At 42.4% G+C, this 72,089-nt stretch overlaps 1 protein-coding gene across 3 annotated transcripts; it reads right to left on the minus strand.

Moving 5' to 3' along the window:
- Nucleotides 1-960: 960 nt before the first annotated feature.
- On the minus strand, nt 961-55,043 carry CHL1 (cell adhesion molecule L1 like). Of its 3 annotated transcripts, XM_009960374.2 has the most exons (26): nt 54,953-55,043; nt 52,865-52,970; nt 51,061-51,251; nt 43,820-43,942; nt 42,545-42,715; nt 40,712-40,759; nt 38,618-38,738; nt 35,297-35,481; nt 28,667-28,798; nt 27,904-28,041; nt 27,110-27,221; nt 26,238-26,404; nt 24,452-24,617; nt 23,155-23,279; nt 20,450-20,551; nt 20,037-20,234; nt 19,138-19,208; nt 16,378-16,600; nt 13,696-13,811; nt 13,324-13,528; nt 12,975-13,097; nt 11,531-11,710; nt 4,808-4,969; nt 3,995-4,126; nt 3,101-3,173; nt 961-1,177 (listed from the first exon to the last, which is right to left on the minus strand). In XM_009960374.2, exons 1-26 carry the CDS (start codon nt 55,041-55,043, stop codon nt 961-963), a joined length of 3,678 nt encoding a protein of 1,225 aa, XP_009958676.1. The 3 variants fall into 3 exon arrangements, with proteins under 3 accessions (XP_009958676.1, XP_086325987.1, XP_086325988.1); XM_086469861.1 differs by lacking the exon at nt 40,712-40,759; XM_086469862.1 differs by lacking the exon at nt 4,808-4,969.
- Nucleotides 55,044-72,089: the final 17,046 nt, after the last annotated feature.

Raw genomic sequence — 72,089 nt, forward strand, 5'->3', positions numbered from 1 at the left:
GTCTCATTTCAAAATAAAACAAGGCTGATTTTTACTTGTGTCAATATTAATATCATATGTACAACGTCTCCGTGAAATGTATGCTAGCGCACAAATATACAGATATGAGACAGACAACAAGCATTTTGCTTAGAAATGCAGCTTGCAGAGACTCGGGAAAACAAATTAAAACACTTTCTAATGATGGTGGATGGGAACCCTGTTTTGCCTTGCCACAGGAAAGTTACTGCAGCTTAACTTATTTAAGGAAATAGTGCCAGCTACTGGACAGAAGATTCATCCACAAGGCCAGAGCTTTGTCTTTTAAGAGCAATTTTTCTGTGGATAAAGTTGCATCTCTAAGTATTGGTAATTGCAGTCAGCTGTAACCACTAAAATAATTTTAGAGCATCATAAGCATTTTATTTCTTTATGAAAAATTATACAATATATAGAATATATTTCTCCAGTATTTTAAATTATCATTTTGCTCAGTAGGATGTGTTGTGTCACTTTGCAGAGTAACCTGTTGTTTTTGTTTTCTTTTCTTGTTGTGTTATAACCTCTACAATGCCGAGGCCATGGTACATGGGGGAATAGTACATACAAATGTATGTACAAAGTGACAACAGCCATACAGGAAAAAAAAAAATACTATACAGAGAAACATATTCCAAACCTAAGAAACACATGGAGTAGCAGTTAAGCATACAGATGTAACACTGGGCAATTCGGTTTTGGTAAGACCAAGTATGACATTTTGTATAGTAAAGAATTTATTTCGTTTTAATTAGAAGAAAACACCTAGAAATTAGGGTGGAAAATAGTTTTTTTTAGTAGCAGTGACTGATTTTTATATTACCTGGATGTCAGGTTCCTGACTGGTTCAATTGGCAACCTGCTTCCAATCGCATGTGGTAACTGTGGAGTACTAATCAAGATAAATATCACAATTAAACACAAATAATTCTTGCTTATATTTTAGGCGTGGAGAGGAAAAGTTGCTGTAGAACTCCCAGTGCTTTCCACTGATCCTTTTTCCTTAGATCCAGAATAAGCTCCAATAAATGAACCATCTTCATTGAACATCCCATGCTCCCCTTCTCCATAATCTACCAGACTATCAGCACTTTCAGTGGCTTTAATGTCCCCGTTAATTGACTGGAGGCTGCCTTTCAGCGGCTTTTCATCGCTGTCACTACAAAACAAAGAAATGCCTTTCCAAAAATCTAGCTTTTAATCGCAAGCAGGGAAATTGCTCTTTTTATTGTGAAAGAAAGCAACAGGCGGGAAGAGCAAGGGAAACGTTTCTATGCGGGTCGTACGTCGAGAATGATCTGACCCTGTGGGTCCTGCTTGGTCTTCTGGACCAGACAGATCATGCACTGAATTCCCCACGTACATGATTTTGTGGTTATTACAACAGTGGAATTGGTTAAAAAGGCGAAAGTCAATGAAAACTACATGTGTGTGTGGCTTTTTCGCTTTTTGCCTCAGACAGACAGAAGAAAGGACAGAAAGTGAAAGGGAAACAAAAGGAAATGGTGGAAAGGATTTGAGGATCCATTCTAGCTACCAGTGCTGACGTCAAGCCTTCAGCACCTCACAGAAAGAGACATTTTAATGTTACAAAACAGCGGGCAATATTCAGGACCTATTTATTTCATTCTCCTGAGGTGGGCAGGCGAACTGATGTAAAGTTGTGGGATGAGGCATCAGCTGTAGGTTAGGTCTCACTGCTTTGTGAGCATTTGTTTGATTTTAGATGACTAACAAAGGGGTTTTTTTCCCTTTTTTCATTTGCTCTGCTGTTATTTTACTGTAATGGATGGAGATTCTCTCTGCTAAAGGGGAGGAACAGGGCAAAAAAAAAGCAAAATCAGAGCAGAGGCTGTATCAGCTCACGTGCGGTCTATGTTCAACGGCAATTTCACAAAAAAGGACAGACCCATCACCAAAATTCCGGAAAAGACAGGAAATTTCACTGGCCATTCCTCCTAATGGCACCGCGGAAGAACCACCGAAACAGCCTGACTTCTCCTGACTGAACAGGACATTTGAGGGGATTTGGAACACAGATGAAAAGACTACAAAAAACCCCCAAATTAGGCCTCTGAACTAGGCACACGATTACTCCATTACAGGCTTTGCTGATGCCAACTCAGTGTCAAAGCTTTGGTGATGTTGTCTAAGGGAGGACAGAGAAATGCACCTGAACTTTCCCTCTTCAGCATGTAATCAGTCACACGTATAATCAACACCGTAAAAAAAATGTGCTACTTTTCTGTACATGGCATTACTATTTATAAAAAAAGACAAGTTTGGAGTTTGGGGGGAAAGGAGAGGGTCAAAGTTATTAACCTCAGGACTTTCTTACCTTTCTAAATATTTGTCCCATTAGAAAGCATTAAAAATTAAATAAAGATGAAATTATGCAGAAAAAAAAAACTATTCCAGTACAAATAATGTAGTATATATAAGTGGGATTTCAACAGAAATTTTATGCCCTTAAGGCCAGTGACACCAGTTTTCCAGCGTGGTTTTTATAATGATGTATTTTTCTTCATACCACAGTTACATAATACTGTAAGCTTTAGTTATTTTAAAGCAGCCAAAACGATTATTTCAGTTCTCCTACAGAAACTTCTGTAGTCAGGCTTGTTTGGGTTTTTGCCATCTCTTTCTAGATTTCAAACTTTTCTTTGTTTTCTTCCACAAAATGAGCGTTCCCCATATTACACGAATTGGGTCTGACTGGGTTTCAGAAACCCATTGAAGACATAAAAGTCTTTCTATTGACTTCAATAGACGTTACAGCAGGAACCCAAATTATCATATATATTTACATTATTCATACAATGCTAATTTAGAAGAAAAAAAACCACACAAGTGAAAAATAAGCACTGATACATCAACATTTACCTATATCCCAACTTGGATGGAATTAAGTATACTGGATATACCTTTATATTCCTACTATCATCCACTCCTATGAGGTTTGCTTTGAAAATGAAAAATAGAGTTAATTGCATGCTATAAAAATGTCCTGAATAACGATGACATCTGGAAACAAACAAAACCCCAACAAACACGAACGCTTGTTAAAGCAGATCCTATTTACCTATATTCCCCAAAGATTTCGTCTTTTATTGATTGAGCTTCGGGATCTGGATGCAAATCTTCTTTTTCTTTCACTGTACAAATAAAATAAAGCACAGATCTGTATGCCATGTTCCGCCGTGGACTTTTCTTGTCGCAGGTGCAGTGGGCAAACCCCCTGTCATCACCTACAGCCTAACCTGGAGGGCAGCAGCTCACACCGCAGCTCTGGCAGGACACAACTAGCCCGCTGCCATCAAGGGTTTGGGACCATTCCCTAATTTTTAAGAAAGCTAACAAGTGTTTATAGGTTCATAGAATGGTTTGGCTTGGAAGAGACCTTTAAAGGTCATCTAGTCCAACCCCCTCTGCAGTGAGCAGGGACATCAGAGCCCCATCCAACCCGACCTTGAATGTTTCCGGGGATGGGGCATCTACCACCTCTCTGGTTAACCAGATTTATACTGACATATTTATACTTAAATCCTTACTCATTGCTTTGAAAACTACAGAATTACTTTTAACAAAATATTCTGCTGTTCGGCAGCTCGGTTACCCATGGAAGTTATGCCGGGTAGTATTGTCGAGTCACAGTGATCAGGTGGAAAGTGAGCAGGTAGCCCTGCCGATAGGGCTGGTGAAGGACCTTGGCTCTACGGCTGGATTAAATATTGGAAGATTCAACGAGCACTATCAAAAGCCTTAGCAAGATCTCTGACCAGCATGCAACACTATCTCACCCAGAGAGCGCAGCTTCACTTATATTCGTTAGAATCCATTCTGTGGATATTTATCAAAAGCTATAAATCCTAATTGGATGTTTCTGCTTGCAGCTTTGCAGCCTCCAGAGATAAAAGTCTGAAGGATGCTTGTTATTAACATGTGAACATAGCAAAAGGACAATAAATCCATTTACCTGAATATTTTCCTCCTTTATTTCTTCTGACAAAGCAAATTGTTAGCAGCAGTAGGGTGAGCAAAGCGATGGCACACATCAGTCCAATAAACCACCCCTGGGTGGAAATTCCATCGTAAATGCCAGCATAGGCTTTGTGAAACAGAAAAGTAGTGAAAAAGAATAAAATTAATCAGAGGAAAAGGGCATCACCCTACCATAACATGACTACATAACATGTTCTTCACCGGGTCCTAATTGAACCAGTCTATCACTACTTATTGTGTTCCCCTTAAAGAAATGCAAGACAGAAATACGTCCAGAGCGTGACATTTTTAGACTTGAGGGGAATGCACAGCCTACAAGGCACGATGCAGACATTTTGCAAAGGTAATTCTGAGAGAGTAGTTGACTCAAAGGATTAATGCCGAATCAGAAAGCTGAACAGACAATTGTTAAGCCTCTCATGCAAAAGCAGTTTTGCGAAAGAAATAGAGTTAAAAGTGCACCCGATACATGCAAACCACTGGACTGGCACACTTAAGAGGGATTATAGCACAGCACTACCCTTTCAAAATCGCATAGGAGGGAAAACTGTTTTGTCAAGGTTTGTAATTGTTCCAGGCTCTCGTGCGTCAAGCAAGGAGTAGGACTCAGCCGAGAGCCACGGCTGCGTTTATGCTCCCATGGGATTCAGCTGCAAGGGTCAACTTAAAAAACACAGAACAAACCCGTGGTTTTGGTACGCTTTCACCACACAATGTACGATGTAACCTCCACATTTATTTACATTCAAAAGAAACGTTTATCACCTTGAAGGGTTTCATGTCTCACCTCTCCCCCTTGACTCAATTACATCTTCAAAAATGCTATTGTTATCAACCCAATTCTTAGTCACTAGACGAACTGTATACTCAGTTCCAGGCTCAAGTGCCTCAATGGGGTGAAACTTTTGGGTGGGCTTTACTGCTTCTGAAATCTTGCCGATCCCTTTACCTATGGAATGTACATATTCAAGTCATATTGATTAATGGTTTACATTGAACAAAAGGCCTGAGAAATGCACAGTTACAAATAAAGCAAAGAGCACACAAATATGACACACAAGGATTTTTAACATTTGTCATCAGATAATCTGATTTTCAAAAGCAGGCAGTAAAGTAAAAAAACATTCCCCCTGTTTGATTTTTAATACTCCATCTGATAAAATAAACAGCAGACTGAAGTAATCCTGATGTTTATGAAGGGTTTTGTACATTTCCCAGGATGAAAGTTAATATTGATGGGGGATTATGGATCTGCTTTAACTAATGCATGCTTAAAAAATTACAACTTGAAAATGGGCTTGCTTTGTACAGATAATCTGGGGTTTGATGCTTCTCCCATTGAACTGAACTCAGCAGGGAAGCCCAGACAGCTTGTTATCTGGAAATGGATTCTTATATGTCTCACGAAAAAAAAATTAACATTGGGATTTGTACTCATTTCTCTGCTGACAGTGATTTTCAATGTCCTCTTAAATTCCACAATGCCTGCACAAAGCACTGTTTTAGATATAGCTGAAGTTTGCTTTCAATTTGATATTTAGGCATTTAAATGTTCCCAATGAGTTTAATATTTGATTAAGAGGTAGAAGGGAAATTCCAGTAGCCCCGGTTTTAGAGCTTTTTTTACTTGCAAAATGCCTACTGTCATTTCTGTCTGCATTAAGATTGCAGGCTATTAAATAAGCTGTTTGAAAATAGCATTTGTGGATAGCAGAAAAAAGGACATCTACAGAGGTTAGCAATCACTGCCCGAACATGAAAAGCCTGTCCATACAAGGAAACTCAGGACTGTGTGTTGACCTGGGGGATCTCTTTAGTCAACCAACAGCACACCACAGGAGTGTGCCCACCCTCGATGGCAGGAAAGAGATTTTGGGGGATTTTGCACCTAATAAATATAACTCTTCAATTGTGTTCGGTTGCCTAATTTGCCTGCTTTGTCCAAAGTCGTCTAAAGTAAGGATTGAGCACACAGCATAATTTGAAAACTATTTGACTAAATAGCACTGACAGTAAAACGGTGCTTGTTAATACTTAAACTAGTAAACAAGCAAAGTAAGAAGCTCTCAGAGATTAAGGCTTAGTTGACAGCTGAAGGAAAATAAAAATAAGATTAAGATGAATCCAAGCACAATCAAAGCAGCAGTTCGAGATAAGTTTTCCAAGGCAACTATACATGTATTACAATAAGCAGTTAAATTAGTAGACCATTGGGACCCAGAGAGAACACATACAGCTGAAATACTGCTGATACTGAAGCACAGTTTATTAGCATAAATTAATCCATCTATTGGTAATTTTTGCTAAATGGAATATGTGAAACTAAGCTATAATTTTTAATCAAACCACAAATTAAGCCACAGGATACCACAGGCATCTTTTAATCACATGTTCTAAAATCCAGACATCAGAAAAACATATTCAATGGAAGCACCAGCCATAAAGTAACAAGACTGAATGTGAACCTTCCACCCCTTGTGTATTAAATACCGGGGGAACCGGTAGGGCTGAAAACCAGCTCTTTTCTGCCAGGTTATTGCTCCAGCCGGCCGTGCCGCTGCCCTGGCACGCTGAGCAGCGCAGGGCTGGGACGCACGTACTGGAAGGAGCCCAGCCTGACCTGGGACTGGGGATTTACCGTTGGCTCTCCAGGCTGTTTAACGTCCCCTATCCTACCACACTAAAAATTGTTTTCTTTAAAACTCAGTACAGGTGTCCAGTGACGGGTGATTATGAGGTTTCTTTCCACACGATTTCTTTCTGGTCTGTGTTACACACTCAATATAGCACCTACAGAGGAGAAAGCATTGCTAAGTGGGGCAAGTTTGGTGGTTGGAATAGATAAAGCAGTCTAGCATCCTGAAAAATAAAAGCAAAGATACACAGATAAGGAAAAGCTCAATATACTGAAAGGTCAGTGAGCTGAAGAAATTAGCTGCAGAAAATTGAAAGCAGTTGGGTTAGGGTTTTAATCTACAATAAGGGAGAAGAAGCATTAGTAATAAAGGCATATCACCAGCACTTCTCATCTTCCCCCACTATTTATCAGCCATACCATGGGACTTGCATGAACATTAAACACTGAACTGCAATTTTACAATATTCCTACAGGGCTTCAAGATTTATGAGAACAACAGAACACACATTTTTTTTATAGAAGCTTATGGTATAAAGGGAAAAACAATATAAACTGCCCCCAAAGACTCAAAAGACTGCTAGTTCTCCAAAAGTTACCACGTCTGTTATAAAATATATTTATATAGAAAAGCTGACAGTCTAATAACCAAATACTAATTGTGGGCAACATCTTAATTTATAACCATACCTGTCTAAATACATCTGCTGCAATAAATGGAAAGTTGAACTTTCATTAGTTTTCCCCTACTGCCTGGCTATTAGAAGAATGTAAAAATGCATCATAAGTATCCTTCATCTTCTGGGTTTTTTTATGTGCAGGAGGTAATTCATGCTAGATTGGGAATATTTTAAGACATAGAGATTAGTGAACCTGTCCTATGTAAAGTCTATTGAGAAGAATTTATAGGTGAGTCAGTGATTATTTATAGTGATGGTTATTTGTAGGAGAAAACTGAGCTCAGACAAGAAGACAGGCTGTTCATTTCTTGCTGCTTCTCTTTGGCTCTCTGTGTTGGCTACACTGGGGCAGACTCACAGAAGAGGAAAAAGCAAAAGAAAATAGCAAAGATGAACAGTTGGCCACAAATTTGCTTCAAGTACTTCAAGATATGAGATACGTAGCGTATTATATTAAGCATGCCTATATTTCGTGCTCAAAATGATAGGGATTTGAAACAGCAATACACTACATCTTCCTTTTCCTAGTCCAGCCTGTGTGCAGCACCCGGGCTGGCAGGAGAGAACATCCCCTGCCACTAGCACGGGGTTTGGTGGGCTACAGGTCCCCCAGCTGAAGAAGAGGCGGCAGTGTGGAGTGGCATAAATGACAGAAAAAGAAACTTTTCACCAAGATTTCATCAGATTCTCTTGACTGTGAGCAAACAGGGCGTATTTGTGGGGTTGGTGGTGACAATACCGGTGGTTACATACGGCTAAGGCAGTCGTATTTTTCCTTTTTCACTGTGCCTGTGGCAAAAGAGAACAAACCCCATATATTTTGTAAAAAATGGTTACTCTCTTCATCTTATGGTGTGTCATGAAGGTTAGTACCCTCCAGCTAAGATTGTCAAGAAGCCTGTGGGAGTTGCGTGCCAATTGCCATTGAAAAATAATGAAGCCGGTGAATTTCTCTGGAAAATAAAACTGCAGTTGTACAGCTTCCTCTGGATGAATTTTTCATTAAGGCTTGAATTTCTGGACACACAGTAATCATTCTCAACATGTAATACGTGTTTAGTAATCCTTCAGAAACACTGGTGACTCTGGATGAAAAGAAGCTTTGTGTTAAAGAAGGACTGCTATATTAAATTAATTTTTTTTCACTTATGTAAGAACATTATTTTGTATTATGCTTCTGAGGGCTAATGATCATTTGGAAATCGACATTTTCAAGGGGAAAGTTAATTAGTTTGTAAGTCATTTAAGAAATACCGCCTGAAAACAGAAAGTTAGAGATAAAACTCATTTTCTAAAGATGGTATAGCTTCTCTGTGGAATGAAACCAAGAGAAAGCCACAAAAATGAAACTATTTTTTTTTATTTTGCAGTACGGTGCAAATGTCCTTTTGCCCAGGTTCTTCGCGATTGTCCACAGTATTGCATCAACAAATGATCAAAAAATTTTTGGTTGTCTATCAGCGTTCCATAGCTGAGTTATTTTGGCTATGTTTAAGATCTTTCATAAGAAAGAAGCCTTTTATTTCTTTGACTTCGCATTAGCTGCTGACACCAGTGGTGGTGGGTCGTGCAACAAGGATGCTACAAATAAAAGCTTTTCTATCGCCTATTTCTATTTCTCACTAATTCCAGTGGGCCTGTGTTTAACCTTACAGACAAATATTGAAGTGTGGTTTTCCTCTGTTAAGTAATTATACAGAAGCAGCCTGCTCTGCCAGGGGCAGCACTGCAGAGGGCTCCAGCTCCACCACCACCAGCCAAGCACAGAGTGCGGCTCTGCCAGAGAATGAAGAAACAGAGATGTGAGCGCGAGATGGCCTTTTCCTATCGGTATCCACCCATCGATCTTTGGTCAAGTGTTGCTAACCCAAAGCGATGTGTTACTCCGGACAAAAATCTGAGTCTGAATGATTCATTCACAGAAGAAGACGCTGCAGTTGTAAAGAAAAGGTACAATCTACCCATTTATCTATAGAGGGAGTTAGATTTATTTAATTGAGAGAAACTTTTTTTACTAAATTCAGTCATTCCTGCCACTGCAAACTCGTCGTCAGGAAATGGGTTGCACATAAATTACAGGCTGGCGAAATTATCGTTCAGAGCACAACAATTTTCCCTACAGACTTGTTTTTAGTGGCGATACAAGAATATTTCTGTATGTACATATTAAAAAAAAAATTAAAATAGATTGACTTTTCTTTCTGAGTCCAGACTATAGTAGCAGGGATAACTGCAAATAGACGAAAGCATTAGCAGTGGTGCAGATCAAGTATAACAGTGATAAAATATGAGTGAATCCACAGCTTCCACCTCACTTTCCTGGCAGAACACATCATGAAATTCTGAAATGCTCATGGCACAGCCCGACAAGGCTATATTACAGCAGTGGAAGCTATTCAAAGGCTTAAAATGAACAACGAGAGCTTCATGTTTTTATTACTAAACCCAGAACATAGTGGATATAGAATCACTGAATCAAAACCCAAAGAAACTTTGAGTGATGTGTCATGGAGTTTCATTTCAGAGGGCACCATATTTTATATCTGTCATTTATGTGGGTCACTTTAAATTATAAACTTTGACTTTTGAAATCATTCCCTTTCTTCAAAAAGAGAAATTGTTTTAATTTTGAGCAGTTGCCTCGCTTCCCATACTACAGCTTAAAACCCCAAGAAGGTCACTGAAAAAGAGTGATTTTTTTTTTCAGCCTATCACGATTAGTTGAAAAATATCTGAACAATTTAGCCAGCAAATAATGACACAAAACCCTAATGGCATCTCAGTGACAAATGCCGTGTCCTAATTTAGGGTGGCTTGAGAACCAGCAAGGAGCACACATTAATCGCAGAACTAGACCCTTGCGGCTTTTATTAATTATACTACACTATTCTACAAGTATTTCAAAGAATCAGTTATTAGGAAAAAACTTAGGAAAGTTTCTTCCTTAGTTTCTTAGGAAAGAAGAGAAAGAGAACAAAATGAATGGCAACATTATCCTCCTTTCAAGCATATCAGGCAGAGATGCATTTCATAAAACCTGACAGGATTATTTAAAGAAGTTATAGAGTTTCAAGTGGCCAAAACACATTATTTTGGTTGCCCAATGAAGGTCAGAAAAGGTAATTAATGAGGTGAAATTGTATATTTTTAGCTTGAAAAAAATAAACGGGATCTTTCACTTTCCTTAATGAAGAATAAATTTTAAATCATGCTAATGGATTAGTAGTTACTACTACCTGAGCACCTGTATACTACAGTGAGACTGGAGGTTACAAGGCATCTGAGAAGGAGTTTCAGGACTTGAGAAAAAGGGTGATAGTTCATGACTGGATCCTGAATTGGGACATGAGGAGTTCAAAGTATTTTTTACTCGTTTTACCAGTAACTGAAGAGATTCTGCAACTTAGAAGTCCAATAGGATGTAACAGGACCATTTTTCTACTTTATATCAACATTGTTCCAGTGTCACTGCTAAAAATTATGAAGCCAGGACTCTTTTGCTTATCACAATCTCTTTCTCCTTTCCCATGGTAAGTGCACAGCAACATTTTCTGATTAATAGCAAGGCCCTGCTCCTCAGTATTGTACAGTTTTCAGACCTGCTGAACACAGTACATTTTATTTCATTTCAGCCGAATGTGAAAGATGAGCTATCATATAGTGCTTGCAATTTTCCTTTAAATCAGTGAACATCAGTGGTTTAGGATAGGACATCAGCGGCACACAAATGCTCACTTCCAGTTTCTGAGAAAATAATAATAAAGAATCAAGTGCACAGCAGTCAACTTTATGTTGATCTGGATTTTCCGTGTCAAATACCTGCCCCTAATGTTGCCAGCAGTCCCCCATCTTCAAGCAGGGGCAGAATTTGTTTTTATATTACTGAGAACAGATTATTTCAATCTTCAATTTTCTGTTTGTGACTAAATGCAATTCACTTATTCTGGTGTGGCTTAAGGAGTTGATCGGTGGGAACAGCAATACAGTACTGTACAGCAAAATGAAACAGATAAGCTCTACTTTTCTGAAGAGCTGCATGGCTGCATTAAAAAGTTCATTGATTGTTCTCATGGAAAGAAAAACAAATTTATTTCCTCTAATTACAAAGGAAATGTCAAGCCTGGAATATTCTCAATAGATTTTTCTATTATTGTTAGAGCTTCTTCTCATAAAAACATATTGCCTATTAACTTACTCCCTTGAGCCATCGTTAGTCCTTCTTCTGTGACCGGCTTCCCACAGCCTTTGACTGTACAAGCCTTTACATAGAATTTGTACTTGGTACTGGAGCTGAGACCCGAGAGCCTCCAGCTGAGCGTGGAGCGGTTTGCCACGCTGACGTCGTTCACAGGTCCGATTTCGTGCGTTTCGTTTACTGAAAGGGAAAAGGCAGCCGGGTCAGATCCAGCAGCTAAAGGCTACGAACGTGAAACTCTCCTGAAAGGGAGGCACTCTGCAGTAAGTAGGAAGAATGAAGCCTGAATAAGCATATCTCACCTTCCTGCCAAGCACTTAAATAGGATTTATCTGGTCTATGTCAGTCTCCCAACGAATTGGTGAGCTATTAGTGTTCTTAAAAAGCTCTCTCATTCTAGATATGCACATACTGAGTGGGAGGTAAAAATTACTGTCTCCTACATCATTAAATATATATGAATTGCTTCTTGCTTTGCTTCCAAACATCTGCAAATTTTTGCAAGCAAGTTAACGGGTGGCTTTGCTCCGCTCTGCCTTGGCACAGCCGTCAGCTGAAGGAGAGGCTGCCGCTCCCGAACTGCCTAAATAGAGAGATCCGCTCTCTGCCCACAGTCATCAGAAACAAAGGGAAGATCCAACCTCCAGCCGCTGCTTGCAAAGGCAAGTGGGCAGTTCTGTTACCAGCAGAGATAAGTGAAAAGTACACGGGGTTTTTTGTAAATAGGCCACAGTCTAATCCTGTTCCATCCTCAAAGAACATCTAAAATACCCTGAATTGTCACCACACCTCACAGCTGGTGGTGTGGCAGTCTGGGATCAATACTGGATCTTGCCTAGGTTATCTGCTCAAAGTCTCTTTCCAGCTACTCCGTGCATTCATAGGCAAGAAAGAAAGAAGCATCGCTGGTATTGAGTTGTTTCTCAATGTGACTGCGCAGTAACATGACTCAGGTGGTAATTGTCTGTATTTCTGTTCTACAGGGAGGAGGTGCTCACCGACACAATGCAAAGATCGGAATAAACGTGGCTGGAGTGCTCTCATTACAACTTACTTTGCATTGAATGAGTTTCACTTCAGCAAAATGCGCCTGATTTTATGGGTCTTCTTCACTACCACGTCAGGTATAATTTGCAAATACAAAACAATTGGTCTATAAACGCAGAATAGAGCGTGGCAGCAACGTGAGCTTACGTTGGAAAAGTGCATGGAAAACTTTTTGCTCTGGAAGATGACTTTACCCTGCCCTCTAGCAGGCTGCACGCACATCGCAGTTCAAAACACGCCGTTCGGATGCTATGGCTGTTATAGGGGTGTCAGAAACAGCCCTTCTCATCAGCTTGTGTTGTAAATAACTGCACATATAACCTTTTTTTTTTTTCTTCTTTTTTTTCTTTAACTAACAATGCTTAAATTTGAAAATCGAAGTAAAACAAGCACATACTTATCTGATATTGCAAAATGTAGCCAGTAAGGTGGCCGTTTGCTTTCTTGGGAAGTCCCCATGACAGAGTGACGGAATCCTTGTCAAAGTTCAGGATCCTTAGAAAACGTGGTTGTTCAGGGACTGGAAGATACAGGGATTAGCTTTCAGAGAAGATTGAACAGGTCTGTCTCTACACATGCTTGTTAAATGAGGATATAGTTTAGCTCAACACCTACAGTTCCCCTTTCTTGTGAAGGAGTTTATAAATATTGGAGATTTTACAATCACTTTAAATAAGGTAGTCTTCCTGCCTTGTTACATGGACAATTTTATTGTCCCTCCATCCCATATTCTCATTTTGTCTTACCTCCTTCTGGAGTTTCAAACACAATGGGGGAGCTTTCTGGGCCATCTCCTTTAGCGTTGTAAGCCGAAACAGTTAAGCGGAATTCACTGAAGGGCTCTAGACCGGGAATCATCCCATAGTTTCTATCTCCTACAAACGTTAGGAAGCGTCTCTCTGGGTGATGCCTTTTCCCATCCAGCATGCTTTTCGTTTTCCACCAACTGACCTGCATTGAGATTGATATTTCTGTAACCAATTACGCTGTATGGGGATGAGCACGATACTGATTCCTCTCATCTTCCCAGAAACGAGAGACTGCAATCTGCTCTTGATCTGGGATTAATTTAACAGTTTACTCAACTATATACAAATATTTAAAGAGAAATTTGTAACCTTATAGCCTCTTAAATGCCCACGGACTCTGTCCCTCGGTATTCCAAACCAGAAGACTTTGACCAGCGTGCTGTTCACAATATCCACCGATACGCCGGAAGGAGCTGCATCTGGAACTGTAAAAACAAAAGTACTGTGCATTAAAGACACTTACACGAGCTCAGTTTCACACTGTTCACAGCTACAGGGCTTGGCTTTCCAGCTCAAGCTGTGACAGTTCATGCAGTCTTACTGCAGGCAAGAAAAAAGCCGTTCCACCTGCATCCAGTGGGTGAAATGGGCCGATAAACATTATTTTGCCATGTCAGGGCTTTCTGCTGAGGGCTGGAATACAGGTGCACTGGGACATATGAATTTCTACACCAGTATTTACAATTTCCTGTTTCAAGTAATGCTTACAGCAATGAGAAGAATAAAATAATAATAATAAAAAAAAATGATTAACACAGCACTCAAGGCGGCAATCATAAAGGTTTTTTTTTTTTTATAATCAATTTCATTTTACAACTAAGCTCATTAAACAGTAGGATTTTAATCACTACACAACACAGAGAGCTATTATAGCGCCTGAAAAAGAGAGGCCTTGATCCATTGACAACTGAATTGCAAGGAAGATTTTCCACTGATAGATATAAAATTATATCCATCACAGACAAACAAAGAAAATAAAGATGTTGCGGGGTTTCTTTCTCTCTGTTCTCACTATTCATCACTTCTTCTGCCATACACTCTACAGGGAAGAGAAGATGCAGCACCAAACCTTCCTGTTGCCACCTCTGGTGCTCAGCAGGGATTCTCATGTCTGAACAGCACCGAGACCATTCCCGGCACCGAGACTTTATGCCGGTGAAACACCAGGAAGCACTCAGCAGGTTGCAAACATCAAACTGGTCCATTCAGGGTTGATAACACACATCTCGGTGTGCTCTTGCAAGGAGAGGAGTGCTCCAGAGCCCGCCTGAGGATTTGTTTCCCTCTGTAAAGCCAGCAACACTTTTTACACCTGTGGTTATCGCAGTAACTTTACTGACAGTTTCATATCACGATAGTCCGTAACGGCTTCTGCTAGAAGCTGCAGCAAGTGGGGAGGTGGGAGCAGCAGCACCCATGCTACTGTTCCTGGGGAGTGACTGCTGCAGGACGTGGTGGGTTAAATCAAGGACCTGGATGTCTGGTCATGTTAATAAGCAGCAAAACAGACGCTTGTCTTAGTTGGCTAATCCACTGTAGACTTTTCAAAGGCCACTCACACTGCCAGTTTATGTCATTCTTACAAAAACAACTTAAAGACTTCAGATTCTGAGTGGGATGACTACAACTAAGAAAATTAATCTGCAGATCTGAAACACTGACCATTCGCCGGACCTCCTGGCCCCTCTTTGCCAACAGCTTCCAGCCCCTGCCACTATGCGTTTGCAAATGCAGTAAGCATTTGTAGGTGGGATCAGGGAATCTTGGTGCCCCACACTAGCTGGCCACCATGCTGTTTACTCCCTTGCTGATTTAAATCCTTAATTCCCACAAAAAGGTTGTTGTGCTTGGGGTTTTTTTGGTGATGTTAGTGCTTAATTGGGTGAGGCTTGGAATTTCTTTACTGCAGCCGAATACGTTTCCAGTCCTCCAAATATCTTCTCTCGTCATGCAGTAAACACCAAAGGGGTCAGGCTGCTGTTCAGAGACATTGGGGTGGCCTCAGCAGGGACATTATCCAGCGTCCAACAAACATAGGAGGGCTGGCACACGCTGTGTGGCACTGGCATTAATTCTATTAGCAGGGCAATCCTCCCACGTGTTCACCTCTCCTTACAGGACACGATTATTAAAGTCCACCACGAAGCTGGAGCTTGAAGAGCATGTGCAAAGGGTGGGCATCTCAAGCACTTGCTGTGATTTCAGGGCAGCCCAGGGCATCTGTTTTGTGAAAACGGGTGGCAAGGGGAGAAAGCCTCTTTGTTTGACCTGGCCTGGATGATGCACCGTGGGCCAGGTAGAGTCCAAAATGAGAGGCAGGCAGGCACTGAGAAGAGCCGGGGAGCGGGCTTGGAGCAGGAATAAATCCAAAGCAAAGCCTTACAGTGGAGGAAGACTTCTCCAGAGACACAGGGATGCCTGAGAGGGGACTGTGCCACCCAGGAGCCACAGAAAGCCACTGAAGAGAAATCCAGGCTGGAGAAGAGGAACCGTTCTTCAAGGACTCAATACACAAGGTAACAGCCAGCGCATGTGGGCATGTGGCATCATCTATAAATTCACTTACAACACCCAGCGCGTGAGTGTTTGTACTTAACTGCCAGAGTACTTAACTTCTGACAGTGTTAAACTGTTGAATCAGGCCCCAGACAAGCTAAAGATTTTTTTTCCTACCAAGTACAACGCGACTGCTACACTTCATAGACTTCTTATGGACTGTGGCCTTCAAATAAGTACCCAGATTAAGCCAGCAGCTGAGATTAATGAAAGCACAAGTGACCTTTCCAAAAAACCCCTCAGACTCCAGCAACCTGGCATCCACGGCACCCAGCATCGGTCGTACCTGCATCTCACGTAGCCTGTCGTGTTGAGCACTGGCATTTAAGCAGTTTTGGCTGTGAGATGCCTAATCCATCACTCCATACACAATCGTTTTGCATCGCAAGAATCCCCCGCGCAGCGTATTTTGACATGAAAGTTTCCGCTACTTACCGTCCTCTCCTGAATAACCGATGGTAACGTTTGGTTCAGGACCAGATCCTAAGTTATTTACTGCTTGCACTTTGATCTCGTAAGGCACGAAGGTGGGAGTGTTTCGCAGGGTCAGAGAATGTTTCTTCACCATCTCCTCGTTCCAATCCGCCTCGACTCCCCGCTGCCGCCAGCTGACTTTGTACTCCAGCCCCGGCCCATTCCTCTCCACGGGTTTCAATGGCTGCGGAAGAAGTTAAAAGAGATCTTGTCTGCCTTTGTTGCAGTAATCATGAAACAGCAGCTGAGGCAAGGCGGGGGGGGGGGAGATAGTTTTGGATACCGTCTTACGACATTGGGAGAGAAAACGGGGAAAAAAGAAAGATTTAACTTTTTGTAGTCGTATTAATTTTAAGATGACTGGAAGAAGAATGTCATCACTTCAAGAGAAAGGTGGATAAAAGGCAGAGAAACTGTTGGATTAAAACCAGATTAATTGCTAGTAGACATATTTCTGCGTGCTACATACATCAGCTTTTGTTTTGCCACAGATTTTCTTTGTTCTCTTCTATGATGTAAAACCACGTGCCTTTTAGAACAACTAAAATGCATATTTTGGCATAAGGCTCTGTGTGCCTTTTAGTACAGCTAAAAATCTGCATTTTATCTTAGAATTTTATGTAGCACAGCAAGTTGAGTGATTAAAATTTAGATTTGTTCTAAATATGCACCAAATGCTTGAAACTACGCCTGGACATTTAATGTGCAAATGCTGCGCTACTCTCTTTTACCAAAGAATTCCACTGAAGAATTCATCACAGCATGGTTCCCATCTAATTACCATTGATTTATAAAATATTTGGAGATGTATAACAATGGCTTGTCATGAGACACTCTCCAGTTGATTTTATTTCTCTGAAAATGTACTCCTTCAATTAATAAAGTTAACTGGTCGTCTGCACTAGCAAAAATGATGAGGATTATTTCAGTCCACTGAAACAGCTGTGGCTATTTCCCACCACATAGCCTACTTTTGATAATATTTAAATAAGATATTGGACATATTAAATATAACTGATATGTATGCAAGCTGCACACAGAGGTCTGAACTGAAATGGCATTGACTTGCAAGTGCCAGCAGAAAGCGATCTCCCACTGATGCTCCTCATGCACGGGGGGATCTAGGTCTGGGAGACCTGCGAAAATTCCCACTTATCTGCCCTGACAGTATGAGGACCTTTGGGATGACTGTGGTGAAGGAGCTGGTAGACTGGGCAGCTTTCTAACAGGCACCGCTGGGAGAATCACCTCCATGGCAAAGTTCCCATGGAATGGGATTTGCAAGAGAAGCTGAAGAAGTAAAAAATTTCTGCTAAAAAATAACTTCTTGTTTAGAGTTAAATTGCAGCACTGCATGACTCTTATTTTGATCTCCCTTAATGCTGCAAATCCTTGGCTGAAAAGCTAGTCACTAGTGCTCATCTGGTCTCTTAATCCAAAGTAGGCAGATTTACATCATTTTGTAGCCTTTGTCTGCCAGAAATAGCATGTTCAGTGCCTAGCATTTCCTCTGAAAAGCGTACAGGAGCCACCATAAATAAATTAATATCCTGTTTACGACATTTAAATGATTCAACAAGATTTAACAAAGCCCATCCATCCCATTCTCTCCCTTCAGTCTCAGTTTTCACTTCTACTTTTGCCCTGTTCGAGCATTGGATTACAGGCTGCCCAGTGAGGAGGAATGCTCGCTCTCTCTTCAGTGAAGTATTGGTCACAGCAGCATTTCCCAGCCATGCTGGTTATTGCTACTCTGCATTTCTTCTGAGAGGCAGCATTGTCTTCCCTGACCCTGGGCTATGATGTACATCAAAAATCCTCATTCAAATCCAAGTCAACAGATCTAGAAGGCCATCTCCTTTTGGTGTAATTATAGCCTAAACCACGAATTCACACTGGGGAAACATTTATTGTTCTTTTCTGCGAGCGGCAGGCTGAGAAGTAAATCTCATGTAAATTGTGTTTAATTCCAGCCACAAAAAATATGCTTGCTTCCACAGTTGTTGAAATTTGTGTTAAATGAAGTAATATATATCTCTCTAAACTGTTGGCACAGAAGCTATGAGCCTAAAAGCCAGGGAATCTGAAGACTGGAAACCATCCTCAACACTTCTACACAATTCGTTTGACATATGCTTAGGAGCTTTATCTATACTCCTGTAGTTCTTGATGTAAAAATTCAAGCTTGTATTCTCACGGCCAAGTGATCTGTGTCGTTTTTACAGCTCCAGGCTGGAAGGGCAGAAGCCACGTGCAAACCATCCCCCTGCACTGGGCCATGTTGCTCCTCTCGCAGGGCAGGGTGAGACCATGATTATTTTAAGCACTTTCTTGTGATGCAAGGTGCACAGAAGAGGAGCATAGTCTTGGGAATTCTTACTAGGCTTTATAGGGTTTTCACATTTCTTAATAACCTGCAAAGTTAGATGTAAAAAATTGTCTTTTGAAACAAAAGTGAAACTAGGGGAGGAAATCCAGAACACATTTAAGTCAATAACAACTTTACCTTTGAGTTCAGGAGCATCAAGGATCCCACCTATGGGATTTGCTAAAAAAGAGGGGTAGGGGAAGGGGAGATAAAGTCAAGGGATCCATTATTTAATTTTGAATGTATTTATATTAAAACAACATTCTGATAAACTCCATGCTGCTTTAGAAACTGTTGCTTGAAGGGAGAACCTGTTTCTGATATCATAGCACTGACAGACGTGTTTGTCTTACCTCCCATTTCATCACCATTTCGTTTGGTTCAGAAGCTTCAACTCGTATGTTTTCTGGGTTCTTGTCTGGAGCTGGAACCACACAGGTGATAAGGTTAATTTGCATACCCTGGGGTTTATTTGCATTTATTATTTAAATGCAAAAAATTTTTCTTATTTTCATATTACTGAAAGACACCTAAACAGAAAACGTTTGAGAGTTTAATTACTTGGAGCAGCAAAGCTGCTGTGACCGAAACATGTTGTTTATGTGGTTTTGATTCCTAAGTGCCCTTGTTGGATGGAACCACCAGCTAACATGAAACTGTGACTTTTGGATTTCAAAGTACCAGATGTAGGGGGATTGTGAGGAAGAGATTTTTTTCTCCCTATGGGGATAGTAAACAGAAGGTATATCATTAGTGGGACGCACACAGCTGAAAAGCTGAAGAAGGACCTGAAATTGAAGCCAAGGGGGGAAAAAAGAAAGAAAAATGCCAAGGAATGCAAATGCCGTATTGAACAGTTGGCCTCTAAAATGACTTTCAGGGACACAACGTTTTCTGTCACAGCGAGAAACGTGTTGTGAATGGAGGTTTTTGACAAGCTTAGCGCTGCTGAAAGGCTCCCCACAAACCCTCATGTTCTCCAGCAGCCACTTGTCCATAAAGGGCTGCAACGGGCTTTAAAAGTGCTGAATCAGCAGAGCTCAGGAAAGCAGTGTGCTGGAGGTGCCCTGCTAGGAAACACCCTGCTAGCCACAGTGGCCACCTTTGGCATCCCTGGGCTGGCCACTGAGCGGCGAAAGCAGCACAAATGACCCTGACTGCTTGACATCCCCCTGAAGCACAGGAGGGCACTGTTATTCCCAGCAAAACCCTACAAATATGACTATCCACAAAACTAGATGGCAGCATTTACCAGCTGGAGGAGTCGCATAACGCAGCGAGGGTTTACTAGGCTGGCTCCTTCCCACAGCATTCACAGAGATGACACGAAACTGGTAATTGATATACGGGGCCAGTGACAAAAGGGCTGTGGTTTCATTCCCTGGAGCTCGGGTTAGCTCCTGCCACCTTCCCGGCTCCCACCGGTTCTCTTCAAACTCTATAATCGACTCTGGGGAGGAAAAGGAAGAAAAGAAAAAAGGCAGAGCCCATATAAACAGCTTATAAATAGTAAGGATGGAAATGAATTTACAACAAATTAACTGTCATAGTAAAACTGATTAAGTATGGCTGTGAGCACGGTTTGTTTCTTCTAACAGCCATGACGTGCCGTAATGCTAAAGTTATAAATAAAGCGCGAGATGATGCTACTGAAATCCTTCATACCATTAACAGGGCTGTTATGGCTGGCCCCGGCTTTCCAGGATAGTCGAACACTTCGGTTTTGATTTTCTGAGAGCTGAAGGTCTTCGGGCGGATCAGGAACATCTGAGAAATAATGAAATACTGTCAGGAGTGTGGCAAGCTATTTCTGTTTGTCTTGGCATTTTCCAAAGGACTGGAACAGCAAGTTCAGTGAAGACAGTGGTAAAACATCTTTAAATTTCAAAATGGACAAAATTAGGAAAATGGGAATTGTTTTTAAAGATCCTTTTTATTACAGAAAACAGGCTGAATCTTCCGGTCTTACTTTCTCCCTTATAGATGTAATATCCTTTCTCGAGTTCATTTCCATCTACTCTCGTCACTGTGCTTGCAGCAACAGATTTTTCTTTTCAAATCAACGGAAAGACCTATTTAATCTTTAATAGATATTGACACTGCTCTTAGCAGAAACTTGTGTTAGCATCACCTGGATTTACTCTGGTGCAAACTGGAGTGGTAGAAGGTGACTCAGCGCCAACAGTTATCAAACTTGGCCTTTTAGAGTGGGAGTGAAAAGATAACATTCATTATCCCAGCCATGGGGATCCATATTAAAAGGAAAGAAGAAAATTCATTACCTGCCAGCTCAACTAATGCTGCCCAGAGAATACATGAGAGTGAGAGTTATTGGTGGTTGGTGCGATAACTGCACTGCACCTTCCGGGGGCAAGTGCGGGGCTGTACAAGCCCCGAACATGGGACTACCCTGCTCACTTTTCAGGTCTTAACCAGGACTGAGGTTACCAGCACCACCAAAATAGGCTGCTCCCCCTCACAGTCCTGGGAGACGGCAAGGGGGACACACGTCTGCAACACAACCTTGTTTCCAGACAGCATGAGGGGCGGAAGAGGTGATCTGTGGCACGGGTCGTTCACCAGATTGCCTGTAATTGAATGAACGCTTTCAAACTTCGTGGTTTCAGACCGATAGATGTTTATCTTCTGGGTGGCTTGCTTTGACAGTTTGTAGTCTGATGGTATTGGATTAGTTTGGTAACTGAAATGCATCGGGCCTGGCGTACAAGAGTGATTTCTCATGGTTGGGGGGGCTGATGGTAACTCCTCATCCTTCCAAAGTCACACACACACTCTCCCCCGGGGGTTTCAAAATCTAAAAAAAGTACAGGCCAAGGAAACGAGGTTGCCCAAATTTGGGTCTTTGACCCCCTCCTGCTCCAACGTCCCAACTACATTTTTGGCTGACAGTGTCCTTTCTTATTGAAAAAACAACTGCCTCAGCCACCAAGACCATCTCTGTCATTGGGAAAGAAATTGTGTTTTGTACTGAATTTTTAAAATAACAGTGTTGAGTTTTCTTGTATATCTCAGGTTATATCAAAAAAGTAAAAAAGGTTTTAACTTGTGGGTTTTTTGGTGTGGGTTTTTTTTATAATTCAGTATATTATTTTAAATATGGCGACGGTGCATCTTAAAGATACTCACCCCTCTATCTGTTCGTTAATCATAGAAACAATACTTAGAAGTATTCTAACTGAATATTTCTTTTGCTTTTAGTTGCCTCTATTCTGATGTCTCCATCTGTGCGATATTTGTTCTTTAGCCATCTCACAAGTCTTTCACTGCAAAAGCCTGAATTCTTCATTTGGAAAATAACAGATATCATTAATCCACCAAGACCTTTCTTATATGCAATAAACAAGGGGGAAAGAGAGCAAGAATGTTTTTCCTCTTCTGCAAATCACCTTTTTAAAAGGGAATGAAGTGCTTCATGAAATTTTCATAAGTAATGTAACGAATAGTCTACAAACATTTTGAATTATACAGCACTAAAGAACACAGTACCATAAATAATATGCGTAGTATCTTCTTAATTTACTATTTACTAAAAAATACCATTAATTTCAAGTGTGAAAGGATCTTGAAGGTCAAGTCTTAGTTCTTGTTGCAATCACTGACAGAAATAAAATGAAGAAAACCTGTCCAAAACCCAGAGTTTTATCTATTGGCTGATGCCCTCAGGTACACGTGTAAAGGACTGCATATCACTCCACAAGTTCACCCCCTTAATTTCAAGCGGTCCTTCAGGAAGGGAGGCAAGCTGTAAGGATGCTCACACAAGGTCAAGCTTCAGACTCTGTGGGTCAAGGCTTTTCTCTGCTGTGGACTTGCTCTTTGCCACTGAACATATTCACAGAGATAATTAATCCTTTTAGGTGCTTCACTTCCACTGATCTTCAGAGGAGTTGGACACCTAAATACTTCCCTATGTCTTTCTTCAAAAAAAAAAAAAAACAAACAGTCTATGCGGTAATTTGTGTGCTAATCTCTACTGAAGTGGGATGAAGGACTGACAAAGGACTTCAACGCAGATGCAGAGCGATTCTTAATGTGCTGTTACACCTTCCAGCCTGGGCAAGCTCCTACAGCCTCTGTGGGTGGCTCCTGACCTGAGTAAAAAGGCTGCCTCGTCATAGATATTACGAAGATTAAATAAAACTGAAAAGTTTGCGTCAGCATCCCCATTCCAGGAGATACAAGGACAGCACAACGGAGGTTAACGAGGGAGAGGTACACTGCACCTCTGTGAAACTGGGTTATTGAGGCTCCGTGACTGAATTGGTCAAAAGAAGCAAATAGGCAGAAGTGCTGCGATGGCGTTGTGTACCGCACGGAGCTGTTTGCACACGGGGAAAATGTCCTCTTACCAAGAACGATTAACTGGGATTCGGCTCTGACACTGTCCAGAGACGTGCTAGCCACACATGTGTAAACTCCTTGATCCTCCAGCGTCACGCTTGATATGAACAGCGTATCTCTCTCCACAATTATCCTGTAGGGGAAAGAAAAAGGTACATACAAATAAACAAGAGAAAAATCTTTAAGATAAACATATGACAGGCAGACACCATTGTTCTCTGAAAAACTGTTCATAAAAAGCTTGGTAACACGACATTTTGAATAACATAATTGCCCGTTAGGCCTCTTACTTTAAAATGTAATTGTAGTTGTATTACACACTGTGCTGTAGACTATTATTTATATTTTATAGCAATTTAGCCTCCGTAGCTGGAAGCTGGCACGTCTCTCTTGGTCTGAAAAGAGTCACATTGATATGCATCGGCTGAGTGTCTGGAACATAGATTTTTGGCACATCCTTAATGAGGCAAATACATGGGCTTTATGTCCGAGTTTTTGAAAGGGCTGAGTAAAACTGAGCATTCCCAACCCACTTGTGTAATGTCCAACGCACCAGGGGAAGCTGGCATTAACCCAGGCACATGGGCTCTGTTGCAGACATGGCATTTGCTTGGCGCTATCTCCCCACCCTACATGGCCACAGCAGGATCTTCAGCCTCTCCAGCACTGCAGTATTTAGGAAACCATCTCTTTCCTCTGGTAATTAACAAAGACATCCGACTGCCCACTGTGGGACCCTTCATACAGAACAAAGGCTGAGCTCCATCCCTTTAAGGTCAACCGAAATACAAGAGTAGGGCAAAATTCAGCCTGCACTTGCAAGTCCTAAACTCATATGTAGGAAAAACTCATAGCTTTTAAAGTGTATGATTATAGGCAGAATCCCAGAAACCTGTTTTCCATTCACTTCAACATTAGGAGGACTTGACTTTGGCCAAACAGGTGTAAAACACAGGAAAATACTAGTTCCACTGAAGTGGAGAAACAGAACTCCAATTGGCTGCACTGGGACTAGGGTTGTATTTTTGGGTGGAACCAACATTTATGCAATATTCCACTGTGGTGGTGAGAGAGTTGATAAAAAACCAAAATCATTTGCCAGCCATGGCTCAAAACTCATATAGATGCATTTATATTTATATGTGTATAAAATGCAGATCTATTCACACATTGCATGAGGAATTCTTGCAGATATAAATTTGCATTTCAAGCTATTAAGTCTCATGTTTATTGAAACTCATGTTCCAGCACCATACAGTATTATTCAGCTGAGATCAAGAAAATTCTTGTTTCTTCCCTGCTTACCTGCCGTTTTCCGTGCTGTTGACTGACAGCTCATCTCCATCTTTCCTCCAGGATAATTTAAAACTGTGTTTCAAGTGTGAATCATACTCAGACTGACATTTCAATAAAATAGAATGTGATTTCAACGCTCGGGGGTTCTTCGGAGTAACAACAACTTTTGTAGCGTCTGATTGATCACAGAAAAACACTTTGATTAGGAGAGAGAGACTATTACATCAAATTTTCACCAAGCACTTCATATATAAAAATCAACTTCAGGAGCAATGATCACATCTTTTTTGTTATATATACAAACCTTTCAAGTGAAGGATGGCTGTTTTTGAAATAGATATTTGCCAGGATTTAATTTTCTGTCTTGAAAAAGTCTTTTTTAGTTTAGTATAAACCAAAGAACTCCAGAAAAAAAATACAATCAAACAAAAAACCCACAAAAACAAACCACACGAACATCACACACACACAAAAAAAAAACCCACAAAAAAAAAAGTCGCAGGTGGAAATCCTTGTTAGCAGACTGTCACGAACAGGATGATAAAAAAAATCTTGAATATGATTTTTATGTCCAATTGCCATTTGAAAGAAGCTTTGGCAATGATCCAAGAAAAATTACAAGCTTATTAAAGTCAAGTGAGAAAAAATTATTACAATCAAGTTTGTTCTTTTAATTGACTCTAATCTGAATGCAGAAACAGATGAATAAGTAAGAAGAAAGCACTTGGCTGAATTTATTTTTACAGTGAAATGTTGCTCTGTGCGAATTTCATTGTACATTTTCATGTTTATTATCACTGTAAAATTTACAAAGCAAAGGGAGCGGGTGGAAATAGAACACAAAAAGAGTGGGGGGTTTTCTCAAGTTTGTCACAACAAACCTGCATCTCAGAGTCCTTTTGAGGAATTTGCTAATTGAGTATTTAAGGGTTTGTTGGGTTTTTTTAATTGGCAAGCCCTAAATCTTAAGAATTTCATATGTGGCCCACTAAATTTAACCTGTGTGCTCAAGAGAAGCTGTCCACTGTCATCACACCCTCCAGGGGAAAACCCCTCCTGCCCAACCAACCACATAAATCCCTTAAAACAGAATTGCAGCACAAGGTACGTATCCGAAATTTATAAAAGTAAACACATTCCAGTAATTCTGGCTTTGCTCTATTTACAAATATTTGTCAAGCTGATAATCAGGTAAAAGCCTGATGCAAAGCCCTTAAACCAGCAGCAACCCCGAACTCATCCTGCTGCAACGTGCTCGGTGTTCACTGCAGAAGTTAATTCAGTTGAGGAGGTACCTTCTGATCAACAGATGGGAAGAAGCTTTAGGGAAGGAGGAAGCCCACGGCTGTGGGAGATACAGGGACCCTGCCTGGCTCAGCAAGGACCCCACGAGCACAGGGAGGGCTCTGGGCTCCCAAGGGTCAGCCAAGAACCTGCTCTGAGTGTAACAGGGCTGGTGTCAAGAAGGGGGGAAAATCCGTTCAAGACAATAAAATTATCGGGGAAGTAAACTGCAAGTTTCTGGTGGCTTACGCAGCTTCTGCAAGCGTCAAGAAGAAAGTAAACATCATGTATGAGATGGAGAAATCACAGAGAAAAACGGAAACAATACTAACTACAACATGTATACGACATCTGTGGCAATTTCAGGTCTTGGCAAACAGCGGATTTGTAGCCTCACAGAATACATCTGTATCTTGGAGCAAATATTTACTGATTATTTATTTACTGAAAATTTGTAGATATAAAGCCTTAGCAGATGTCAAAGGTCGTTCGTTCATAAGCGAGACATTACCTCTTATATCCAGATTAGCAGTGATTGCTCTTTTTCCAATCGAGTTTGCAGCCCAGCAAGCGTACGATCCTGAGTCTTCTTTCTTCGTTTCTTTGATCTCTAGGGTGCCATTCTTATTTAACTCATAGCGTAGTGTTGAAAGTGGCTCTATGCTGTCATCCTTGGTCCTAAAGACAGTAACAACAGTTACTGGTTATTCCTAGGGCTGCAGGAACTGTTATTTCATTTCATGTTATTGCAGGGGAGACAGAAATTTTGGGAGCTGGTCCCAGATCTGCCACTGTGCAACCGAGTCAAGATTAGCCAAGTCACTTTTCCCAGGTGCAGGAAACTTTAAAAAGGACATAAGCTTCCTGCAAACCAAAAAACACATTGACAGTGTCTAGCAAGGTCTTTAAACTAGTCTGGATGAGCCTTTAATCTATAGCTGTCATCTGCAATTTTATTGCACCTGTCAAGTGCTATGACAAGTCTGTGATTTCCAACAGTATGGAACCATTTCCAGGTAAATACGGTCTGTAAGCCATTAGGTTTCCACCTCAATAATGTGTCCAAATTTAAAAAGCTGCCAACATTAAACTAAGGCTGATGAAGCTGTAGCAGGATTTGGCTATATACAGCACAGCTTAGTTTAATGAATATCCCAGCACTTGTCTCACAGAGGTGTTGAGGACTTTCATTAGTCTTTTTTTATAAACCAGTTCTTCAGGGTTCTTGAAAGCGCACTAAACACAGAATAGTTATATTATATAGAGTTTTGCTACAAATTTCTAATTTTAACTCTATAGAAATAGTAACTAGCACATTTTTCAATGTTTGGGGAGCCCATATGAACTTGTTTCACATGAAAACATCAGTTCTCAGTGGCTTACCATCTAACATCTGCTGCAGGAGAGGCAAAAATTTCACAGTGCAGGAAGGCACTGTAACCCACAACTGTAGCATAGTTTTCACCATCTGAGGTCAGTATTAAGGGAGCGATATCTGCAAAGGAGAATGCAAAATAAGCAGCTCTGCATTTCAGAGATGGAGTATAAATACTGTCCCTGCATCACCTCCTTTTCCAGCAAAGGTCAAAGGCTTAGCCACTTAATGGCAAATTCACTGCCATTTGGAACCAGTTGCACCAAACAACTGAGTTCTCAGGAGCTTCACTGACAAAGATAGTGGTGGGTGACTGCTGGACACGTGAAAACATGCAACCTCAGTGTGCTCCAGGAGAGAAAAGAGACCCAGATCTGCTTCCTCTAGAGACCTCCTTTATCAGATAAATTCCCATCACTCTCTTTCTTCAAAGAACAGGCTAAGCATCACAACTGAGATTAAAGATTAACAATACACTTAATTCAAAACCACAGTTGTGGTCACACTTCAGCCTCCAGTGATTTAAGCACATTTGAATTCAAAAGGTTTATAGCCCAACCACAATCATGTTTTTAAAATAAAGAATATATCAAAGCTCACGAGCACTGATGCTAAACACATAGTACTGCCCATAATGAGGGTTGTTGCGTTAGTTTGGACAATGTATTTAAAATCTGGGGCCAATGCAAAGGAACAATGACATGGTTAAAAACTTCAAGCTGTTCTGAAGACTCAGTTGGCAGAATGGGACACTTCAGCCAGAACTTTTCTCGTGAAGAGCAAAGGCTGAGAGAGTACTCACTGAGGACATTCACGTTGGCACTAGAGAGGATGGTGCCATGCTTGTTGCTGGCCTCGCACTGGTACACAGCACTGTCCCGAAGCTGAAGGTTGGTGAGGCTGATCTCTCTGGAAGAGATTCTCCCTCTGAAGGTCCTGCCTGGAAAGATCCAGACTATATCAGGAGATGGAGAAAACACGACTGTGGAGTTCACAGTCTCTCCTCATTGCTTGAAAGTCAAAGGCAAAGCACATTTTCAGGATGAAACCAGGACCTTGCTCCACAGCCAGGCAGCAAGTTGCAGAGCGCTACCTTTGCCAGCAGTCCCGTGGCCTGAAGAAAGTGCTCTAGAGCACCATTTTCTAGTAAAATCCCCACAGAGACTTTCAAAAACAGTAGTAAGAATACTGGCACACCAGGGAGCAGGGCCTATGCTCCATACAGTCACTTGGGCTTATTCAGAAGGACCCAGAAAGACCAGGAGCCCTCAATGAACATAAGCTATCCCAGAACCCCAAAAGGTGGGAGCGTTACGGGGTGAGGCAGAGGCAGTAACTCACGGGTACCACCACTCCACACCCTGCAGCTTTCACCCCTACGCTCTTCAAGATCCCATTTAAACGTCAGCTTTTCTAAGTAAATAAACACTAATTTGTGTTCAAAGAGATGTCAAACCAGACATCACGAAGCACATCGGGACCTGTGTGTTCCTTCTAACCGGGCTCAGCACAAGCACATCCCACCTGGCCACCGCCTAAAGCAGGACGCTGGGCCTTGCACTTACTGTCGATGGGCATCCCGTTAAGTTTCCACTGAATGGTTGGCTCCGGGTTGCCGATAGCTTCACACAGCAGCACAAGATTTGTTCCCACGCTGTAAACACCGCCTTCAGGCTCCTTTATCCACCGAGGAGGCTCTGTAAAGAGGGGACATAGCAGGTATCAGGTGCCACAGGGAGACAAGTCTAACTCTGCTATTGCTATGGTCCTCCAGGAGATGGCAAACGCCGCCAACAGTTCCCAGGCAGCTCCTAGCAGCCTGTTGTGCAGCTGTACTGTATTTCTTGCAAACCAGTGTTAAAAAAGGTACAATTACCATCAGCACACAACAGTTTCTGTCCTTCAGTCTTTGTGAAGCGTGAGCGTCAGGGAAGTGTAGGAAATGGGCAGCATTTATCCAAGTGGAAGACAAATGTAAATGGGAGGTGAGAGGCTGGGGAAGGAGGCAAACCTGAACGGGTCGGTGTTTTCACAAGGACTCTCGGACGTACAGTTGTGGTCTGTGAAATCATAGAATAGTTTAGGTTGGAAGGGACCTTCAAAGTTCATCTAGCCCAACCACCCTGCAGCGAGCAGGGACGTCTGTAACTGGATGAGGTTGCTCAGAGCCCCGTCCAGCCTTGAATGTTTCCAGGGATGGGGCATCTACCACCTCTCTGGGCAGCCTGTGCCAGTGTTTCACCACCCTCATTGTATAAAATGTCTTCCTCGTATCTAGTCTAAATCTGCCCTTTTATAGTTTAAAACCATTACCCCTTGTCCTATCGCAACAGGCCCTGCTAAAGATTGCCCCCTTCTTTCTTACAGGCCCCCTTTAAGTACTGGAAGGCTGCAATAAGGTCTCCATGAAATGAAGTAAGGATATTTCAGCAACTCAAACAGGATGCAAATATCCATCCAGCTCAAATCCCTCTCCCTAGGAAGGAGAAAGCGGCTTCCACCGACTTGCCCAGGAGCAGCCGGAGGGCAGAGCACATGGATGCAGGAGCTCCAGGGCAGGATGCAGCACCTCCATCTGCTCACCTACGTGTGCTGGGGAAGCACATTATAATTTTCAATATCTTGGTTGCTCCATCATATATTCAGATGAGAGGCTGATTCGTAACACGTTTAGGATCGACGAAACGTTCTCTCACCACTGGGGATGAGAGAACCATCATCCTGAGGAGCGGTCCAGAAAGGTTGCCCACAGGGTGGTGGTAGAGGAGCAGCAGTGTGCTGCTGCATTCCCTGCACTCTCCTCTTTTCCAGCACTGCCAGCTAAACTGGGGTAGCTCTGAGGAAACCCTCTCCTCTGCAGAGCAGCTCCTCAGTTGGAAAAACACAACCATAAGGGAGGGAAGGGAATCGAGGAGGAGGGGGAAGCATTAATCTGATGAATGCTTTGTTCTCTGCAGACTGGATGCAGGTCCCTGAGCCTGCCCACCCTTCAGTGGTCAGCCTCAATCCAAAACACAGACTTGAATTCATCATTATCTCTCCCTGAGAAGCAACAAACTTCCAAATTTTAATCCCAGATCTGACACCACCACTTCTGCATGTTCTGGGCAGGTCACTGGGCCTCTTCCCCTATTTGAAAAAGATGAGCTAATGTATGGAAATACGAGGATTCATTAGTTAATGCTTATAAAGCGCTTTGAAGATTAACAGAGCTGTTGCCTGGTAATACATCTCCAGATGTTATCAGTGTGATACGCTGAAACAAAGCGTCATTGCTCGTATTCACACAGATATATCAAAAGAACACCCCTGAAGTGTGATACACAAGAGCTTCTACACACAGTCCACCATTTCCACAGTGAGCACTCATGAAGAGGCACTGTTAAGCAAAGCCAAAGACTGAAGTAAAATTCAAGACACTGAAGCTTATCTAAAATTATAACATTTTTGCACTTCCTTCACACAGTACAGGTTTCTTCTACTACCTTCCTCATGCAGTGCTGCTTGCCCTCCTATAGTGCAGCATGCCACGTGGTCATACTTGTTATGCTTCCTTGTATCTGGCTGCAGGAAAAAACTCTGAAAACAGCAGAACATTTTGGTTTTGCAAATGTTTTTCCTTCTCTCTCTCTCTCTCTCATACACATTATGCTTTCATCAGGAAAAGACAGGTCAAAAGCACAGAGGTGTGAAGGTTTGTAACGGCCCTGACAAATTATTTTTTTTTCCCCACTGGGTCTGCCACAAGCACAGCGCACGAGATAAGCTATTTCCTTGTTTTGGAGGAGGTGAGACGCCAAGCACAGACTGAATACAAACCGCCCGATGGATCCCTTCCTATTTGCATCTGTGCATAGCACTGCTTTCCTTTCTCAGCATGGGAATTGCTGGGGTTGCCGCGAGAAAGTGATGCAGCTACGAAGCCATAGGCAATGAGATTTTGTCAAGTATGAAATGTAATTTCACAGAAAGGCTGAAGAACCTCTTTTCTGTGTGGCAGATATGCTGTACTACTTATAAGTACACAAAATATAAGAATAACAAAATATACACTTATTTTTAACTACAAAAACTAGTGGTTGGACAGTCAAATAGTTGATCTGCATGAGCAATACGGTCTGGCAAGTATTTCACTGCATGATATATTCTTCTTGGTGAGTGTTACAAATGCGGGGCTCCTCATTACGAGGTTTATGTCTTTGTGAAAATGTTAGACACGTCCAAAACCAGAAGGGATCTACAATGGGCATCTAGTCCATCCTTCTGCAACGAAGCAGGATCATCTAAACACCTAAAACATCCCGGATGGATCCAAACCTTCACAGCCTCCCCTGCTGCCTAGAACAAGGACAAATTTTTAATGTCTCACCAACTGCTGCCTTGCTGCAATTTGAGTCTGTTGTATTTTGCATTATCACTGGGGAACAAGGAGAACAATTGGTTGCTATCCATTGTGAAGAAACTTTGGTGCATCTAAAGGCTTTAGGCATTCTCCAGATTAATTCTCTCCAAAATTAAACGTAGTTATCAACTTTTTTTCTCAAATGAATGTTTTGGAGCTGTGCGACTACCCTTGCTGCTTCCCCTTGAACTGTCTTGAGCTAACCCCAGCCTTGATGAAGGGCACGATGTAAAACTAGCCATGCACGTGAGGCCGATGCAGATCTCAGTAGTCTCTCTTACAAGACTTTCCTTTATACTTTCCAAGAGGATTTTTGCTTTTTTCTGCAAAACTAATATTTCCAAGTCATGTTCAGCTTATGATCCAGTATAGCCTCCTCCAGACTAGTCTAACCAGGCATTTTCCATCCTGGCCTTATGAAGCCAATTAGTGCTGCCTGACGAGAACTGCTTTACTCTTGTGCTTACTGAAGCCCATCCTTTTTTATTCCAGACCATTTTCCCAATTTGTCAAGATTATTTCAAATTCTGCTCACGTGACCCCAATCCATCCCACTTTGGGGGTATTGGTTATCATTCCAGGTGCAGTTTAACCACCGTGGGGTCTACATCCCTGTTGAAGCACTTTTCCAGTGACACACAGAACTAGTTTGAGCCAGACTAAAACAACCAGCCATAGTTCTGCCTTGTATAAGTTTCACCTATTTTATTCTTCTCTAGCTAAATAGTGAAAGTATTATGAGACATAACTGCAAAGGACCTTAGCTATTATATCATTACTATAATTAATCATTATATCGCAATAATTATTGCTATTAAACACAGTCTAGGAGCCTCAGTCAAGATCAAGGTACCATTAGATCAGGCACTGTGATAGTGACAAGGCTTTGAGGCTACATGTACATTTTATATCAGGCTTGGCAGATTATAATAACCAAATAAACAAATATTTGAAATCAAGACAATTTGTAGGCTTGCTTTGCCTTTTTTTTTTTTTTTTTAAATAATACTCTCTTGTTCTAGTAACAACAATGGGGGTTTTGTGCCTGCTCCAGTGTTCCAGGCTACATCCTTCCTTGCACAGAGAGATTAAAATGCTCAAACAGTCAAGCAATTTGCTAGCTGAGTATTTTCATATGCTTGGTGATAATTGCCTGAATCTTTGCCCTCAGACTCCTGTAGGATTAGTAAGTGGGCTGCATGCAAATATCATTAATTAAGACAGTTATTTAGAAGGCTGGTGTACTGGTTTGAGATCCTGAAATACTAGAAAGAAGAAAAGAAGATGTGACATAGTGCAGAAACGATAGCAAAATCCTGATTTATACACTAGCACTAGACTGAGAATGGTTGGTGGTTAATAACCGACATAATTTTTCTTCCATGTTTAATTTTCTTCTCCCTGCATGCATCCTTTGAGAAAAGCCTGTCAGGTGAGAGGAAGCCCTACGTCAGCACAACCTCCCTGAAGCCTACTGAAATTAATGCTCACTTCCACCAACTCAAGATCTGCCCTTGAGTGCACACACAGGAGTTGCTGCAAGAATGATGAACGTGCCCATCTCTGATTAATGGTAGCGGCATTTTCCAGTTAGAAATTCTAGAAGAAGACAGTGTTTTGGCTCAATTGTACCTTGATACACTGCATGTGAGGTGACTCTCAATAGGAAGAATTCCTGCTAGTGACAGCAGCCAACGTTAGTTACACGCAGGGTAGATGATTCTAATACCAATTGCAAAAGCATTTTTTTACGTCTCAGTGGCTAGAGTGGGAATATTTCTGCTTTTTCCTTTTTTTTTTTTCGTACTTATTTGTTAATGAGCAGGAACAATAATTCGCCAGAAAGCTTTCTTCCCTCTAGAGACTGGGGAAAAAGGGGGTCAATATTCTGCACTGCTTAATTAATGTTATTTCCCTGGTATTTTAGTTTTTGCAGCTCCTGCAGTTTCTTTGAAGGGTTCAATTTTTACAGCCGAGGAAATCGTAGCCAGATTGTTAAAATATTCAGCTACAGCAGAGATGCTCCAAACCATCTGGAACGATTTTCGAGAAGTCAGCGCTTCCCCTCCGTTGCAGCTGAAAACTTGCCATGCCCTGGTATCCCCCTCTGCCCCACTTCCAGGAAGGGAAACGAGACCGTAAGACACAAGGTTGTGTCAAGTGAATGGGGATGATTCATCACATACTGGGAGAAAACGCTTTTTCTCAGCTGATGAGTAAATCCAGAGCAGGTAGCTGAAAGTGCCTTTCCTCCCATCAGGACTCCTTGTGACCATGCAGTGAAGAAGAAGCACAGATGAAAATGAAGCAGTTGGCAGACTCCGACAGTTTAATACTGCCTGAGATTTTTTATATTTTTTTTTTTTTTTTCACTCTGCAGAGGCTGGAGCATTTTTCACCCGTAAAGAGAAAATGTTTTCAGCGAGTTTTTTCGGCTGTGCTTCAGGATTCTCATTTTGTAGCTATTTATGGGCAGCGTTGCTGAAAGAGTTGCAGTGGCAGTGATACTTCTGCAGGGCTCACTTGTCTCTGCTAAATCTCATCGGTGCTCTGCTTTGCTCCTGGAAATAAGCATCCGCTCCTGCCTCATGTGAAGGGCTCACACCTTCAGGGTTTAGGGAGCAGGAGAAGGGAGAAAGGAGGATGGAGGGAGAGCAGGCACTGTGCACCTCGATCAGCACTCTGTCAGACGCGTGCTATGAAGGTATCTTGGCTGGCTTCATTCATCTGTCTCCTTCTAGCAGCAACATAAATAAATGACGACCAAACGGATGCACAAACATACCAGGCTTTTGGTTTTGCTAGCCCAGCGCGAGCAGGCAGCTCTCACCCCGTTCAGCCACCAGACCCGTGTGTGTGCTCGTGCACAGGGGGGCACCTCCCTACGCACAAGCGTACGGCGCTCACGGGTGGAGCCCTAAGCCTATTGACCAATGCTGCTGATATAGCACTGGTCATCCTTCCAAGCACACAGGCTGGGGGGAGAACGGGCCTTGGATACTCAGTGGGATGACAAAAAGGGTCATATTCCTCTATTTTTAAACTGTTAAATGTTAGTAGAACGTTTTGTTGGTGTTTGGTTTGGTTTTTTTTTTTTTTTTTTTTTAATTTGTTTTATAAGTTTTTACGATACTTTTCAGGGGCTACAGAAACTGCCGTTAGCTCAGGCTGTCCCTATACAAAAATGATAGCGAGGGAGCACGTAAAGGAGGGGAAGAGAAGAGTGGTACCATGTTTACTCACTGCATCTTACAATCCTCCCTAGGCATTCACCTTTGGTGGAAGCCGAAGAAAGGAAATTGAGATAAATGTACCTCTGACCTGGCCCAGTATAGCCATTTTCACATTCTTTAAGAGCAAGTAGAATAATTGGATCTTTTAGTCTGACATTCAGATTAATACAAGACATTTCATCAATATCTCTGCTTGACTGACTCATATCTTTAGAGCATTGGATCTGCTCACATATTTGGATCCCAGTTCACCACTCTGTAGAGCCTTCATGGTTCAAGAAAAAAACAATGCACTACTTCTTTTGGGGGTTTTTTGTTTAGTTTTTGGTTTGTTTTTGTTTTTGTTTTTTTTTTTAAAAAGATGCTTCTTTCTGCAAGCTTCCCAAAACTATAAGGCAGGTCCTTGGCTACCATAAATTGATAGACTTAGTTCAACTTATGCAATAGACTTGGTTCAATTTATGCATTACACCGAGTGATATTAGCAAAGGTCCTTATTCACTTCCCCTTGACCACCTCTCTGTTCGAAACCAGTAAGCTTAGTAAAGCGTACTCAGCACCTTCCACGTGAACATGGAACTCGTGCTTCGCTCTCCCCATGGGGTTGCTTGCCGTGCACTGGTATGTTCCTTCGTCGGCTGCGGTCACTTGGTCTATCTTCAATATCTTCCCAAAATTTTCTGTTTCTGGTTCATCCTTGGGCAAGTTTCCAGTGACCTTGACCCAGCTTAGATGAGGAGTTGGGCTAATAGCAAAGAAACAAAACAAAACAAAACATATTTTGAGTTGAATTAGTAGGCTGCTGTAAGTGCTTCACGTTAGCAGAGCTGTTGGACTTCATGCACATGGTCTGCAAGGTGAAGTTTTCAGTCTTTTGAGCCTTTTTAAAACACTGGGGCTACCCTAAGGGTTGTGCTACAGACTCCAACTAATCTATCCTGCTCCTTGATTTGAAGGGCCCCTGTGAATAGGTTCTACACAGCCAACACCAGCCCGTGGCATGAGGCTGCATTCCTTGTCCACGTATTGGCATGGACTGCGGGAGGGGGAACGGAGTTCATCTCGTCCTACTCCAAAAGGGCACTTGAGGACAGACAAGGAGGTAAAGACTTCATTACAGTGATGTCACTCGGTGCCCTGCCTGGCTAGAAAGGTGGCCAGCCATCAGAGAGACAGCTGAAAATGCTCCTTACGTTGTTAGAAAGCAAATGGCAGCGACACAGAAATTCGGGACAGACTGTTGTCTGCGCATTCCCAGCTGGGCTTCGCGACCCCGACACCGTACACGATGCACATACACAGTGTCATATCTGCTTACTCTTGTGTCCATCTGTTATTGTGGCAAACTGCCCGGGCACAAGCCACTCAAAGCCCTGGGTACCAAGAAATCCTGGTTTTCCAGGAGCAATGAACACAACCGTGCGAATATCCTATTATTTCCTGCAAGAGCCGTTGTCCCGCTCTTGTACCAAAGTCAGGCTCTGTGTTTCCTTGGTGTGGTATTGGGGCAATGCCCTCCTGACACTGTCGTTACTCAGAATATAAGTCTTCAAAAATGACAGATTGGAAATGTACTTAATTCCTTACTTTGCAGTTGGCTGCCCCTGATCTTAGTTACTTGAAATCTGGCTTAGTCTATCCGCTTCTGTGGTCTGTGGACATTTGGTGGGATGGATTGGCAGAGATATAGGCAAAGCTGATCATTTTTCTCCTGAAAATGGGAATTTTAGCAAACAAAACCAACTTTATTTTGGTCTACATGTTGCGTTTTTGAAGTGTTTCAATGAAAAATATTTGTTTGGTGATCAAAGTAGTACTTGGTCTTCTTTCAAAAGTGACTACTTTTAAAAAAACCCTTTTTGTTTGAAATATGATTTTTTAAAAATGTTTCCTGGAAAACTTAGAGTGAAACAAAATTTTTTTTTTTTCTACTTTTTTTTCCAAATAAACAGAAAGCCTTTTCTGGCTTTCTTTTCTTGTACATGGTATTAATTCTCACACATGAATATTCCTGTTTGTGTATTTCCAAGGTTATTTGCCTATTAAGCGCCATGGAAACACTATAAACTCATAGCTATGGACTAGTGGAGGTTTGCAGGGCTGCGAATTAGGTAGATGGGTAGTGAATTAGACAAGGAGGTGTTGCAACAGGGAACTAAAACTCACTGCAGATGCTTGGAGTGAATCCAGAGGAGACAAGTAACTCACCTTCTCTCAGAAATGGCAACCAACTGCAGAGGCATAATCTTGCCAGCTTAAATGAGCGCTTCCCTTTCAAGCCCAAATGGAAAACCAAAATAACCCTGAACATGTTTGTTCAGGCAGATAAAAAATCCCGATTCTGGAATTTTATAGAGGGGATATAATTGTACAGCCTTTAGTATGAATTATCTATCTGCAAACAACAGGGTGCAGTCACAGATCTGCAGCTCTACCATACAGCATGGGAAGAGGATGATTTAAGTCTCCATTCAACAGAAAGCTCTATCATGAACAAACCAGAAGTGACTGTGCTTTCATTGCGGGTTTAGTGGTTGGAGAGATTTTTGCTTAACCTATTTCTCTGGTGGCACCTCTTCTGGGGCAGACTGTTGCAACTACAAGCACACAGTAAATACTGGAAAACTGGACCGAGAGCAAAGTGGAGCTTATGTCTGTCTGTGTTACGGCAGCAGGAACAAAGTCTGAGAGGGGTATTCACAAGCTCATTATGAGGACTGCACTTCACATTTATTCTGCCATTCCTTTCCCCTACTTACCCTTATTTTGTCCTGTGTTATTTACAATAGGGAACAAAATTGTCCTGATTTCCCACCCCTTTAACCCTTCCCTTTACTTCAAAAATGCTCGGAGCTGCAGCAAAACACTTTGGTGCCTCTGGATACACTCACAAGTTTTCCATCTTCCTTCCTTATATTTTTACAGAGAACATCTCCTCATTGAGATATTCTGCTGTGCTTAGTACAGCCACAACTAGAGCTTGAGCAGTGCTCTGACAGAAATGCTTATAGCGATAACAGGCTTGAGATACCCGTGCAGAACAAAGCACCAGAGGCATGCATAGGAAAGAGCCCACGCAGAAAACATGGGACTAGAACTAAATTTGAAGTTAGCCCTTTCCTGTTAGTTCTAGCAGGGTCAAACCAACACGGCTGACTCCAGCGCACGATATTTTTACGTAGTTGTGGACTTTGTTCCTCGACATGCTGTTATCTATGAGAACACCACGGAAGGAACATCCTTTGTATGGAAATTCCAGATGCTGGCAAAGGGACCACAGAAAGTGGTCAGGTTCACACGCGCTCCTGAGCCAGCATCTCCCACTGCAACTGGGCTAGATGGACTGCCGGCGTAACCCAGCGGGGCTTTTCCTTAATGGATGTCTTCTATTACGTCACGCAAGAACTTTGCTTTTTAAAAACCTGAGATCCGACACCTGGAAAAATGCTGAATAGTTTTTGAGCATTGAACCAAAACTGAATGTGCAAAACTGGAAAAGAAGCATTACAAATTGTGAGCCAAACCACAGAGGCTGAATTCCGATGTTATTTAGTTTCTCGGCATCTCAAATATTGAACTTTTTCATAGTACTACATTTCTTTTAAATAACAGTAAAAAAATAAAAATCAATACTTACCATGACATGATTTTAATGACTTGTTTATAAGCTATAGCAATAACAAATAAAATGATCGTTGCATTCTAGCTCTGTGCTGCTTTACACAGAGTATGCATACTTTAGAAAACCTCTGCAGAGAGGTTCTATTTAAAGGCAGGTAGGTATATTCCTTTGTAGTTGTATAATTCTTAACACAGCTTTTTCTTTGCTCAATTCTATTTCGAAAGGTGATTAAGTTTGTGCAGTATCGTGCATTACTCACAGCCCTTCAGCAATGCATTCGAGTAGCAGGACACCTCCCTTGATGACAGTGACTGATGAGCTACTGCCAGCAGATTCAGGAGGGATCAGCAGTTTGGGTTTTCTTTCCTTGATAAAATTTGCTAAAAAATAAAATAAAATAGCATAAAAGTTAGATATGAAATCTTAGAGCCTTCACTTATCCTTCAATAATGCTACAAACACTACATCCATCAGAAGGTTTTGGTCATTGATTTGTAAATTTTCTTTTTTTTTTATTTATATGGTTTGAGACTAATTCAGGACTCTCCAACCCCTATCATTCTGTGATCGTGTGATTCTGATAACAGTCAGAAGACAGCTACAGCACTAACGACAGGCAGCATTACTGGTGAACCTCCTTTTCCTACAGTTTCCTGTCCTGCTTTCCAAGCACTGGCCCTTTCGATCATACACAGTCTTGGTACACTGATCTTCTCAACTGCTGATCTTCTGGTCCACACCACCTTTCTTAGCACCTTTCTTCTGCATTGACTCCATCATCTTCTAAATCTGAGATGAAAACGCATCTTTCCCGACTTGAATATCCCACAGAATTGTCCTTCTTGCTACAATTATTAAATCTACAGTAATGGAGGTACAATTTGTAAGGAAGACTGTTAAAATAATAAAACAAGATCGACCTGCGTTTGATGTCAACGGACCATTTGTTCCAGCCTGCCAAACAATGGTTTCACGATGAAATACGCACAGAGTTAAATGACTATCCAGTTATCACTATAATAACAATTAGAGCAGTAATGAATAAGTCCCCAAATGGCACTAGTTCTTCAAAAACAGTCAGTTACGGATGATTTGGTAAAAGACCCCATGTATCTCGCTGAACCATTTTCTAATTTTTTTTGCCTCCCCTTGCTTTATATCTCTACAAATCTGTGTCACAAGTGCTCAGAGCTGCAGCAAAACACTTTGGTGCCTCTGGATACACTCACACATTTTCCATCTGCCCTCCACCTCCTGCTGCCGAAGGCAGGCAGTCCCCCTTCCTGAGCAACGACAGGAGTTCAGACGTGTCTCAGAGGGAAAAATTGGTTTTTGAGTGTCTGTCACTCCGCACAAGCCCTCCTTGCTCTGCTCACAATGCTCAGCCTCTACGGGCCAAGGCTTGAGGACTGATCGGTGCTTTGAGTTATCCGTCCCAAAACACTCAACCCCCTTTTCAAAAACCTCAGTGCCCCTCCAGCAAAACGAAGTCTTTCAGGAGTTTCACATTGGGCAATTCAAAAAACACAGATTCTCAAAAGCAATTTAAACAGATGTATCAGAGTCTCAAGCTACATACAAAACCCCAAGACTCATTTTTACATATTTTAAACAAAGTTAACTGGGTGGAGAATTGCAGGAATAGCCACTAGCTGCCTTCTGACATCCTCATTGCCTGCATAAACCTCAGCAGAATATTTTCAGGATATTGCTCCACAAAGAGGGGAACACAAAGCGAGGGAAGACGTGAATGCCCACGATAAGAAGTTCTCCGCTGTAGTGCTTAGCTGTGGTGACTATCAGACAGGGCAACACACGGACAAAGAGAACTACCTCCCGTCTACCCTGAGGTACAGCTGTAGCTGTGGACAGTTAACACAGAGCTCCTAAAGCTCTGTAAATCCATGCCTTAAGCTCACCCTGGAGTAATGCAGCCTCAGGGTGACCCTTTAGACATGAATTCGTGGTTTCAAACCGTGGGTACCTAACGCCAGCAACTTCTTAACTGCCAGAGGAAGATTTGGAGCATCGAGCTCTGGTTCCTGCTCTGGACTGATAACACGAGAAACCCAGGATGTCAGCCTCCTTCCTAACACCACGTTATGAAATGTGAATGTTCTTTTCCTGAGTAAGAAAACTACCTCTTTGTTAAAAACCCTTCAGATTTCTGTCAAAAAGTACAAGATGAGCAAATTGCACTCCATGGACCACTTAAATCCATCCCATCGCAATAGAAAGGCTTTTGTGACTTTTTTTTTTTTTTTTTCTTTTTTTTCCTGAGCAGCAGCTCACATTTCACCTCAGCTGGTAGATTCTCAGTTTAAAGGCTAAATAACAGATGCATTCAACTCACCCTTAGTAACCGCAGCGTTAGGTGAGCCTGAGTCATTAGCATGCTTAACTGAAATAAATAAAAGTGACAACCAAAGACAAACATGCAGAGTTGATATAGAATCAAAAGAAACAATAAATCAACTAAAACAAAAACATGCCCCCTCAATTTCTGCCATAAAAGAAAGAAACAAAGGAAACTATAAAGTAAAGCAACAGATGAACCACAAATTTCTGAAAGTACAAAGAATATTCCTCAAACATAAGTATGCAAAACACTTCATGGGTGATATAATCCTCATTTCATCCTAGCTACCTAGTACAATAAAAAAACAAATCACTAAACCCTAAGTATCCACTAAAAAGAAATTTTATAAAATTTATCCAGTCTCTTTTTTCTTATTACCTAAGTTTTTCTATGTGTTTTTTTAATATATTCACTCGGCAGGGACTTGGCACGGAGCGGAGCGGGACACTCAAGCTGAGTTTACAAAACCCTTTAGGTATATACCTCACTTTTACACCCACACCCGGTCTCGCGGCTTCGATGGCAAGGTGCACACACTGAAGTGTTTCGCTGGGCCACTGCCAGGGCTATCAGCAGCCCCACAGTCAAACCCGACCTCATTTTTCCGTCATCCACGTGTGCACGTGCGTGGGACTGGACTCTATGGAGAGCAACGTTTCATTTTGATATTTTTCTCACAATTATTATCCCAAGATATGGTTTAAGCAAGTATTAAGATATACAAACCCACTGCTAATCCTTTATCTTTTAATCCCAACAAGAAAACTCTCAAAATCATATATTAAATATTAGGCTTTCATTCATGAAGAAAAATCTCCTTGGCTTTCTGGGCCGCATAAGCCCGAAAGGTCAGAAGAATTAGTGAAATAGAAGATTGATATTAAAGGCACAGGCAGCCTCAGTGAGTGGTACAAGTGTTACCAGAAACTGTAACAGCCAAAAGAGAGTCGAGCAAAGCAGGACAGATCTCCAGCCACTATAAGCTGCCTGAGTTCCTCTGGCTTTGGTCGGGTTTTGGCGATTTAATGCAACTGAGAGCGTGCCCTAAAAGGCTGCTTTTTTTTTTTTTTTTGCTTGGATGTTGTCTTCTTTTCCTCTAGCAGTGATAGCTGCACACCCCATGTATTTAGTGGCATTAGGCAGGTGGAACTAGTGGTTTGATAGGGCAGTGGGTGGGTATACACCAAACAAACACCCACGTGTGACGGCAGGACAGCAAACCCCCCAGGCCCCAGTGAGACTCAGGGGCAGGGGCAGTACCTGAAATCATCTTTTGTACAAGACCCTTGGAGAGTACAGGAATACAAAGATGTTAAAACAAATAAATAAATAAAATTTGATGTTCCCTAGACAACATTTCATTAAGGGAATGCAAGATGCCTCCTGTGCCACTACTGATGCCCAAGGTGGCTTGCAAAGACCTGGAAAACACCATCCTTCCCAAGCACCTTGCTGCACCCAGACCAAACCAGGCCTGCACCCAGGCAGGAGGCGGCCACAGAAAGTCCTCAAGACCCAGTGAAGTCCCAGTCGTTGGTGACCTGCTGGACTGCAAGAGAAGCAGACTTCCCTAACGCATCATTAGCTTTCACTGGGGGAGACAGGAGGAAGAACAGGACACTTTGGGGGCCCAGCAGCTGCAAAAAACTTTTATCGGTTGAATTTAGCCCTTAGAGTGAGGTAATAATACAGGAACAAGCAAAGCAGCATGCATTTTCTTGAGAGAATTGCATCAGAGACACAGGGCACATCTGCATTCGCTGATGCCTGGGGAGTTAAAAAAGAGAAAACAACAGAAAACAAGAAACTACTCATCCACAGACTTACAACGGGAAACCTTCAGTGTCATTGGCATTTTCTGTACAATCGTCCTCAGCCTTGGAAATGCTGCAAAGCAGCAATAATCACTTCGACTGTCATTTTCTTCCACATTTGCAAAGTAGAGATCTCCCTTAAGGCTCATGGAGACCCTTTCATCTTGTGGAATGTGCTGCAAATCTAGCAAGAAAAAATAATTATGATATGATAATGATACTGAGCTCTTTCACCAATATGACTACTAATGCTCTCCTGTCATATATTTGCTTCTAGATACAGAACATAACTTTGATGTGAAAGAGGCAGAAGACCCAGCATAACCAATGCGTTATTTACCAATATTCAACATACGATTGATTATTGATAATAAATACTTTTTAATATAATAATCTATTTAAAATATATATAATTATATATATTAAATTAGTTCATAATAAAAAATTACTCAGTACAAAGTTCCTGCTCAGGTGAAAGGAAATTTGCAGCGCCTCTCCCCGATACCAAGGCCTGTAACGATGATATGGAGGTCATCATTTACGGATGTCCTCCACAGCCAGTCTCCCAAGCACTTGCCTCTCCTGTAACTACAGATTACAGCAAGGGAGCGTTGGTATGAACTGAGGTTGCTATACTGTCTTCTTGTTGATCCAGCCAAATCCAGGTCTGTGCTAAATACGTATGTCAGGAGTAGAGAGCTGCCTCACAAGATCAGAGGTTTAACCTGGCACCCTGTCTCTGCAAGTACTCGGTCAGCATCAGAAGCAAACCCTTCTTGTCATGGAGGCAACCTGGCTTACTTTGCTTCCCGAGAGCCAGAAATTCTTGCAGAACACAAATGCTGAAGAATAACGTGACAGAAACCCACAAGGAAATAATTATACATACCTGACAGGTGGGGTTTTTTTCTTAGTATCATAAATCAGCCATTAGTTTATGAAAAGAGGAAAACAGTAATGATAGAAATAATATATTGACAAATTTTATCCTTTCTGCTGTAAATGCAGCAGTCCTCATTACTGGTAGACTGATTTACTGATATGTGAGCTTTCTGATGTCTCATATTTAATAATATGTTGTGTCAATGAACTGTACAATTTAACTTTGTGTTTTTAAAAACTTATCTCCATTCTCCATTTTTCAATTTTGTTTTTCAATATCCCGATCTTTTTCCTATGCACTTGCACAATTACCATTCCCATCAATTATGAATCTGTAATGAAACTGCTCTGGAAGACAAATATTTTGCGTCTCCTCTTATGAATTGTGTAAAAATTGTTTACTTACCAATATTCATCCAATAGATATGCAAAGGCGGGATGCCTTTTGGGGGGTTGCAGTGCAAAATCACAGAATCACCGTGCTCCACATCAAGAGGCTCGATTTTTTCTTTGGGGAATTTTGGTACACCTGTACGGAAGCAAAGAAGTTCCTCTTTTATTGTTATCTTTTGAAATTTTGCCCTTCGCTTCTGCCTTAATATAGTCCTTAATAAAATGTTTACCTTAACGTCATCCTTTGCATTCTCTGCCTTTAGTAACTATCATTACAGAGTACTGATGCATTTGACTAAGAGTAAGAAACCTCTGCTAGCATTCTTCACTCATAAAGTGCAGAGACCACAGTATTGAAAGCCAGGCAACTGACTGGTGGTTGTCTATGATGTCTATGAGCTTTACTTAGGCTTTATTTTAATGCATTTATTTTCAGACACTTTCTATAGCTCCTTTGTTTGTACTGTTTGGAAAGGATAACTCAAAGCCACGCCGCACCAAAGCCTCAGGCTAAGATTGGTGTAAATGACTGTGCACTGACGGATCCCAGGCTGTTCCCTGGAGATCGGGAAACAAACTGGGAGTGTAGTAAGTCTGGGAAGTCTTGGCTAAAAAGCAGTTCCCAAGAAGCCACTGCAAGTTAATGCAGGTGAGGACAGACATCAGGCAGCTATTCCACCTTGTGCCTGGAGCTGTCTCAATTCTCATCCATCGCCAGAATCAGACGAAGCAGAAGTCTGGCTTAAAGATTATATTGCCTCCTCATCCCCTCAGGTGTAAAAGCTCCGCTCTGCAGACCAGCAGACTCTCAGCAAGGTTGTCCTTCAGGATGCAGAGGCAGGCTTTGCACAAAAGAATACACAGGGGTACACAAGGTTGTGCACTATTCGGGCTTAAATATAGGTTAAATAATTAGTGGATCAAGGACTTGTTTAATCACCCAGAGCGTCAGCACTGATGCCAGCAGACTGGTCAAAGCCTGAACAACGCTTGGCCAACCTGGGCATCACGGCCAGTCTCAGCGGCCCAAAACGCAACCGGAGCGCATCCAAGAGGAGGGGAAGCAGAGCTGGGCTGGAGCCCACACCAAACCAAGCAGTGGGAGGCTGCAGCTCAGAGATTACTGCAGAGAAATTAGCCTGCAAAATGTAACCACTCCTTAAACGAATTTTGTCTTCTACTTTCATTTCAGGCAAGTTCAAACTAGCAAAAAGTTTCAGTTTAGGCAACTGCATTAAACCGCAGAATGAAGGGCAATTAAACAGCAAAGGAATGAAAGCATCCTGGCTGTGCAGAGTCAAACTGGCACGGCAAATATCGCCATCCTGGTGTTCAAGTCATGACAGGGAACCCTGATAGCAAATAAACATCAGTGGTCCAGCGGTTCCGCAGAATATCTGCGGTGTCACTGCAGGAGTCAAACTGAAGGAGGAAGGTGGGAAATGCAGGGCCAGGACTCTGAGGAGGCTTTACACCTTGTAGGATTAGTAAGCATAAAAAGAAGCAATCACTATAATGCTGATTGTCAGAATACAGATTGTGCATAGATTTTTATCTCCAGGACGATTATTAATATGTTATAAACTCTTAGGAGAGGCGAAAAGGAGCTAATGAGCATTACCCAGCCTGTAGGTGAAATTTCAGGTAACAAAGGGAACTACATATTCAAATCCAGCATGTTCAATAATCGATAGTCTTCAAGCCCTGGAAAACATATCTGCTGACTGCTGGAGAGGTAGAACGTTTTCTGTAGGAAAAAGCCAATTTCTTGATCTAAAGTTTACTTATGCCCAAAAGCACATCACTCTCAGCAAAGCTTTAAGAAAGCTGAATCAAGTGAAGGATAAGGGATTTCTGACTAAACCAAAGAGACCTGCAAATAGACTAATAGTAAGATCACTCATTCAGGACTTTGGAAACTCTAGATCAAACCCATTTTTTGCCTCATTTGGTACAACTAAATCTGGGTCTGCAATATCCCAGTTGGATGCCATAACCACTGGTCTTCTCAGTCACTTTCTGTAGCCAATAATTACAGAATTATACAAAAATATAGGAAGTCCCACCAGGAGACAGTGAAAAATCTTGGTCTTGGTGTCAGCAGCTGGCAGCGCATTCACCTCCAACGTGTGGCCCAGATGTCTGCTTCTGGACTCCACTGGGGGAAGCAGCAATTTGAACCCAGATATCCTCCACCTTGCACAAGTACTTGAACCACAGGTGGTCATGGCTTCTGGGTTCTTCAATGAAATTTTGTTTCACTTAGTTCACTGTGAACAACATTGAAACACTTTGATTTTTCCCTTCAATGCGTAACTTTGAGCATTCTGAAGCCCCGAAGTTTTGCAAGAGAGGAAAACACAACTTTAATGATAAATTCTTGAGCCAAACCTTCTGACAAGCGTATTTTCTTGCTGAGGTCCCATTGGTCTCAGAGACTAGAAAAATATCTGCTTTTGAATTCTTCATGAGGACATTTATTAAAACTAAGAAGCTGCTACCACATTAGAGTTTGGCTCTTGCACATTAGTCTTCAGTATGTGTACGTAGGCAACTTTTTTCTTTTTTTTTTTTCCAGCGTTCCTCTGTTTTAATTAGTGGATATTCCAGAATCAATCACTACTGATTTGTGGCCGATCACAGAAACTATCACAGCTGAATTAAGCTCGAAAATATCATACAAGATTAATCGTGTCATGAAAGCGTTTAATACTGTATGGAGTTATCAATGCAGCACATGGACACTGTAAAATTTACAACCAATTGATCTCTTCGCAGCGATGCCATTAAAACTGTCATGTCAATCTTTCATGCAATTCCCCACACACAGACATAATGAGAGGGGACAGAGAATCCAACATAGCTCCAAGTGATACCTCTCACATATCCATAACACAGGGGAGAACAACATTATTTAATGACTCTGAGAAAGGCTTGCTGAAGCGCCAGCAGGATGGCTCTCACGACACAGGCAATCAAGTGGGATGTATGAAACAGCCATAAGGAAGATGAAAAACTGCACACCTGACTTCTGTTATGGAGACATCTTCTAAAAGCCCACCGTGACATCTAAAGCTCTCAAAACAGCCTTGGGAAAGGCTTCGCTGCCCAAGTATTATTTCCTGACAAGGCTGTACTATGAATGCTGGACAGCACTCAAACAACCAGAGTCACAGTGCTTTGACAGTGTGTAAACCATCGAAATTAAACATTAACAGTGTCCAGAGTCATTAGTGCAAGGAACCAGGCTCTATTTAATCCCTGGGGTGACTCAAAGTTTAATGCCCGAACTGAACTTGAGATTAGGCTGAAATACCACTGGCAAATTAGGTTGGCTGAGAGAAATTTCAGAAAGGAGGCTGGGTCATTGCCTCTTATCTGTTCAGAAAATGCAGTATCTGAACAAAAAATAAAGAGAAGGGAGACCAATACAATGCAATATAAAATCTAATTTTGAGTTTAGCAGTATAGATTCAGAAATACAGCAACCAGTAAATACTCCAGTCCCCAGCAGGATTACTTCAGATTTACTCAGCTACCTATTAGCACACCCTCCTACAGATTAGTTTCTGTCCTACTGCTGACTACAGTGACTTCACTCCAACCATAACTGTATTCAATATGGCAATTTATACCAGTTTATATGAGAATGCAGCCCATTCAATCTGATTTTTTTCATGTTTCTGGGTAAAGTGTTGAGAATGGAAGGGAAAGAGTTTCTCCAGGTAACCGTAGAAGTCCTTGAGATCCCCGTGTCTGGTTTCTACCAGTATCTGGTGTAAAATGGGAGTCAACTCATCACGGTAAATCAGCAATTAGCAAATATTTCGGGAAACTATTGTAGAAAAACATCACTATACACCAGGTCTATTTTTATAACCTTTTCTGTGGATGCTGCTGGAGATGTGTCTTGCACTAGATGGATGCTGAACCTGACCCATCATGGATACTCTTAAGTTCTTCAATGCAAGTAGATCCTTAAAGGCTGTAACAGTGAGGGCAAGTGGAAGCAGTCAAGAAATTTCTATAACATGGAAATTCCCATCTCCTCAAACACTTTAGTTAGTATCTGACTGTTTTGTTATACAGATCTGTATCTTGTGCAGTGAACAGCCCAACACATCAAAGAATCTTAAATGTGACTTACAGTCACCCATCACAAGCTGTACTGAATGCAGCTTGGGCAGCTTCCAGTGCTCACTTCAGTGCATCAATTGATATTCTGATCCATACAGTATAAGCAGTAGTTAAATCTGTAATTTTCGTTGCAGCCTTTGAACTGTTTATGAGATATGATCCTGCTTGTTTATGGATTTTTTTTAATTGCTGCATTAAATTGAAAAAGTTAGGAAAGTCTGGCTGCCAGGAAGACCGTGGCTGTCGGTGACTCACTCTCAAAGAAGCTTTTATGGTGGAATCAGTGATGGTCTTTTTTTTCTGTGCAATTCTCTCTCTACAGGCCTTTCCAAAACAGTGGTCACTGGCAACAGAGGAGTTGTCAAAGGTATAGGACACTAGTTTAGGAGGCAAGAGGTTAAAATTTTATTCCCATCGTCTGCAAAGTCTCATTTCTCTTCCATAAATGCAATACTGAATGCCCTCACAAAGCGCGTTACTGAGACCTCCTATTTTAGTATTGCCTCAGTACCTTTTAAAGATGCCACAATATTCACATCTGTTTTTTTGAATATTAACACAGGTTTTGCTTTCTTTGGGAATTCTAGAACTAACATCATTGGCATAGCACAGCCTGCCACTGGGCAATTTTATGTTTAGGCTGTGTTTCCAGCCTCAGATCTTCGGTCTTTTGGAGCAGCAGCTTTAGAAATACTGAGCATAAATCTTAATGCAGTCTATCGTGAAAAGTCTTTTACACTACAGTTAATTAAAGAAGTTTAAACAGTGCTGCTTCTCTTTCTTCTGGCACTGGGCCTCCTCAGCAATTCAAGCAACAGATTCCCCAAATACAGGAGGAGGGTAGCTGAAGTCTGTGTTCTCACCATTTAAATTCATTTTCGTGCTGCGTGTATCTTGTAACAATCTGGACTTTGTAAACGATGCAAACATATAGAGATCCTCAGACCCCATTCTTCCCCACTCTCCTTCATGTCATCAGATATAGGGGAGGTGTGGTATTTTCATTATGTAGGTGAGATTTAATGATCATTTCTGCTGACATTTCTATTGTTTTCCTGGAATGACTACTGTGAGTAAACAACCTTTTGTTCTCCTTTTCAGCAGCAGCCTTACAGACCCAGTATTCTGCTTCTGCAGTGTAAACGTAATTTATGAAAAAAAAAAAAACCCTCATCTAGTCTGACTTGCTGGGGTTTTCTTCCCTTCATTGGCATACCGACTTGCCAAGAAGCTTACATTTTCCTTGAATACAGCTGGCAAAGCACTGCCACCTCTGCATCATTATCATGAATGCATGTAGTGATCTCACATGTACCATTCTCTGCTTCAAAACTTGTGGGTGAATAGAGGTAATTTATCCCAAACTCTTCTGTGTCAGTGATTGCCTGATTTACAGTGGATCTGTACACCAGCAGCTCTCTTTCACTTGAGCGCAGTTGTAGACTATCCAGCACTTTAGAAAATCAAAGGTGCCTTCTATTACTCTCTGAATCCTGATTTAATTTGCAGCATCTACATTTCACCATTGAAAAAAAAAAAAAAGAATTGATGGTAGAATATGAATAAAAGTAAATGTGCCTTAAAAGCTGTGGGAGTCGGGTAAATCCCTCTCATACATTATCTGTACCATTTATTTATTTTCTGGAATTAGGACTTTGCTGATATTGGTTCTAAAGTTCCTCTCGCATTTGACAACCACCATGTTTGTAACTTCTCAATTAGTTTGTTGCTAACTACCCCCAGTATATTTAATATCTACTCAAGCTAGTATAGACAATTTTTCATTAAAAGCAAAAACTATTTTCTCTGAGTACAGATTCAATAATCCCAGACACAGACATCAACTCGTACTTGTTTTCTATTTTTAAGCACCTTTTTTAGTTCAGTAGGAATGTGGTATCGGAATATTCTGCTGCTGGAGGTGACATACCTTCACTGACACATGACGCTGAGGTCTTGAACTCCTCTGAAAATTAATGAGTCTGAGACACCTTGCTTAAGAGAAGTTGTATTAACCCCACTGCCCTGGCCAGACTCCAATGTGAATAATTGTGTCCTGTCTAAAAGCTCTGAGTAACTGCACCACTCTCCTGTTCCTGCCTGAAACCCCAGTTGACATCAGCTGCACTGTCCTACCTGTGGAGCCAACTTCCATCATTAGTTAAATCAACTGCAGCTCACTGTCCCAAAACCTTGTGCCGTTCTCCTCTACTCAGGAATGCTGTTCCCTTAAAGCAAGCTGGCAGAGACTAAACCATACAGCAATACATGTCATTATTTCTACCTTTCATGAACAGATAATAGCTTTCAATAACCGTACTGCCGTTAAGATAACTAGTCTGCCATCTTCTCCGCTAATTGTTTTATCCCCCCAAATACTTAATTTCTGTATTTTCGTGATTTGCTAGCATCAGCTCATGAACAAACCGTTTCAGCCCAGATTAGGTAGAGAATTTAGCAGACTGCCACTCTCATCAATATGTACGATTTCTTCTTTATAGAAAGAGAAAAGTATTAGAAGTGGAAACATCTAAGTAAATACAAACCAGAAAAGAATTCTTAATGGGTTTCATGGCAAAGGCAAAGCAAGTGCTTTATAAAGGCATTTAAATAGTCAAGGCAAAGGAAATAATAACTTTCTGGCATTGAACATTGAGCTCTCCTGAGATGACTATTAAAAAGTTGATACCAATTTACCCATTAACTCACCCTCCAGAGGCAAAGTGGAGTAGACTATACTCAGAACGCGAAAGTAGGTAACAAATGTTTTCCAAATTAATATATTCAGCAAAACATACACCTAATCTACCTAGTTGCATTTGTATTAAAGTTGGTGCAGAATGTCAGTATCAGCACTTGGAAACCTGTAAGGAATTGATAATCCAGTGGTATTGTCTGAAATCCTGCATTCAGGTTTCATTTCTGTCCTCAAAACCAGGAATGAAATAAAATCATTCCAGGGAGCACAGAGTTTTTCCTTCCCATATTCACTGAAAAAGAAACACCGAAAGCTTTATCGTACACCACTTCAGTAACTATTTCTTTCTCATTTAATTTGAGGAAACACAGTTTTTGTCTTAAAAAGAAGCAAACCAAAAGCAATGTAAAAGCCCTTACTTGGAACAATTAGCTCAATTTCTTCTGACATGGCGGTTCCCAGCACATTGGATGCAAAGCAGCGATATTTCCCTTGAAAATTGGTGATGATTCCACGGTTTTGAATCACAAATGTTCCCGAGTTGTTAGATGCAACTATCCTCGGGTCAGATAATAAATCGAATGGTTTTCCATCCTTAGTCCAGTTAAAGCTGAAAAATAATACAAGTGTCGCAAAGGACAGGGCACAGAACAGAGAGCACTATGGTACCAAACCAGTGGTAAATATGGGTCCAATAGTGTACTATTAAAAAGAAAAAGTTACTGTAAGAGGAGAGATTTGAATGGTAAAACGACCACTGTGCTACTATCACTTGTGTTAGCTATTGGGCATGTCTCTGCTACCAGACACTTTACTTCTGGATAACTGATTGTGACACGAAATAAGAATATAAAGCTTAAGGCAAGGACAATAAATGGGAGAGATCATCTGTGAAGGCAAGAACCACACAGTGAAAGGATCTCGAGGTTTGCAAAAAAGCTGTGTCCGTAGGAGTTGGTACTTTTGACTGACAAGGATTGACAGGAGCTGTTCTCACCATCTAGAGGAGATACCACGGTTGAACCCAGCAGAAACAGAGATGACTCGACTGAGTTTCTCCTGGTCTCGACACAGAGTCACTCGTAGTTTTGATGCTGCTGGGGTGTGATTTTGACGAATGCTGAAGTTTTGGTCACAGTTTATGTATCTGGAAGTCTCAGATGGATTGAAATTGGGCTAAACTGATTCAAAATCAGAGACAGTTGGAAGTTACAGTATAACACGCATTTAGTGGAAGGTGCACCTTTTTCAATATTTTGCCATGTTTTGAGAGAATAAATTAACGTCAACAGAAATTTATGTTTTGGCACTTCATTACTATTGGCAATACTCCCTTGCTACAGTACGGAGGGGAATATGGGTTCCTATTGCCTAACCATCACATACATTTAAATACACCAGAAAACTTCTCATTGATTTGCTAACAAACAGGGAAACAAAAGAAATTTGTTACCATGCCACGAGTCTCCAGTCAGAGCTCAATTAAATATTATCAAGTCATTTTGATATAAAAATTGCCTTTTCAAGGCAAGTTTACATTATGTTGCAGAGAAAGAAGAACGGAAGGATTAAAGAGTAAAAATTACATGCGAACCAGCTATTAATTTAGCCTGTACACATCCAGGGGTGATGGAGGAGTTTTTGCTCTATTACTATATTTTTGTTAATCACATTTTCATTAAAAATCCTTTTCCTTTTTACACTGGTTTAAAATAAATAAATCTTATCTTTGGATATTTATTTGAATAACTCCTTATGTGTGTATTTGTAACATCACCGTGGCCGTGATGATGTTAGGTACAGACAAGGTATCTGATAAAATGCAAATGTGATCTCTGAATACACAGTTTAATGTGCTCGGTATTTTTAAGGTTGCTGTTGGAAGAGGCAGGACAACAGCTGGGACCCTTTGATTTCCATTACACACCTCCTATCTTTTGCAGCACAGCCCAGACAAGGTCTTTTAAATCACGGGGTGAACTTGGCAGATGTGAGAGAAATGAAACACCTCCCAGCAAGGAAAAGGCGTGTTAGTATCTGTTCAAACAGCGAGTGGAAGTGAATGGCCTAAATGGAAACCCAAGCCTTACCCTCACCTTGCGATGACGAGGAGGTCACCGTACACCCGCTGTTCCTCCCCTCCTCAAACCCAGAACCATGTCTGGCAAAGGCTGAAAGCAAACTCAAGTTCTGCTTGCTTCTGCAGGCGAAAGGGGTACTCACGTGGGCTGGGGGTTTCCTCTAGCTTCGCATTTAATGGTGAAGTCCTCATCAAAAGGGTAGGCCACCTGGGTGTGGGACTGCTCCGTGATCGTTGGAAGCTGCGCAACTGAACACAAAGGGGTACCGGGTTAAAACGCCATTCGGTCAAACCTGTGCTCCGCTCGGGCCCTTCCTTCGAAAGGGACAATGCCAGGATGCCATTACTCCTGCAAAGAGCGAGGCTTGCCTTAAAAAGAAAGGGTGAGGACCGTCACCTTCCTGGCATCAACAATACTCTCTGCTCCCCAAATTGGACACTGCGATTGCCTCAGCAGCCAGAGGAAGGCTTGGCAGCCCTGGCTGAGCTCGGCCGGCCGCTCGTGGGCATCACCTGCCACGCTTCCGTGTATGACCAACCCATCCAAGGAAGGGGAGCGCTGAGCCCACGACAAAGTTAAATCCAGAGCATGGGTGTGTGGACTGGTCAATTTAGTGACGTCCATAACTGGCTTTTTAATCCGCAGATACACACAGAGACAGCAAACTGCTATCTCCACCCTGGATAAAATTGCCAGGAAATCCATGAACTGCAAAGATGACTTAACGCCTACCCTCAGGGTACAGCAGAGGAAGAGCCATTACCAGTGTCAGTCATGCAATGATGTTTCACTAACTTTTTTTTTTTTTTTTCTGAAGGAATTAAACGTTGTGAATGCCTGTGTAACAGAGCCGCACGAGGGAGAATGCTCCCCACAGCAGAGCTGGGAATAATAGGATCATCACAGTGTTATAAACAGCCAGGAAGAAAATTAACATGCTCTTTAGTTTCTCTTTTATGTCCAGGAAGCTCAAAGCCGGAGCAAAATGTGGTGTCTTGCCTTACCACGTGGTCTCAAAGCCAAATGCCTCCAAGCCCACCAGCTTCACTGATCAGACATAATTCCTTTTTATTAAAATATAAAATGCTCCATTAAAGTAAATTAAGGCCTAGATGGTTCCCTTGTGTAGGTACTTAAAGGCAATGGATGCCCAGGCAGTTTGTCCTGCACTTTGCAGTCACAGCTCCACTTTTGCTTTAAACCCAAGGAGCCACTGCGGTGCCTTCCTCCAAAACAACCTTCTACTTCCAAATGTTGTTAAACATGTTTGGATAGCTTTAGAAAAACATCCTATAAACCTGCTTGATTGTCTTCTCCTTTGCAACCAGGGCTACTGGCAGACTCCAGAGTGCAAACAGCTCATAGCAGGTCCGCTTGATGCCCTGAAACTGGCCTGTGTCCTACTCTGAGGCTGCAGCACCCAGCACCTTGCAAAGAGCCTACGTTTCTTTTTCCTTAGGTTTATTTCTTTATTTTTTTCCCCAGTATAATTCGTAAAACCCAATATTGTTGAGCTTTGCTTTGTTGTGAGGTTTTTTCCCCCACCAAAAAAGCGCAAACTGCAGTTTGCAGCCCTCCTGGCCCATTTATGTTTGAAAAACACAAAGCTTGGGAGGTCTGGGCTGCACTCCAGGCAGTGGGGTCCGCTGGCTTTCATTGGATTGTCCCCTATGAGCCTCATCCCATAATTTACACGCGTCCTGAAACCACACCAACCGTGTAAAACAGGCAGTTTGAATGCATCACAGCCCGAGAGGGATAAAGGAGGTGCTCCCTAGGGCAGCATGCAAGGCACAGGAGATACTTCTCTGAGGACAAATATACGCCCCAAGACATACACCTGCTCCTTTTTCAGACTGAAATGGCAGGGTGCAAGACAAGTAAGTATGGGTATATGTGCATCAAACAAGCTTCAGGGAGATTCAGCACCAAAATGAGGAATTTATGTGAAGGACAAAACCAAACCCTCGGAGCTAGGCAGTGTGTTGGATCGCAAACACCAGATAATATGTTCTTAGACAAGTTTACTGCTACATTTAAACAGGTCCAAACAAACTAGCTTACATTTTTATTGCATCTGAATTTCCCAAAGGCCATGTTCTGGCAGAATTAAATTCAAAATGGAACAACTGCAAAGCAGGATTTAATATTTTCTTTCTTTGGGGAAAGGTTTAAAAAAGAAAAAGGGATACCAAAACAGCAAAGTGTTCAGTAAATAGCTACAACTCACCTGATAATGGTATTTCAATAGCTGCTGCCAAACTCAATACAAAGAAAAACAGGCATATGGTGATCCCTTTTGAGCTTAATAGCATCTCCATCACTCTTCTGTAAACAAGGAGTCCAAACAGAGTAAGAGGTACCTTATGCGGAGTCCAAACAGAGTAAGCGATACCTTATGCTTCCTCTCACTGTCACTTCAAATCAGATGTAAGCACGTGAAGTCGAAAGTCTAGCGAGGAGAAGAGACAGCCATATTAGCTTGCAATATTAACTTCGCTCCAACAAGGCTGCTAAATTAAAGCAGTGCTTCAGGATTTGCTGCTAAACTGCAGATTGCGCTAAGTGGCACAATTTCCTCCCCTTTCTCCCTGGTTTCGGGAAGGTCCTCTATTAAATTTCTAACAAAAAAATACATGCACAAAAGTACAAATCCATTATAGCACAAAAGGAGAATTATTTTTTTGCTTTGCAATTAAAAGTAGGGATGGTTTAAAATATGGTATATTTGTAATCATTCCAGTTCATAAATTTTTCTGATGAGTTGTGTAAGTTGGAGCAATGTAACAGATCTAATGAGAGAAATTTGGTACACTAATGACCTTGATCATAAATCTTGTATGTCTTTTATCTTTCATTTATGTTTAAAAAAGGACACAATCTAGTTTAGTTCATTAATAAGGACCAGAACATGAAACCTTTGCTTTTCCTCAATAATCCCAGAACTACCGTACGTAGGTTTTACACAATCCGTTATATATCCTTCGGTTCTGCGCTACAAGGCAAAAATGTCAGGCAGCTGCCAAAACGAGACATATCCTGCTCTAATGAGCATTTAAGTGTAATTCACAGGGGAGTAAAGGTGAGGGAATTCTACAAATGTGGATGTTCGGAGGATTTCAGTCATCAGCATCATCCACAGTATCTCCGTGAAATACCAACCAGTGTAAGATATGTCTTGTACCTGTGTATCTTCTAGCACATAGCACTTACGGGACAGCCGTCTCAAGAGAATTTAGACCTCAGTTGTAAAGACAACTTTGCAAGAGCGATTTTCCAGACAAGGCTACTGCGCTGGAGGTCAGGAATGACCTGCTGGCAGCCCAGCAGCCCCGCACGGCACAGCAAGCTCCGATTCGAGCCCCTGAGTTCGCAAGCAGAGCCGTACGACCGTGGCAATACACTTCCAGACTAAGCTTGGCTCACACACAGCGCTTGTATCTTTGCACACACCACCCGGTTAATCCATGGATCAGAAAAGCAATCCCGGGATCACAGAGAGCAGTTGGCATAGGGAGGGGGGCAGGCAGGAGGTGGGACCCAGGCAGCGTGCTGGGGATGCTCGTCCTTGCCTAGCACAGCTGGCTGCAGCTGGACCCGAGCCATGCAGCCAGCACACTCTGCTCCATGGTGGTTTATTCCTGATGGTTGGTTTGCTGGACCCCTCCAAAACCCCGGCATGAAGCAGAGATTTCCCTTTTATCCAGCACTCACTCATTCGCATCAGGTCTCGGAGATGAGGATGCTGTGGCCCTTTCTCCAGAGGCATTAGCAGGATAATTTCTGTTCACTAGGTCATCAGTTCATGAAAACTTCCTGGGAGTTAATGTCTTTGAGACCAAAATCCCTGGGTGAAGATTGAAATTGGCCAACGAGGGGACAAGAGACAGACACTATAATCACATAAGCCTCATTTCTTTAGAAATGAGGCTAAAAAGCAGATGTCTTATAAGTACCTTAGGCACCGAGCGTTCACTGATGGAAGAAGCTGACTAATCTGCTTAGTGCCTCACTCCGCAGAGAGGGACGGTGCAGGCGGGCACCAGAGGGGATGGGGACCTGCTGGTTGAGCTCCCACCCCCAGGCTGTGTCTGGGTGCAAACCAGGCAGGATCAGGCAATATCAGTAAGTTCTGCTTTGTGGCAGTTGGCATTTCCCTCAGTTTGATTTCTCCTAGCTCCGACTTGTGAGCAACAGACATTTCCAAACCTCAGACTAATAAAATCCGGGGTGTGTCACAGCGTGGGGGGGGGTACACACAAGGCACAGCAGCCCCAGCCAGCAGCTACCTGATGGCTGCACAACTTCTGTCACTGCAGGACCCGGCGCTCCCACCCTGCCTCACCTGGTCCTGGGGTAGTTCCAGATCTGTGTCATCAGTGGTAAAACAGAAGCCCTGACAGCAAACCCTCTAGCCACCCAATTGCAATTTAGGTTCATCAAAATCTGACCAGTGCTGCTGCTTGCAGGTGGTACACTAGTGGTAGCGAAGCCCTCTTCTCCCCCGTCTGCTGACAGCTCTGGGGACCAGAGCAGCCCGTGTGAGGATGCCAACTGGAGGAAGGGGAGCTACGATTACAGGAGGTGTGCAGCTTGCTGATGTTGCAGATTGAGGAGCAGGAAGTTTCTTTTTATATGAATGTTACAAAGCATTGTATAGATTTACGTTAAATTCAAGAAAAAAAAACAGGTAAGCAGCTTGTTTCCTTAACCAAGCCTATTAGCTCATACTTTCTTTTCTTTTTTTTTTTTTTTTTAATAAATGCCAGAAAGCAAAGGAGAAATGTACTAAACGAAAAGGATACCCTTTATCATGTGGTATGGCACGACTTGCCTCTGCAGGCTGCTGTAATTAGTCGGTCTGTCTAGCGCCTCGCTCTTTTTCCCTGTGTTGAATACTAATGCAGGGGGGCCGACAGCACCAGCATTTGGAAGCAGCACTTGGGGACCAGCAGCGCTGGACTTGTGCACAGCAATCGAATACTTCCAAAGGCCACTTGGAAATCTCCCTGCAGCTGCCTTTAACCTCTGCCGTCTTATTCCACGGCTGTTTCCACAAAGTACAGTCCCGGGGTGACACGGATTAAGCAACGGTATTTTTGCGGAGGTAGTTACCTAGCGATAACTATCCAGGAAGATAAGCCTCCTGTTTGCCTGTTATAGATATTATCCCTAAAGGAGCAGCAGAGGCGTTATCCTGGCTGTGCTGGTTGCGACAGCAGCGATTATGGAAGGCTCACACTTAATGCCCTCTCCCGACATGCCCCGCTCAACCAGTCGCTCTTCAGCGCCCCAGCGATGGTCCTCAGCAGACGGACAGGTGAGACATACATCCTCCCCGCAAGGAGACCTGTGTCAAGCGATTCACCTTATTTAAGGTGATGTATAGGCAGGGCTGCCAAGTGTTAGGTGTTCAGCATGGCTGTCGTGAGTTCGGCTCTCCTAACGAGCCTCGGGCCCACAGCTCAGCTGAAACTGCAGATTAAACCACCAAACTTCCCTCTCATCTCCAGCACCCAAACAACCCCAAGCCTCTTCCCGAATGAGCAATAGCAGACATCCTCCAGACACCCCATCCATCCCAGCCTTAAACGCAGCCAGGTACCCAAACTCCAGGCAGCACAGCTTTTCACTCCTACGATGATTAAACTCCAACCCAAAATTTCTCACCTTGTGCCCGTTCCAAGCAAATTAACAATTCAGCTGCTTAAGTAATTTGGAGAAATAAGTGACGTGGCTGCGCGAGCACTTGGCAGCTACGAGCAGGTTTCTGTCTCACTGGTGCCAAAGCACAACGCTCTCCTGGGGTCTACTAAGTGCCAGAAAGCAACTTGCAAAATCTTGACCTTGGTAAAAACATCAGCCCTGCTCTCCGAGCCAGCGTTCTGGATCAGGCCCAGAGCTTGCTGTGGGTCCCTGCTTTTTCCCCAGGAACCCCACATTCTCCTTTGTTCTCCCAAGGAGTCGGTCGCAGCATCCCTTGCATGGGGAGGAGGGCAAAAGATTACCAAAGAGAACCTTTCCTCAGTGCAATGAATGAACACGTATTGCTACAACAAATGTTACATTTACAGTCCCTCCTCTTCCTTTTTCTTTTCTCCCTCCTCCCTCCATTTCTATCTTTACGTTTGCTTTTCTCCGCCTCAGGCTTAAGTCGAGTAATTTGAATTCACTGCAAATACTTATCTGTAGTTCCTTACCTGCAATTCATTATTTACTGTGCTGTTCAGTTAATAGTAAATACTGATTGCTCTAAGGACAGCTCATTTGTTTGTTTAATGAGCTGCCTTTAACTTACAGTGAGCAAATCTTTCAAAATATCAGTATTTCTAAGGAGCGATGCAGTTCCAGATTCTTTTATTGTATACCATTGCTTCCAGAAGCATGTAATAAAAATATTGGACAACGAAACAAGAAAAAAAATTAAATTTTCATTTATCTCATCAACCTAGTGAACAATTTTCCCTGCATGTAATTACTACATTAAAATTGCTCATAAATAGTAGCAGGATGACAGCCAAAACTCCCAGATTAGTGGTCTACTGCTTCCAAGAGAAATTATATTGCACTACTAAATATGGCATCAATCTCAGCTACTTGGTTCCCTCTTAAAATACGTAAGATTTCATCTTTGTATAAGTCCTGTACAGCACAAATATTCATGAAAGTACTGGATTCCCACCGCTTAATACTGGTACATTTCTGGGCTGACCATTTCATTAGCTAGAATCAGATTTAATTTCTCAGTGACATACAGGTTACAGGATTGTTAAACAAAAGCCATTGGTAATTAGAAATTACCACCTTCAGTGTGGCCCTAGTTAGAGAGTAACAGAACAAAACCCTGGAAAAAAAATTGCTTCCTAGTATGTAAAATAAAATTTTGGTTGTTTACTTATACCAGATGTTGCACCAGTGCTCCAGAAGCGATGCCTCCACCTCCACCCCTGCACATCACAGCCCCAGGTCAGCTCGGACCCGGCGGCTGGGGTGGCGGCTCCCACCCACATACCGCTCTGAAGGCAAGCTTCCTGAAGCCCTATCACCTTTGAAGGCCTCTTTGGTGGTACGAACCTCCGAGAAGATGAGACTCAATCAAAGATCACAGTGAGCAACCTCGCCGCTGAGGAATTTGAGAGCAGAGGGCAGCAGGGATGCTCCACCTGCCTGTTTCCACCCTCGCTGCTCCGAGCTGCACACCCTGGTTCAGGGGACGCTGCAGGTGACGCCTGTAACGGCAAGGTCTTCAACTCAGAAAGTGCTCACCTCCACCCCAGTGAGCCTCCGTGCCCATTTCTCCCCTCCACTGCACAGCAAACGGGTGACAAAAAACTTATGAGGCAATAATGCCTTCAGTGTGGGACCAAGTGGTCCCACAGCAGCTCCCAGAACAGGGGCCATGGTCCCCTGGGACACAGGCTGAGCCCCAAGGTGCACACAGGGTGAATAACCTCTGCGCTCTCCCGTGCCACAAGTAAGAATATCTCCCTGCTTCACTCATTAGCTAGGAAAGGTTGAGATGTATGCGAGTGAAACCTTCAATGTGATGCTGCAGCAACAGGATTTATGCAGCTATAGGGGTTTTGTGGGGTTTTTTGTTTGTTTTTCCCCCTCCTGCCCCCCCCCCCCCCCAAAAAACACCCCCACATTGCAGAGTCACTCACGTGTTTGGAAAAGATGAGAAGGAATATTCATAAAGACCCACTGTTCTACTGCAGGTGTCAATGTTGTACATAGTTTTTCCCCTAAAAGCTTTTGACACCCCAGTTGTTAGTACCGGGGAGAAGATAACCTTCACTTGACTCCGTCCCAATCACCTATTTTTGGATGTTGGCAGTTCTCAGAAAAGCAGCCCATGATGCATACGCTGGAGGTGATTAAAATAATCACCCAAATCAGAAAGATGTTCTTCCTTCCGTGGTTAAATATTTCCGAAATAAACTAGACTGCAGCACATAGGCACGAAGAATTTTTTTTTTAGATTCAAGTCCACTCTCAGGAGGTTTAGTGAGAAAAGTCTATGCATTATTTATCTTGCCAAGGCCGTTATAAACACTATTGGACAGCACACGTAAAGTGAAAGTTTTCAGTGCAGCTAAACTTCAACACTATTCACAAAATTTATGTGTTTCAAATATGACTGCAACTATTATGTCCGCCCAATTTTGTAATCCACCAGTCTTTCAGTTTCTCAAACCACAAGCAAAACTCTAAAAGTGTGATAGAACGAATATAAATAATAAAGAAATGTGTACACAAGCCTATGAAACGTTTTACTGCAGCCCAAACAGCAGTGAAGCATTCAATTCAATAATCAGTGTAAGTATTGGAATTAATTTCCCTGGGACAAGGTTTTAAGAAATAAGTGGGGAGTTTGGGAGCCCAGCTTGTCAGGTCCTGGTTTTCCAGAAGGGAAGTCAAACGTCGGTCGGGCAGGGCATATCCCTAGCCGGGCAGACACAGCAGGGTGACGGCTGGTGCCTGGCCCCGAGCCCACAGTCTGCTATCACCCAGCGGTGACCAACCTCTCAGGCTGATGGTGCTGATCATGTGGAAACTCAATTTACGCAGTTTCTGTCTGAAATGTACCCTGAGCTGAGTGGAAGCTGAACAGTTGTACAAGCCTCTTCCCTTCCAAATGCCCAACCCTGGGAGAAGGCAGCCGGCACCAGCTACCCAGATTTGCAAATACTCCCTATCTACTCCCAGCTGTTCCCAACAAAATCCTAAAATGCAATTCGCCTTAAGTCTCAGTAGATTGCACCCTGTGCTCTCAAACCATGTAAAAGCTAGCTATAAATGGTTAATGACTTCTCTTGGTCATCACTCTGTCCGTATAATGGCACAGCACCTGACAGACTTGATTTAATTTGTTTCATACATCTAGTAGCTGAAGCACTGTACCACTAAATCACGGAGTACAAGGACCGTATTTCTCAAAGCCTTGCATGTCTGTTACGCACGCACAACGACTGAAAACTAAAGAAATGTGGTTTCTAAGTGGTACAAATGATCTGCTCGTCGGTAGCCGCCTGCTGACATTTGCCAATGTGAGCCTTCTTCCCAGGATCTAGAGGTGCCTGCTGCCAAGGAGCGTGAGGTCTTTAGGTTTTCCTGAAAAAAGAAAAACGGATTCCCCTATTCTCATTTCACCAATATGATTCATACATACTAGACTATCTGAATATTTTTTTCTTTTTTTTTAAATTTTATTTTTATTGACACCTCCCAACGTGCTCCGCTGGATGGCTCCTTTCAAATCAGCAAGAATTTGTTTTTTAAAAACATTGTGGAATTGAGCAATGTTTCTGGCAATACATGATATGTAAACTTAATAGATAATTTGTCAGTACCCATTTTGGTCTATCTGCTCAACCCATCTGGTGGTAACTGGACTTGACTTAGCCCAGCAGAGGAGCATTTCTAAACTTTAAGTCAATTGGTCTTGACTAAAACTCCCCACATTCGTATTGGCTTCCTGTGCAAATGTGACGGAGCAAGCTTAAGACCTGGAACATTTGACAAAACCACCAGCTTCACGGAAATGACACAACTGCTGAAAACACTTTGCAGTTGTGCATATTTATAATGGAAATCTACTCAAAAAGCAGCAGCCCTGCAGAGACGGTCAGGAGACCAGGCTGGCCAGTCCCAACAGATCAGCTCTGCTGTAAGCTCAAAATGCCTCCGAGCAGCACTTGTAATAAAGACTCAAAAGAAAACCCAGCGTGGAAATCAATACCTGGTTTAGCTTTTTCATAACCGAAGAAATAAATGTTAACTGTGAGCTGTACATTGTTTATGATGAATACGTCGTTAAACTTTAGTTATAACGTTATTGACACAGCGCTTACAAGTAAATTGAGATAACCACTGATGTGGTTATTCCTACCATTAGGAGCACATAAACCTGATACCCTGCAGCCAAATTCCACTGTTATGGATGTTCTTAAATATGTGAATAAATACAACCATCTGTATTGATTTGAAGAGAACAACAGAGCTTGACAACAAGCTGGACACCAGGTCACACCGAAGTCGCTCTGGCTCAGCCCTCCTGCCGGGGCAGGCACAGGTAAGCAGCAGAGGGAGTGCAGGAGGATCCTGCAGTCTTTCCTTGAGTGGAAACGCATCCATATCTTTGCATTCATCTTCTCCTGGCCTTCTTTCAGTTCTACTGTGGCAGCAATCTGTCTTTCAAAGAAAATCTGGATTTAAGAAAGGGTACTTGAGCTGTATATACCACGTCCTGCACCCTAAACCGCTTGTATAAGTGTTCTGCAGACTTCTGAGAAATCTACAACTATTTAATTGGCAAGTTGATAAGGTATCTAAAGTTCAACCTGAACTAAAAGTACCATGATGAAATTTTAGATTATATTTCTGCATTGCAGTATAAAGTGCACTTTGCATAATGCTTGTGCAAGCCAGCATAAAATACGGTCCTTGGCTTTATGTGTACGCACATTTACAGATATAAGAGCAGTTTAATCCCCCCACGTGTATCTGTTGTATCTCCTTTTCTTAAAGGTATGGCCATACATTCATTCATTTTTTGTTAAACAATGAAATCAGAGGAAATATTCCAGCACGAGGAGATAACGCTGTAGCAGAGGAATGTTGTGAGCATGGCTTTTTCGCAGACCTACAGGCACACAATGACAATCGCTCCCCCTCGCTGGTAACAAAACAGCACAGGTTTGAGCTTTGCAGATACATCTGAAAGCACACCAGCCGGTTCAAAATTGGACTATTGTCTGAGGCTTTTGCCATTATACATTTCCTTGAGATATTACATCCCCTAAACGAGCTTACCACGTTTCTGGCCGAAACTAGTTTTATATTAATTGAAATTCTCATCAGCGATTAGCATTTCAGCTCATAGGTCAAGCACAAAATATAAAACAAAGTACAGTAGCGACTGGGCTGGGTGGCTGGGAATGACGGCGTGTCAGCCAGGCACAAAGGAAATAAAAGCAGGTTGCAGTTTGTTTTCAGACGAGACCGCTAATGACAGCCTCCTTCAACAGAGGCAATTCAAATTCTCCTGAATTTCAACACGAATTTGCGGCAAAGGCGCTTCCTTCTTTTGTACAGTCATTCTGCCACTTTCAATGCACAAAATAATAGCAAAATCGTGAGCTTTCTCGTGTTAATAACAACAAACACACACATCCTAGTAAAGCAACACCTCCTAGGAGAAATCCTGCCTCACCTTGAAAACCTCTTTTGAAACCCAGCTCATGCCACAGTGAGTTTTAGCCATTCCAGCCCCTGCTCTGCAGCACATGGTTCAGCAGCCACAAAGCCAGGCAGAGCCCTATTGAATTGGAAATGTGGGCAGGGGATCTGCCAGGCAGAGCTCCTTGCAGGCCTGGAGTCTAATGAGATTGTTCATTCGGCATAAAGCTCAGTGAAAACAGCATATCCCCCTCCCAAGTGCATGTTGGGAAGAAGAAAAGTCTGCCACAGGAAAAAATTCTGCACTCTGTTAGGTAGTAGAGAAGGAAACATTTAAAGCACCCAACGGGCTCCATTTGAGAGCGCGGGGTGCTCGCAGTGCGGGAGCAATCCCCATTTCCCACGCCAGGGAAAATCACCTGGCAGCAACAGGAGCCACTGCTGAGCCATGAGGGTTCCACTGTGTGTTAATGATTTTCACAGCACGGGTTTGTGTCTACTTGAGAGTTCCCTACGCTAGTAGCAAGGTGACAATATGAACAGGGGGAGAAAAAACCCAGATATTTAATTGTAAATTAATTACCTCTATAAACAGCAGAAAACAGCTATTATTCCCATTTGACCCATTAGGGATCATTTTATCCTGATGTATCCCTGACAGTTGAATTCATTCACAATTTACATCACTGGTGAATACCTCCAAATATCAAAAATCCTAAATCTGAGCCCACTGTTTCATCCACGCCATGCAAGATGCATGCTCACAGCACTTCTCTGCCTCATGGGCTCCAGGGAGGCTCAGCGTGTTTCCAAGATCCCAAGAGGAAAATCCTGACAGACTTCACACACAAAATCTTAAAACCAAAGGAAAACTAACATCAAAACTGAAACAAATCTCCTTCTATATCAATGTTATCCTTGTGTCTCGGCACAACAGCACTACAAGACTGAAAGTCATTGGGACACTGTGTGTTTCTAATTTAAATTGCAGGCAGCAAGTCATGACAACGGAGAGTTTCACTGCAAGAAATCTCGTGTGCTTTCCGCCTTCCTCTGATTTTTCCTCCTTCTGGCTTATAAAGCAGATTAACTTTTCCAGCTTCATGGAGGATCTCACAACACACTCTTTTCCTGATAAGTCAAGGGCACTTAAGCTTCCAACATTTTCCATGTTACTGGAGATATGAGGGATTACTTAAAATTTTTTTTTTAAAAAATCAAGTGAAATGTCATGATTTAAACACAGACACTGCACTAAAGCATTTAAGGATACAAGATAAACACCATCCACATCCCAGAAGGAAATATTCTGAAATCCTGGCATGCCCTGCCTGGACAGGGAGCGCCTCTTCTCAGTTTGGGTATCTTGGTTTGCTTCCAATGGGATTTGCAGTCTACCAAGGAAGAATTACCGGAGGAATTTACTTAGGGTGATAAGTGCAGGAGTTGGCCCAGTTTATGCATTAGGAAGTCCAAGCACTAGAGCAAACTTGATAGCATAAAGGAGGAATGGCTGTTTCATCACGACTCTGCATTTCCTTCTTTCCTTGTGTTTACCTTGGATGCTGGAGTCTACAGTAATTTCCTTTTCCTGTGAACAGCTTTACAGCAAAAATACCCCCTACCCAGTAAGCTTAAAGAAAAGTACACATGCAAAAGCCCAGGCCACATGTATGTGACTCTTTCGTCTCACCTATATTCTTTAGGAGCCATTACGATCCCATTGGAGACATATGAGAAACTGATAGGACAAGGTTTTCTCTGGGATCTCCAGGGAGGAAAGTGTTTATAGTCTTAATGGAAATGCCCAATACATTCTTCTGAGTATAATGCTGCAATTTAACTGGTCGTCATTTTGTTTCAATAGCTTGTGTTAACGGACACATTTTGTACCAAAGCTTTCAGGGGAACAGAGCTGTTGATAAGGTGAAGATTATTTCTGAGCATGGGCAGCAGTTTTCTGCACTGATGTAGTTTTACCACTCGAAGTGAAAAGCGTTGTTCAGAACGCTCCGGATCCCAATGATTTTTTTTATCTGCAACAGTTGCTTCTCTCCATTAATGCCTTTTTTTCAGAGCACTGGATCAAAACAATCAATCAACTACCCTGAAGGCAGTTAGCTGACAATATACTGAATATGTTTACTGTAGCTGTGAAAGAACAGGAAAAGACTTAATTTCTCCCCTGCATCCCTGTTCATCATCCCTTGCACTACGGGCAAGATGCAGAAAAGCAGTTTCCAGTGACTGTGTTCTTTCCAGGCGATCAGACAGAAGATATTTCATCAGACAGATGACATACACACGTGGTATGTTTTGAGGCACAGTTGAACTTTAGAGATACAATTGGACTCCAACCAGGTGCCTGAGCAGAGAACAACGAGGAAGCAACACATGCAGCAAAACACGCTATCCAAACAGTCTAAAAGCCTTGAAAAACATAAGTTTACTCACATATTTACTGAGTACCTGGAAAAAAATGCTTTGAAGGAAATTGGGCAAAACTAAGTCCATTCCCTCAGCCGGCCCGTGGGAGTTTGGTAAAGTATCTCTAGACACCATTCGAGTAGCTTTAGAAACAACCCAGAGGCAGTGCCCGCTAACTGCAGGAGCGTAATTACATCATCACTTTTCCTTTCTCTTTACTTTTAGTGTTTTGCTTTCCATGGCAACATTAAAACACATGCACCTAAACTACACCAAATATTAAGTCCTGGTCCCAAAAGCTGGTTCCCCGTGATGTGACTGTATGAACAATGAGCACAAACACACCGTATTTTCCCTGTTATCCCTGGAAACACCTGAACTCCACCTTGCTGGAAGTTAAAGTAAATAAAATCAAATTGGAAGTACAACAAACATATATCAGGAGTGGAAAATTCTGCTTGAATGATTAAAATCTGTTAAAAGTTGCATAAAGCTGTAAGGAGAATCTTAATGTTGAATGTCAAATATGCAGAACCATGGTCTTCATTACCCATTCCATCCATAACACCACGTTCTTCAGAACAAGTGTGACTTTTGCTCACCAGCCCGTCTGCAGATGTATCGCACTAATCAATTACATGCACGTTGGGAAAAAGCGCTCTCTCTGTCACACACCTGAAAACTGTATTATACACTTCGTATAGAGCTTCTACAGCATCACACACGTTGTTCTACCTTTTTCTCCAGAAAAAAAAAAAAAAAAAATAGAGAAACCACAAATACTGTTGGTCATATTGGTTTTTATCTCGTTTGAATCACATCACATGGATAGATCTTCTTTATTGCCCTCTAATCATTATCTCACATAACTGATTACGCACCTTAGCAAGACTAACTAGAAAATGGCTGAGGAAACCAGAGAGGAATCAGTTATGAGAAAGGCAAGAACTGCCCAATACCTTTCATCCACTTCACTCTCAAATATCTCTGCCTTCTGCTTCTTCATGCTTCCCTGCAACCAGCTGTGAGCCTACAAAGGTCCCCAGAGCGTGGGATAGACTAGCTGCATGGCTTCCCTCCTTACAGATCTGAGCATTTCAAACAGCTCTCCCCAACACACACAAATGCACAGACACCCCACGCTCTTCTTGCTTGTCCGACCCAATTGGTGTGTCCATTAGGTTCATCCACTTGGAGCGAACAACATCGTTTATTCAATAGCTGAACTGCATCTGGAAGCCTGATGGATGCTCTGAGGTATTACCCGAAAACTGTGACTATATTATTAAAAATAGTATTTTGTGTTAAATGAAGAGCATGAATCCTTTCGAGGCCCAGCTCACAGCATGACAGACCAAGAAGGAGCAAAGGGAACTCACAGAGAGTCTGATATCAAAGGCAGAAAACTGCCCACAGCCAGGGCAGCACCCTGGCACGAGGCCAACCGGCTGCAGCGGGGCGCCACACGCTTCTCTCTAATTCAGCCAGTGAATACTAGAAAAGAACCAACCCTGTACCTACCCAATTCTGGTTTATTCTACATGGCAGAAAAGCCGACGGGAGCCTTCCTCATCGGACCTTGTACATCCAAAATGCAGGTAAGGGGCTGGCAGGTGAGGTACTGACTTCCTTGACGCTCCCCTCCCTGCTTTCTGACAACCGCGTAAAACTCCCAGAGCTCGAAGCATCCTGGTTTTCCAAACAGGCAGAGAAGGAGCTAACGGCTACTAAAGACATTGCAATGTAAAAACGAAAATCACTTCTGCAGTTACAGCACATGCCCTTGGAGCTTTTCCCTCCGCTCGCCTTTTTCTCCCTTTATTTAGCTGAAGTTATTTAAAGGACAGATCTCTGTTTAAGCAGCTGCTACCATGGCTAGTTGGCCCAAGCAGCTTTTTTAATTAAATATTTGCTGCTGTGCGGGTTCTCTCTCCCCTCCCTGCTATCCTTGTGGACAACATTTATTCTTGCAAAGATAACAGCTCTGCTGAGAAGCCTCCACCTTCGCCTGCGAGGTCTCCTGCACTCCGAGGCCCTACAGCGCTGCAAAGTCTCCACAAAAATCAGTTTTATGATTTGTACCATGACATTTGCTACCGAGGACAACCATCAACAACAAGTAAAAGAAACAAAACTTGCTTGGATTTAATAATCATTATTAAATTATGCCATTTAGACAATTAGCCTTTAGTAATAACTATGGCGTATCTCATTTATGACATGGGAAATTGTCAGAGCACTTCACAAAGTGATTTTTTTTTTCTCCTTCTCTTCCACCAATAACTGAAAGTAGATCAGGTAAATGATATCACAACACACGCTAAGCAGGTTTGCATGGAGGATGGAAATGAGATGGGTATCACAACGCAAATAACAGAATTGTTGAAAAATATGAATTTCAAACAAGTTTCTTAGAAATTTCTTTCCTTTAGAATTTCTTCCTAGTCAGCAGCCAGGTACAGCAATGCTTTCATGATGCTTTTTATCCTATTTCCCAGCCAGGATCGGCAAGGCATTGGATTTAATCTACCATACGTGCTAACAGAATTGTTTGCTGTGTTCCTCCCAGCAGGTAACCCCGGGAATAGCATTAAAGGCAACTGGGTTGACCAAATACCAGTAAAGACTTGACTCGCTCAGGGAAAAGCTGCTTTCCTCCTGACGTCTCACAAAGCAGATGTGTGTCTTGACTCATCTTTATCCCATCTAAGTATGACTCAGAGATTCTCACCTATTTCCATACTGGAAACAGAACCAACCTAGTGTGAAAAACCCTCTATCCATTAGACCTAGTTTGACAATGGAGGTAGAAAAGATAAAGCAAAAAAAAAAAAAAAATTTAAATGCTTTTTGAGCCAAGATGTTTCAACAGTAGGCATGGAGACTCACAGTACCCCTCCGTGCAGAGGTGAGAAAGCAGCAAGGGATGAGGCTGGACGGGCAAAGCGCTGGGAAGTCACACAGAGGAACACAGGGTGTGAAAAGGAGATGGAGAGAAAGGTTGCTGGAAAAAACAAAAAGGCAGCAAGAAGAATACATGAGGAAATTAGACCAGACACCAACAAGCCTGGTACAGCTACACGGGGCCTCAAAACAGCTGCTGTTGGATGTAGATGAGTGAGTGAAGAGACCCTGGGAGTGGGCTGGTACTGTCAGAATAGTGGGGGATGCAGAACAAGCGAGGGATCGGTGCTCCGCGGGGACAGGCAGAACCGGGGCTTGGGAGAATCTGTGAGGCTGGAGCAGCAACTCACTGGGGAAGAAATGAAAGACAGACTGAGTCTCAAAGCACCGAGCAGGGAACTGGAGATCCCGCGATGGTGACGGCAGTCTGCGAGGATCGGAGAGAAAAGCGGCTCACCGAGGCGGAGCACAGCGGCGAATTCTTCATTCATCAGAGTATTTCAAACCTGCCTGAACCCTCCGAGCTGAGACACACAGTGGGGATTTATTTCAAAAAGAAAGACTAATAGCATCAAGCATTTTTTTTTTTTTTTTTAATATATCAATGAGATCTATTAAGACAGACAAGATTGTAGAAGCTGTTCACTTGCCTCAGTACCCCAGCACAAGAGGACTCAGCCCTCACTTGATCTACACCAGACTGTATCTGTTGAGGTCAGGATAGATGTTCCTGACTGACATCACCTTCACTAGCAAAAAAAATATCTGGTCTCCTGTTTCTATGGGAAACCCATCAAATTCCACGCCTGCATCAGATCTCTTCCCTGTCTTTCCAGCTAACAGAAGCAACTAGTAAAGCCAAGCAGGGCTGAGCTTGGGGCCACTCTGTTGCTATCTCAGGAAACCCTTTCTTGGGGGGATTTATTAACATGATTTATATGGTTTATAAGCATTACCAAATAACTGCAATTCAGTGTGTGTCCTGAGAGCAGCAGAAAAAGGCAGTATCCCAAGTCCCTCTGCTTTCCTCAGATCCATTTGCCAGTAAAACTGAGTTCATTAGCACTCTCCTGGGCACCAGGCAGGTAAATGCAAACTGCCAACACACAGAGGTCCTTGAAATCAGTGGAGAAATCAGGGAGAGTCTGAGAGCTGTTATAAAATGCCTCTTGCATTTAGCAGCAGCCAGAAAATTTAAAAAATTAAATAAATTAAAAAACATAAAAGAGTGAAATCTCCAGGTAGACTCCCAACTCTAACAGGCTTCACCAAAATCCGAGCGCTATCAGGCTGGAAGCACCGAAGTGAAGACAAACAAGTTCCCTCATTTGGAGGTAACGCCTTCTGCAGCTGCTAATCCAGGTAAATGTTAAGTTTCTGTTTCCTAATTTTGTCGGCTTTCGTTTGTAACAGGGTTTCTAATTTTGCAACTTTTCCTTTATTAGAGTGAAAGTTGTTTTCACCCTCAACTTGTCTAATGTTTAAATGTGCTCATGCGAACCTGTTGGGCGTGAGGAACACCGCTTTCACACTCAAAGAAACCAGTGTTTTCAAAGACTTTAAGCCTCTATAATCCAGGACAAGTTTGGGCATCCCAAGTGTTTGGGAGCGGCTCTCGCTAGCTGCAAAATCAGCTCCGGGGCTGCAACCAGCAAGCTGCAGGCCAGGAGGAATCCTCCCAGGAGCTGCCGGTTACCTCTAGCACTGCTTCACTCTCCCAAAAGGGACAATCCAGGACTCCAGAAAACATCCAGGCTGGCACACAGTGTGGCTCCTCTGGTTCTGCACCTAATGGACGGCTGTATAGACAGGACCAGCATTGCAGGACGTGTCCCAGTGTAAAGCAGGCTCAGCCTAACCCAACGCCTGCTCAACGTGACAGGTCAGCAGCCTGAACAGCCGAAGGTGAAGCAAACACCCTGAAATATTCGGTTCAAACACACGCCTTCACTCTGGGGCTAACCAGCATAATCAAAAAACCTCTCAGCAGCCATTTAGCAACAAATAGTCAGGAGGGCAGCGTTAAGATTCATCAGAAAGCTGCCACTACCTTTGCTCCAGGCTCCGCAGAGATCAGGAGTTGAAATGGAACCTGCAGGGAGGAACGACACAGACCCGATCCCAAAGTCATCCCAGTTTCCCTACAGGCGATGGAGCCTCCCACGGGTGCCCGGATCCCAGCGTGGCTGCCAACCCACATACGACCCGCTCAAACAGGTCTGCCTGTAAACGTTTCACTAATCTCGAACCACAAAAAGGCTTAAAATATCCGTCAATCACACTGCCTCCCCGCTGGCCTCCCCGCAGCCCTCGCAACCTTGCTGGGAGGATTGCTATTGAGAACGCCGGCGCTGCCAATGTACTGCGGAAAATTAAACCCCAGCCGTGGAAACAATAGCTATTACAAAGCGTGTAATCAGCGGGAGAGGGGATGAATGTTTGTAATTCCGAGACGTAGAAAGTATTTTTAAAATGCCTTTAGTCTCATCCATACTACTTTAATATTTTGCTGCCTAATAGTTGCATTTTATAGGCCATAATTTTACTGAGGTACAAACTTTTACCGTATAATGTCACGCTAAGCACAAACTTCCACAGTGTAATGTCGAGCTATGTGGTAAAGTCAAGTAAACATTTGTAGTAATTATATGCCCAGGAGATTTCATAACATCACAGAATTAGCAAGCAGCTCAGTAAATTATATATTGCTTGATCTGCAATTGCTACATCTCCAGTAAAGAATTCGGCTTCATCTACAGCAACTCTGACACGACATGTCAGCGCGTGGTGCAAACCTGTCAGGCAGTTATTGTGCACTAACATTAGTTACCGCCTTGTCTCATAATGTTTCTTTC

Source organism: Leptosomus discolor, chromosome 9, assembly GCF_034619465.1.
Source record: "Leptosomus discolor isolate bLepDis1 chromosome 9, bLepDis1.hap2, whole genome shotgun sequence".
Classification (NCBI taxonomy): Eukaryota; Metazoa; Chordata; class Aves; order Leptosomiformes; family Leptosomidae; genus Leptosomus; species Leptosomus discolor.

Excerpts from the sequence above, each read along its gene's own strand:
- CHL1 (XM_009960374.2), bottom strand. The coding sequence starts at position 55,043 with ATGGAGATGCTATTAAGCTCAAAAGGGATCACCATATGCCTGTTTTTC. Across the intron at positions 52,971-54,952 it reads TATTGAAATACCATTATCAG|TTGCGCAGCTTCCAACGATC; the intron begins GTGAGTTGTAGC and ends CTTTGTGTTCAG. Across the intron at positions 51,252-52,864 it reads AGAGGAAACCCCCAGCCCAC|CTTTAACTGGACTAAGGATG; the intron begins GTGAGTACCCCT and ends ATTATTTTTCAG.